Source organism: Haematobia irritans, chromosome 1, assembly GCF_050003625.1.
Source record: "Haematobia irritans isolate KBUSLIRL chromosome 1, ASM5000362v1, whole genome shotgun sequence".
NCBI classification, from domain to species: Eukaryota; Metazoa; Arthropoda; class Insecta; order Diptera; family Muscidae; genus Haematobia; species Haematobia irritans.
Genome location: NC_134397.1, coordinates 93,442,126 through 93,514,214, shown reverse-complemented (window position 1 = coordinate 93,514,214; position 72,089 = coordinate 93,442,126). Strand labels below are relative to the sequence as shown.

At 35.2% G+C, this 72,089-nt stretch overlaps 5 protein-coding genes and 2 long non-coding RNA genes across 7 annotated transcripts in view; 6 read left to right on the top strand and 1 right to left on the bottom strand.

Moving 5' to 3' along the window:
- Positions 1–30,465: 30,465 nt before the first annotated feature.
- LOC142228387 (uncharacterized) lies at positions 30,466–31,404 on the bottom strand. The gene has a single exon (XM_075298807.1). It carries the CDS (start codon positions 31,402–31,404, stop codon positions 30,466–30,468), a length of 939 nt encoding a protein of 312 aa, XP_075154922.1.
- Positions 31,405–33,070: 1,666 nt separating this feature from the next.
- Positions 33,071–33,497, top strand: LOC142240074 (uncharacterized). The gene is made up of 2 exons (XR_012723166.1): positions 33,071–33,219; positions 33,284–33,497. It is a non-coding gene; the product is annotated as an uncharacterized LOC142240074 (long non-coding RNA).
- An 8,194-nt stretch (positions 33,498–41,691) lies between these two features.
- On the top strand, positions 41,692–42,723 carry LOC142240067 (uncharacterized). The gene is made up of 3 exons (XR_012723165.1): positions 41,692–41,941; positions 42,006–42,111; positions 42,177–42,723. It is a non-coding gene; the product is annotated as an uncharacterized LOC142240067 (long non-coding RNA).
- A 518-nt stretch (positions 42,724–43,241) lies between these two features.
- On the top strand, positions 43,242–45,953 carry LOC142228371 (uncharacterized). Its single transcript, XM_075298784.1, has 4 exons — positions 43,242–43,579; positions 43,652–44,061; positions 44,457–44,902; positions 45,006–45,953. The coding sequence occupies exons 1-4, from the start codon at positions 43,242–43,244 to the stop codon at positions 45,951–45,953; spliced, it is 2,142 nt and encodes a 713-aa protein (XP_075154899.1).
- A 1,695-nt stretch (positions 45,954–47,648) lies between these two features.
- Positions 47,649–50,013, top strand: LOC142228363 (uncharacterized). The gene is made up of 2 exons (XM_075298773.1): positions 47,649–48,962; positions 49,066–50,013. The coding sequence occupies exons 1-2, from the start codon at positions 47,649–47,651 to the stop codon at positions 50,011–50,013; spliced, it is 2,262 nt and encodes a 753-aa protein (XP_075154888.1).
- Positions 50,014–62,273: 12,260 nt separating this feature from the next.
- On the top strand, positions 62,274–64,959 carry LOC142228354 (uncharacterized). The gene is made up of 3 exons (XM_075298762.1): positions 62,274–63,587; positions 63,691–64,523; positions 64,890–64,959. The coding sequence occupies exons 1-3, from the start codon at positions 62,274–62,276 to the stop codon at positions 64,957–64,959; spliced, it is 2,217 nt and encodes a 738-aa protein (XP_075154877.1).
- Positions 64,960–68,965: 4,006 nt separating this feature from the next.
- LOC142221418 (uncharacterized) overlaps positions 68,966–72,089 on the top strand; it is a 16,504-nt gene continuing 13,380 nt past the window's right edge. The window contains exons 1-2 of the mRNA XM_075291136.1: positions 68,966–69,123; positions 69,285–69,458. Of these exons, the coding sequence (XP_075147251.1) occupies positions 69,090–69,123; positions 69,285–69,458 (208 nt within the window). The 5' untranslated portion in view covers positions 68,966–69,089. The remainder of the gene's footprint in view (positions 69,124–69,284; positions 69,459–72,089) is intronic.

Genomic DNA, 72,089 nt, shown 5'->3' with positions numbered 1-72,089 from the left:
CATGACTTCAAGCCGAACTAAGCAAATATAATTAAAAGTTTAAAGGTCAACTAATTAAAAGAACAGATTTTGAAGATTTATTAAATAAATTCCAAAGACTTCAAAGTAACGATTGTTTGCAACACCAACTAGAGATTAAAATGGCACTGACTGGGGAACAGTTAAAAGCTATTATCGACGGCGCAGTAGCAAGCGCAGTAGCAAGCGCTCTTTCCACGCAAGAACAAATTTTTACGCGAAAATTCCAGGAAATTGAAGGAAAATTACAAAGTGTAAAAATAACTACCCCAGAGGTAGAATCATATAAGGATGCCGAGATAAGATTAGCTATTTCGTGCAATGAGACCTTAGACATTGTTAAATCCTTGCCGGAATTCGAAGGTAAACATGAGACTTACGTCTCAATTTCAAAGCCATAATAAATAGACTTGATTTCACGTACGCGGACAAACGTCCGGTTTATTTAATAGAGCAAGAAATGTCCACCCTCCGTCAAGGGAATATGACAATCCTACAATATTACGATGAAGTTGAAAAAAAATTGACATTGCTCATAAATAAGACAGTTATGACTTACGACAGCGATGTTGCTGCGTCACTCAATGAAAAGTATAGAGCAGACGCACTGAGAGTTTTCATTTCAGGGATCAAAAAATCTCTAAGTGACGTTCTTTTTGCCGCCAGGCCTTCTGACCTACCTTCAGCGTTAGCTTTGGCACAGGAGGTAGAGGCTAATCACGAGCGGTACACTTTTGCAAGCAACTTTGCACGAAACATCGAGCAAAGACAACAAAATATAGAACGGAGACAGCAGAGCAGGGAAGAAAACCCAATTCCGGGCAATAACTTTAAAACAGAACTAAGAAATCCTCATTTCACTAAAAGGCAAGGACAAGCTCTACATGAAGAACCTCAACCAATGGACATAGACAGGTCGTCACGTTTCAGACAACCAACGCAGAACCGACAATATGATCCCTCCGGCGTACAAACTCAAGCTAATCAGTGGCACATGCAGCAACCAAGCACTCAAGTTAAAGGTTACAACAATCAGGGTCAAATAAATAAAAGACCAAACAACAGTAGTGGAAGGTACACTGGACCAAAGCATCAAAGAATTAACCAATTGGTCGCAGATAATGCACCGCCTGATCAAGAAGATTATGAATACCAAGTAACAGAAGAAGAAGAGACAGAAAATATTGACGACGAAGTTTCAGAATTCGATGTAATTAATTTTTTAGACATAACTCTCTGCTACCGTTCATAGAAAGGGAAATCGCAGGGAGAAAAATTAAACTCTTTATAGACACAGGCGCCTCTAAAAATTATATTAAGCCATTGAAGGAATTGAAAGGTGTCATTAGCGTGAATAGACCTTTTAACGTGAAATCAATTCATGGGTTTAATAAAATTGATAAAAAGTGTTTGATTAATATTTTTAGTAGGAAAGCGATTTTCTTTTTATTGCCGAACCTGACAACCTTTGATGGGATAATTGGACTCGACCTACTAAAACAAAGTAACGGTGTACTCGACCTGAAAAATAAACAATTAATTACTGCTAGTGGATCAGAAGCTATCCAATTTTTTAAGTGTTCAAACGTAAATTTTACAAACGTCGAAGACATTACGGTGCCCCAAGTTGTCCAGGAAAAATTTAGGGGAATGTTGGAAGACCGAATGGGAGTTTTCGCGGAACCAGACGAGACTCTTCCATATAATACCAATGTCATAGCTACTATTCGTACAGAAAATGAAGAACCAATATATTCAAAATTGTATCCATACCCAATGGGGGTATCGGATTTTGTACATACGGAAACACAAGCTATGTTAAGAGCCGGTATAATTCGACCCTCTCGGGGTCGAATTATCTGCAATCCCATATGGGTTGCAGATAAAAAAGGGACCGATGAACAGGGCAATACAAAAAAAAACGATTGGTTATAGACTTTAGAAAGCTCAATCAAAAGACAATAGACGACAAATATCCCATTCCCAATGTTGTTTTCATTTTGGCAAACTTAGGAAAGGCAAAATACTTTACTACATTGGATTTAAAATCAGGTTTTCATCAAATATTGCTCTCTGAAAATGACAGGAAAAAACAGCCTTCTCAGTGGGAAATGCAAAGTATGAATTTTGTAGACTTGCCTTTGGGTTGAAGAACGCACCTAGTATTTTTCAAAGAGCAATTGACGATGTGCTCAGGGAACAAATAGGGAAATCATGTTACGTTTACGTCGATGACGTAATTATATTTTCGGAAAACATGAATGACCACATAAAACATATAGCATGGGTTCTGGATAAGTTGTATGAAGCCAATATCATATGGATAAGTTGTATGAAGCCAATATGAGGGTATCGCGGGAAAAATCAAACTTTTTCAAGGAAAGCGTTGAATATTTAGGGTTCTTAATTTCACGTGGAGGCATAAGAACATGCCCTGATAAGGTAAAAGCCATTCGTAACTATCAGTTACCTACTACGTTATTCAAAGTTTTATTAAGTGTTTAATTAAGGACTTTGCTTCTATAGCAAAGCCTATAACTGATACCCTGAAAGGCGAAAACGGCAAGGTAAGCGCTGGGTAATCAAAAAAAATACAGATCAAGTTTGACGAAAACCAGCGTCAAGCGTTCGAAAAACTTAAGGAAGTACTTTCATCTGAGAATGTGATGTTACAATACCCAGATTACAAAAAGCCATTTGACTTGACAACGGATGCTTCGTCCGCAGGTTTAGGTGCAGTCTTATCGCAAGGCGGAAAACCGATAACCATGATTTCAAGGGCTCTAAAAGATCGGGAATTAACTTTTGCAACCAACGAAAGAGAGCTATTGGCCATAGTTTGGGCCCTAAAGAATCTCAGGAATTATCTATATGGCGTAAAAAATTTGAATATTTTCACGGATCACCAGCCTCTGACATTTGCCGTCTCGGACGCTAAAATTAAACGTTGGAAGGCTTTCATAGATGAGCACAATGCAAATATGTTTTACAAACCTGGAAAAGAAAACTACGTAGCTGACGCGTTGTCCCGACAGCATATTAATGCCTTAGAAGAGGACACACAGTCAGATATTGCTACGGTGCACAGTGAATTGTCGCTCACTTACACAATTGAAAAGACAAACAAACCTGTAAATTGTTTTCGGAACCAAATAATAATAGAAAAAAGCGGAAGTGACACAGTAAGAACTATCATTATGTTCGGAAACAAAACTAGACATCTCGTGTATTTCTCAGATAGAGAGACACTTATTCAAAGAGTATCTGATGTTATCAAAATCGATGTAGTCAATGCGATTTTTTGTGATTTGTCAATACTGGCACTCATTCAACACAAATTGGTAGAAGCATTCCCGGCAACTACATTCAGTTACACCGACCGCATGGTAACTGATATTTTCGACAGAAACGAACCAAAAGAAATTACAGTCCTGGAATACAATAGGGCACATAGAGCCGCACAGGAAAATGTGAAACAAATTCTGCAAGACTGTTTTTTTCCCAAACATGACTACCATTACAAATGAGGTCGTTTCAAACTGTAAAATATGTCAAAAAGCAAAATATGATCGACACCCGCAGAAGCAAATCCTTGGTAAAACGCCCATTCCTTCATACACGGGTGAAATATTGCATATTGATATATTTTCAACTGACAAGAAATACTTTCTCACCTGTATAGATAAATTCTCAAAATTTGCTATCGTCCAAAACATCGCTTCTAGAACAATAATAGACGTGAAAGTTGCAATTTTACAACTTATGAATTTCTACTCGAGAACAAAGACAATATTTTGTGACAATGAACAATCTATTAACTCGGAAACGATCAAATCACTTTTACAAAACCAGTTCAATGTACAAATTTCTAATGCTCCACTCCTTCATAGTTGCTCAAATGGACAGGTAGAGAGATTTCATAGCACCTTGGTAGAAATCGCCCGATGTCTCAAGATCGAAAGAAACATAGAAGACACAGTGGAATTAATATTTCTTGCAGCCATAGAATATAACAGAACTATCCATTCAGTAACAGATAAATGACCCATTGATATAATTCATCCGTTAACCACTGAACTAAATACAGAAATTAAGGAAAAAATTATAAATGCGCAGAATATTCAGTTGCAAAGGCTAAACCAGGCACGACAAAATAGAATTTTCAATGTAGGTGACAAAGTCCTCGTAAGGTCAAATAAGAGATTAGGAAATAAACTTACGAGTCTGTATACAGAATAAACAGTGGAAGCAGACTTGGGGACCACAGTCTTAATAAAAGGGAGGGTGGTCCATAAAGATAATTTGAGGTAATTAACATTAAGTTTATTTTATTTTCTTTTCATTAGGATCTTGACAATGCTCTTTCTCGCCGTGTCGATATCGGCAAAAATGACAGACTACACAAACTCGAACTACATACCAATTATGGACGGATATGCCGTAATTTGGGAGGATTTCGAATACCTTAAACACTCAACAAATTTAACTATGTATTCAGAGATTATAAAAGCAACGGAAGAAATGAGAAGTCATTTTCCCAGGTCGCACATGAAGCAGCTATTAGATTCAGACGTACGACACATGTGGACCCTCAATATCCATCATAGGCATGCTAGAAGCCTAAATTTTCTGGGTAAAGCGTTAAAGGTCGTTGCCGGCACTCCAGACTTTGACGACTTTGAGAAATTAAAATTTACTCAGAAAGAGCTTATAGAATCAGAACGCAGGCAGATAACAATTAACACAAGAACACAAGGAAAAATAAACGAATTAACGGAAACAATAAAAAATTTTTTAAGAAATGAAAAAACAAACAAACGGAATATATATATGAAAACCTGCTTGCAAGAAGTAGAATCGTTATATTTGAGCTTGATAATCTAATTTTATCGGTCACTCTTTCAAAATTGGGAATTATTAATCCCGCAATTTTAGACTCCAACGATTTGGAAAACATCAATAAACGCTCTACTAATATAACTTTCACTGACCTTATGGAAGTGGCTAATATTAAAGTTTTGTTAAGTGAAAATTTTTTACATTTTATAATCAAATATCCTAAGATTACGTTAGTTTGTAAAACAATAACCCTGCACCCAGTTGAACACAACGGCACTATTCTCAACTTTGCTGAAAACAACAATATAGCTGACTGCGATGATCAAGTATTGCCAATAGTAAACTGCAGCGCTACTCTTACAACAACCTTTTGTAGAAAACTGAATAATACAACCTGCGCACAGCAATTTCATTCTGGAGGCATTGCACATTGCACCACTCGCCCAAGTCACCTCGAACCGTTAACAATTATTGACGACGGTGTCATCGTAATCAATGATGAAAGGGTTATCGTCAACGGTCAACCAGTAAATGGGACATTCCTCATAACATTCGACAATGAGGTAAAGATCAACGACTCCGTATATCGGAATTTAAGGAGCTACGTTAAAAAATCTTCTGCACCGGCGGTGTCATCGTTCCTTAACATAACGGGCCACGAAGAAATATTGAGCTGGCCGTACTTACAGAAAATTAACATGAACAACTTGCGATATATCGGCGAAATAGAAAATGAACTTTTAAAAAGGCCTATAATATCAGGATTGACAACAAAAGCCTTCTTGGTCACTTGTTACACTCTCTGTAAGTATTGGCAGAGACGCCAGAGAACCCGACGACAACATGATATTGAAATTGTTATTGAACATTTAAAGAGGTCCGGGGACATCCCCATTTAAGCGTTCATATAAGCGAGGGAGGTGTTAACACAGTCAACCAGAAATTAATACAATCAAGACCATGCTGTGTGCGAAACTGCATGGGTAACCCAATATCCCACAAAATTCACCATTGACAGCAAAGTCATCAGCACACAGCAGTCAACCGCTGACTTTGCACTTTGATAGAAATAAGAATACCATCTAAATGTATGTGCCTAAAAAGAAACGAAAGCATCTAAGTCTAGCTATAAGAAATCATGTCTTTAGCTTCAGTTCGGATTTTGTATTAATAAAGAAAAGATTAAAATTCAATGAAACCGTAACTCAAACCAAGCCGATGACGCTGGTAAAAAATTAATATATATATATATATATATATATATATATATATATATATATATATATATATATATATATATATATATATATATATATATATATATATATATATATATATATATATATATATATATATATATATATATATATATATATATATATATATATATATATATATATATATATATATATATATATATATATATATATATATATATATATATATATATATATATATAATCTAAGTAAACTACATCATATAAGAAGAAAATTTAGTACAGAATTGAAATCTAAGTTTTTTATACGTAAGCTGTTTTACATATATTGTTTAGTAGTTAGATTATAATTGAGATTATAAGGAATTTATGTTGAATATGAATCCATTCAATAAACATGTAACGGAATGAACTTAATGTTTGTTGAATGTATAATGGAGTAAACTTACCTTGAGTGATGTAGAGTGGGTCCAAGGGGGTTTGCGACTAAGCAGCCCATCGGGTGGGTAAAATGGGGGTCCAACAGGTGTCATATACAAGGGGCAACAGAAGATTGGTCCCGACCGTTACCATCAGCGACCAAACCAGATACGTCACATTTGACGTGGTCCTCGATTTAAACTAGAGGTCTGCATCGAATAACTTTTCACTACATGTGTGCAATTCGCTGTCGAATATAGTACATACACTGTCTTTCTCTCAGAGCGCAAGTAGTGAAGTGAAGAGAACACTTGCTTGTCAAATACCACCAAGTACTTATCCGAAACAATATGTGTTCCGAAAAAAAGGAACAATAAAAATGTAAGTACTTAACAAAAAGTACAACATCGATTCTCTTCACTTCACGTGGTACCACAAGTATTTCTCAGTTATGTGCGAAGTAAAACTTTCCATTATTATTAATCATAGATATGTATGTATATCACATATTTCATATATTTATGTATGTCACACACTTACCTTAACGTTTGCCGTTCTTTATAACAAACCAAAACATATATTATGGAGAGTAACTGTTTTTTTGTATTTCTGAAACTGCATATGGTACATGGAGTACTCTATGAAGTTTTGTTCTCGCAACATACTCGACGTGATCACTCTGATTACACTTCTATAAGAGAAAAAGAGGAATATGTGTTTGTTGGTAGTGAAGACATCAGAGTAGCAACAAGAAGTTACTCGTGGCTTTTGGTGTTCATCAAAATGTGTACCAATTGTTATGCGACTCTCTCAAATAGATGTACTCATGTAGCAAGTACACGTGTACTCTGCATTTACAAATGGAATTGTGCAGACCTCTAATTTAAACCACATAATACGATAACAAGACGGCGCCCAACGTATATGGCATTTTGCAGTTAATATGACTGAAAGATAAAGTTTATGGTTTTCTTTTACGCGATTAAGTGCATTTTGTCGTTGTCATTCGATGTAAGGAACGACTGGAAGAAAGTTATTTATGGCAATCTTCTATTGCGGACTTATATCCATTGTCAATATTCTCTTTCTCAGCTTGCAGCGCAACAAGTCGTACTCTTGGATATATTTAAAAGTGAACTTGCTTCGTCCGCGCTAGTTAGCCTTGATTTTCTCCCATATGTTATTGTGTCTTGAGGAGGCAGTATTATGTGCATCTCAATAGCAACAATACATATATTTTGGATCAGTTTCGCTTATTTTTAGATATTGATGTCGGTTAGATGAGATGATGTTTATATTCATGATTTATATGTGTCTCTGGTATCCCACCTCACATTACGGAAATTGATTGATTGCTTATTAAATATTTTTGGTTTTGAATTTGTGTCCAATACGAGACATCGAAGTTGTAAATGAAATTTAATTCGCGGACTTCCAATTCAGAAGGGATTCATATATGTATGGAAAACCGAAGTATTTTTCTTTATATTTTTTGTTTTCGAGTGTGACCACTAATTTTGTGATACATGTAATTGGCAATTCAAATTGACTCAACCAATAACTACAGTTATCAACATTAGATATTGATCGATGCAATTGAAAGTTCAATGATTCAATTAAGATTTTTCTTTTGATTGAACTTTGATTTGGCTGCATAGAAACGATTCTAATTGAATTCATTGACCTTCAACTTGAAACGCTTATTTAGGAAGATATCATTATCGTGTGTTTTCTTCTATGAGCGCGTCAATGAAATGTTTACCGACTAGTCTTGCTTACCTTATGAAGTTTACTGCATAGACCAAGCTAAAACTATACAAGAATATTTACGATTTTTATAATTTGTCTTATTCAAACATATGAATTGGTACGAATTTTGTGTCTTGGGTAAGGTCTTGTATATTCGATTAAGATCGATTACCGAAAGTTTTCATCACCACTATACATGGTCCTAAGTTTGGGGCACAGAAGAATATATATGACTGGATATCCTGGTTCACGGCGCTTATTGAAGTTTTAATCGTGAATGTTTACTTGTAGCGCCTAACAATTTAATTTGAATTTGTATTGGATTTTATCCAAACGACAAATTTATTCTTCTAAGTGAAATTTTCATTCAGAAACTTAATTGGTAATATATACTCACGCAACTATCGGAGGTTGATTCAATTAAGAAATTTGACTGATCAGAGTGATGTTTATGATTGGGAATTTGTTTTTAATTAAGATTTTATTCGATCAATTGGTATTTTGATTTAGCTTTTCTTTGTAATTGAAATTAACCTGAAGAGTACTGTTGAGTTTGTTCCCGGTTGTACTCCTGATATTGATACGAGGACTAGTGAGTACGACGGTTATTGACATTCATTGTGTGGGATCGGTGACATTCTCGCAAATGACTTTTACTTTACCGTAGTAGAAGCCGTGAAAGTTGCCCTCTCTAATTCATCTGCGCATACTCATAATCCCGCTGACCCTTTAAATAATATAGATTGGCCACGAGATCTCCCACCGGACAGATGTTCGTAGGATAGGAATCGTTATGGGGCAGGGGGTGCTCCGCTCGGACACTCCCAAGTATCGTTTTATCGGAAAATGGGGAATAAAGTTCGATGGGACCACAAAGACACCATCGGTGGAAGAGTTCATTTTTAGGGTCAGTAGGATGAAAGGGAGTTACAACGTCCCTGATCAGGAATTAGTTGACGGGTTTCACCATCTGCTCGAGGGCCGCCCGAACAAGTGGTATTGGGACCGAATACAGCTTTACCCAGACCTGACGCTCGGTGATTTGAAAGCCGATATTATACGCGAGTTTCAGAATCCGACAGAATCCGAAGAGGCCGTGCACCCAGAACGAACAGATGAAATGTTGGAACTGCGGACTCACTGGCCACACATTCCGAAAATGTGATGCTGAGCAACGATCGCTATTTTGTTTCCGATGTGGAGCCGCTGGCGTCACTGCCCCTCAGTGTGACAAATGCCAGCGGGGAAACGGAAGGACGAACGTGACCAGTGGGCAGTCACGTTTAAACCACACAACCAATTAGACACGGCGAGTAAAAACTCCCAAAAGTGGGCCGAAGGCTCACCAACTCAGATATGCCCACTCGACCCCACAATATCACCAGACAAGACTCCGGCCATGGCCAGACCATTTCACGAACGCTTGGAAAATTACACGAAATTATGGAACGCATATTTGGCGCATATATTGAAAACAAAATACGGAATAAGTACAAACAAATCACGCCTTATCGTAGTGGGAAACATCTACCGATACACATTTTTAGAGAACTTGGTGGAAACAATAAAATTTCTCGAGGCGTGTAAACAGTGTTCCTCTTTACCAAATTATAAAAAAAGGAATTCTTATGACTACTTTTGGCAAATATTTGAATTATATTAACATATTACCGATAATTATCTCTCTAACAAGTTATGACGTAATTTTATCGTTACAATTTGAAATTTAAATTAACGGAAACTAATTTAAATAAACTTAAATCTAGAAATATCAAATTCGTAACACTGCCTCCCGCTTAAGGCTGTTTGTCCCGAATAGGCACAGAAACCGTTCCGTAAGGAGCCAAACGTTCCAGGTGAACAACTTTCATGTTTGACCTTGGGCTGTCGTCCTTTTGAATGCGGTATACAACATCATTGATCTTCTTGATGACTTTATATGGGCCTTCCCACTGCGTTTGTAGTTTAGGACATAATCCTTTCTTTCGTTGCGGGTTGAATAGCAGAACCAGTTGTCCTTCTTTAAAGCCCTCAGTGTTCGTTGCACGATCATATCTCGCCTTCATCCTGTTGCTGACCATTTTTATTTTGTTTCGCACTAATTCGTGAACTTTACCAAATATGTTTGGTATGTCGTTACTGGTTTCTTCCATGGCGAGCTCATTGGGTGTAGCGCCGAATATCAAATCTCCGGGCAACTTCAATTCCGTTCCGAATAGGACCTTGGCCGGTGTTCGTGACGTAGAATCATGTATGGCTGATCTATACGACAGAAAAAACTTTGGTATATGATCGTCCCAGTCTCCTTGGCCGTTATCTACCACCTTTCGAAGATGTTCTTCCAGGGTGCGATTAAACCTTTCTACCATGCCATCAGACTGTGGATGCAATGGCGTAGTCCTTGTTTTCTTGATACCAAGGGAGTCACACATCTCTTTGAATATGGCCGATTCAAAATTTCTTCCTTGGTCTGAGTGTATCTCGGTCGGCACACCGTAGCGACATATCCAGTTCTTGTCGACTACATCTACAATCGTCTTCGCCTCTTGGTTAGGAATGGCATAAACTTCTGGCCACTTGCTGAAGCAGTCCATGACTACAAGGACATATCGATTTCCAGAATCACTTACTGGGAAAGGCCCTGCAACGTCCATTGCTATTCTTTCAAAAGGCGCTCCTGGCCTATACTCTTGCATAAGACCTCTACTTTTTCGTCTTGGCCCTTTCGCCTTTATGCACTTCTCACAATTTGCCACCCATTCAGCAATTGATTTCTGGCATCCAACCCAGTAGAATCGTTGCTTCACTTTCTCGGCTGTTTTGGTTATTCCTAAGTGACCTCCACTAGGTCCATTGTGGAATTCCTTCAAAACATCCTTTACCTTGGAATCTGGCACGATTATCAAGTTGCGGCTATTCTTGCCATCTTCACTTTCCCACTTACGTTGTAGGGTTCCGTTGACCAGACATAGACTGTCCCATTGAGCCCAGTATGATTTCATATGTGGGCTTTCGGCTGCGATGTCTTTCTTACTGGGTTTCTTATCTTCTTCCTTCGCCGAAATAATTTTGCTCAAAATGAGATCTTTACGCTGTTCTGCTGGCCAGTCCACTCCAGATTCGACGTGCAACAGCCTGATATCCACGATTTCTTCCTTATGTTCAGCTTTCGAGCAGTGTTTGCACTCGACATTACAAGGTCGACGTGACAAGGCGTCCGCGTTGCCGTGTTTGCCACCTTTTCTATGCTCGATACTGAAATCATAGCTTTGGAGTCTTTCTATCCAACGTGCCAGCTGAGCTTCCGGATTCTTGAATTGAAGCAACCATCGTAGAGCTGAATGGTCAGTTCTTAGCAAGAAATTCTGTCCATACAAGTATTTGTGGTAATGCTTTACGCTTTCTATGACAGCAAGCAGCTCTCTTCTTGTTACGCAATGGTTCTTCTCGGGCTTGGATAACGTTCGGCTAAAATATCCGATGACCTTTTCTTTACCGTCAATCTGTTGAGATAGTACACCACCAATTCCGTACGCACTAGCATCTGTATCCAAAACAAATTTTTCGCCAGGAATTGGATACGCCAGAACAGGAGTTGAACATAAAAGTTCTTTTAGATGATGAAATGACTGTTCCTGTTCTTCACTCCACTGGAACTTCGAACCTTTTTACGTTAATTTATGGAGGCTTGCGGCGATGCTGGCGAAGTTTGGTACGAAACGCCTGTAGTATGTGAATAAACCAAGGAAGCTGCGCAACTCGTGGAGATTCCGTGGACGTAGCCAATCTTTTACTGCTTGAATTTTGTCTTCATCGGTGAATATGCCCTCTGCTGTAACATGATGACCCAGGTACTTAACTTCTAGCTGGAAAAGCGAGCACTTCTTAACCTTAAGTCGTAGACCAGCGGTTGACAGTCGCTGGATAACATCCTTCAAGTTCTTAAGGTGCTCGTCAAATATCTTGCCCATAACTATGATATCGTCTAGGTATATCAAGCAGGACTTCCAATGCAACCCCTTTAGTACCCGCTCCATCAATCGCTCGAACGTAGCCGGAGCATTGCAGAGCCCGAATGGCATTACATTGAACTGCCAAAGACCGCCATTAACGCCAAAAGCTGTCTTTTCTTTGTCTTTCTCGGCGATCTCTACTTGCCAGTATCCACTCTGTAAATCAAGCGTGGAAAACCATGTTGTTCCGGCAAGTGTGTCCAACGTGTCATCAATGCGCGGAAGTGGATAACTGTCTTTCTTGGTGACATCATTTTGTCTTTCTTTTTGACTAGTACAACTGGTGAGCACCAAGGACTTGATGATGGCTCGATCACACCACTTTCCGCTATTTCCTTAACGAGCTTATGTACCTCATCTCGTTTTGCCAGATGAACACTTCGTGGGGCCTGTTTTATTGGTCTTTGCTCTGTAGTATTTATTTCATGCTTCACAACAGATGTTCTCCCATGATTTCTCTTCTCAAAAGCAAAGGCAGAGGCGTTTTTCGATAACAATTGCTTGGCCTTATTTTTCTCGGTCGGTGATAGATGACGTGTCCAAGCTTCGACATATCCTTCAAGATGTTTCTTCGCTGTGCCATGTGCCTTCGATGAGTTGCTTTCCAAATTGACTATTGCCTCGGCTGGTGTACATTTGCCAATGTCCGAAAATTTTACAATATGCTCTTGATTGTAGGACAAGTTCAAAACACGAACTGGTATTAGTCTCTCTTTATTCGCTGTTACCGGGGCATTTGCTATCAAGATGTTGTTTTTGTTTCCTGCTGGTTCAACAATCCATTCATAGAAACCCATATAATTGCTTCGGCATTCGGTGGTATAGATTCTGACTGGCTCGTTGTCAAACGTCTGACAGGTGTATTCTCGTCGTATCCCACGTTTACCGTTATTTCGGCATCTCACCATGTCATTCCACGACGCTTCATATCCAGATTGAGACCAAAAGCAATCATGAAATCCGCTCCAATTATAACTTCGTCTACTATATCGGCCACAATGAAATCATAAGTAACGGATTTGTTTGCAATAGTTAATTTTACGGCGACCTTTCCATATACGGTTGCAGGTTCCCTTGTAGCCGTGCGTAGCTTGACTCCAATCAGTGGTGTAACTTTTCCTTTTACTAAATCGGATCTAATGAAAGACTTTGATGCACCAGTATCCAACGTCAAAGTACGCTTGTCGCCATTAATAACACCCGCAATAGTTAAATTGTTATTTTTCTGTTGAACTATTGCTATGGAGATGGTGGGCCATCGTCTGTGGGAGCCAGCTCTTGCCCCGCTGAACTAGCTCGATTTAGTTTAAAGGTGACTCACTTGACTGTGGGGTCACCTTCTTATGGCTATTGTTTAATGGAGATGGTGATGTGGATCTTGACCGTTTGCGTCGTGCTTTGCATTCTCGAGCTAGATGTCCCGGCTTATCACAGTTATAGCATTTGATCCGGGATTTATTTGTCTATTGCTTCATTTCTTGCATTGCCTGCTTCATGGCCTCTTTCATCGACTCAATAACGGACTTTGATTCGTCACACTCTGTCTCTACTTTACGTACCTTGTGAATTTGAGGCCGCGCTAGCAATCTCGCAGTGTCCTGTGCAAGTGCGAATGTTACTGTTTCAGCGAATGTAGCCTTTTGTGACGCATATGTTGCACATTTTATATCTGGGTCTCGAATTCCATTGACGAAGGTTTCAATCTTGATGCGGTCCACAAGAGGATGACTCTCACCTGGGTATGTCAAAAGCACTAGCCGCTCAACTTCTGTTGCGAAATCTTGTAGGGTTTCATTCGATTTCTGGATTCTTCCTCTCAATTCCATTCTGAAGATGTCCTGCTTGTACTCTCCACCATACTTGCGTTGAAGTGCCGCTATTACTTCATTATAGTTATTTCTAGAAGTAGTGGGAATGCTTTGTATCACATCAGCAGCATTGCCCTTTAATGCCAATAGAAGTTCAATTGCTTTATCATCGTCATTCCACAAATTTCTACAAGCAACCATTTCGAATTGGAATTTGAAGACATCAAATGACGTTGAGCCATCGAAAACAGGAGTTTTGATTTTTGAGCCCTCGATGACGCGCACTGGACCACCTTTAATTTCCAGCTCTGACATTTTTTCTCGATGTGCAGAAACTTCTCATCATGAACCATTTTCTCATCCACGGAAAGAACTTTCTTATCCAATTCCACAATTTGATTTTCTATATGGTCCACACGTTTATCCATGCCTTCAGAAATTTGTTGTAGTTTTTCGTTGAGAATTCTAGAATTTTCGTCGAATTTTTCTTCCAATTTTCTAGAACTTGCTTTCATTTTTCATTTTCCATTTGTAGGGCATTTTCTTTCAGCGATTTTCTAGAATTTGCTTCCATTTTTCTAGAATTTTCTTCCATTTTTCTAGAATTCTCATCCATGATTTTTCTAGAGTTTTCTTCCATCATTTTGCTCAAAACATTGAGCATTGATGTGTAATCTACAACACTCGAAGCCACAGACGGAGTTTCTACACTGCTGGTATTGACGAGTATTGATTCATCAAACTCTTCCTTATAATCAAACTCATGCGTCGCAATGTCCATATTAAGCCGTTCAAACTCTTCCAGTAGACGCTTTTGAAGCTGGACCTTATTGCCTGTTGTCGGCAGCTCCAGTTTGTTCAATTCCTTTTTTAAGTCTTCCACACGAAGCTCATTAAACTTCATTGTAGATTTTTTTCGTTATTTCACTTCCGACACCAATTGTTACGTTTTTATACTGAGTCGTATTTAATTACACGATAATTAAAACACAGTTCTTTTCAAATAACGACAATCTACAATTTATTTGTTTAACTGATTGGTTTCACTTATTTGCTCTACGATGTGTACTGTATAAACTTTAGCTTACGACTGACTTGACTGCTCTCTCCGCTAGGGGTTTATATACCGAGATATTACGATTTCGAATGTTCTCGCTAATTGGCCTACAACCTTCGAGATTAAGCTACTACCTTGTAGATGTCGCGCTGGCGATATTGCACATCTTTATCGACTTATGTTCATTGTCTCGGCTATCTAGAACTTTCTATGGGGCGTTATTGTACAGGTGATATGGCACACATACTTTTAGGATTATTCTTATCTTGGCTAGTGCATTCTACCATCTGTGGAGGCATAAGGGATTATGGTCATATTACCGATAATTATAACAGTAAAACAAAAGGCGTTACTTTTACAATGAACGATTGGAAAACTAAGAACACAAAAGATGTTTAGGAAAGTACTAGAAACTAAAGAAATGACTCTAACAAGTTATGACGTAATTTTATCGTTACAATTTGAAATTTAAATTAACGGAAACTAATTTAAATAAACTTAAATCTAGAAATATCAAATTCGTAACAATATATTCTATGCAGAATAAATACACCTTTAGGTTTCTGTTCTTTTTTTTGTTATAAAAAAAAAACATAAATGAAAAAAATTTAAAAAATTAATTCTATTGTTATTTATATTTTTATTTAAATTCATTATATAGAATTCTGTATGTTCGATTAGTTAGTATTATTATATTTAAGATTACACTATTTTAAATCAATTTTCTATTCATTTAAAAAAACTAATAAAATTTAAAAAAAATATGTAAAAATTGAAATTTGAAATTTAAAACAATAATGTTTTGATTCCGTCAAAGAGGTTGAGTAAGTAGATGTAGAAGAAAGGGAGAATTGTTTATAATTCGGGAGATGCCTACAAAAACAATAGCAGGGCATTAGGCAACTCATAAGGATGACCATTTTGGATCATATTGTGAGTGGGCTGCCCAGGAGTCATCATCGACTGACTCTCAACTCGTTGCCAAATCTCTGCAACAAAATTTTGAATGACTTGGTTGCTTAGCTCATTGGAGGAATGTCCGTCCGTTTTACTTTACTTCTATGTGAACATTCAAATTCCAAATGTAACCGTCAACTGTGTTATCGACACCTTGGCACATAGTTATTATTTGTAAGTGAATATGAGCGGAAACGAATCCGGCGAGTTCAATCCGCAGCAAAATGCAAAGTTGCCACAGCTCTATTAACAAACCTTGTCCCTTCCAATAAGAGCCCCTTCAAACTGTCAGAAAATTGCATTTTAAGGTAGTTAAAAAGAATCATTGTGGTCAAGTAAAACACGATTGCGTAGATATTTGTTAATTTGATTAATCATTCATAAATTCTTATAAATATAACATTTTTCCATTTATCTCATCACATTTGACATAACTTTTTTTACATTAATAAAAGAATGATGTCGATTTACATGTAGCAAGTTGCAGCGTCTATTAGCCATTTGTTAATTCTCGATGGAGGCAGCATGTCTGGAAAAATATATGAAAAAACAATCACTTTATTCCATTTGGAAAGTCGAAAATTGTTCACCATTCACCTTTCACAATTTTAAGCGTAATAACTATATGTTTTCAGCAGTTTACTTTCGTTTTTATTTAAATAAATTATGATAAGCTAGTTGAGCTTTACGTTTCAAGGTGAGTACTAAGTTCGTTTTTCAAGTTGAAAATCAATTTATTTTCGCGATTACTTTTCCTGAAATAATCAAAATTATAAATGAAAACAAACATTCCCATATTGTCTTGCCGAAATTTAGAGGAACAAGAAACTGCCCATTAATATAGTTAATTTTTCTACTTTATATTGAACTATTTTAATAAAGTAACCCCGAAAATTTCAACTTGAAAAGCGAACATAGTACTTACCTTCACAAAATATAAAATGGCTCTTCTAACAGTAGTGATGGCAAAATTTTTTCATGTACATTTTGTACTTTTTGATATGCTTCCCCCATCACAGTTGGCGATTGTTGTAGTGACATTTACGAGTCTGTGGTAGCAATGAGGATGAAATGGAACTTTGAAATTCTGGCATTGATAGTACCGGCCTTTAAATTAAGCCTTTTTAATAAAGTAAGGTGAGTATTAAGTTCGAGTTTAGTCGCTAAAATCGCTAAAGGTGGGTATTAAGTTCGAGTTTAAGGTGAGTATTAAGTTCGAGTTTAGCCGCTAATCAGTAAAAAAAATGCATAAAATTATACACATTTGTTTCAGATTTCATAATAAATTGATGGGGAATACCCCAAAGCAAATTTTCACTAAGCGGTACTATTATTTATACCATAAAGGTATTGATGTATAAACAGTGCGGTATTACCAAATAATACCTAAATGGTATTGGTTTAATAATATTTAGTTTAATAAAACACACGTAAAATGTCTTTGTTACGTACTTCATTTAACATATAGCATACATACAAGAGCCTAATCATTTCTCCATGCAAAGTTTTTCTCCCAATTCAACTCCATGTTGCAATTCAGCCACTGCATCCCTCAAGTCATTTCCCCATGAAAAGTTTTTCTCCCAATTGAGCTCCATGTCGCAGTTCAGGCACTGCATCCCTCAAGTCGTCTGTAGTTGTATTTGGAAGGTTTTTGTATGTCAGTTGCACATCTAACTAAAGAATGATCGAATTAGAAAACATAAATAATGCTAAAAAATATTATACTTACCTATACGCTATATTCACAGAATTCATTTTTTCGTTATCTTATCCCAAACTGTTGTTACTTAGGTTAGGTTAGGTTAGGTGGCAACCCGATGTATCAGGCTCACTACCACTGAGAGCTGCCATGTTAAGCTCAATGACAAGGGACCTACTTTTTATAGCCGAACGGCGTTCCACATTGTAGTGAAACCACTTAGAGAAGCTTTGAAACACTCAGAAATGTCGCCAGCATTACTGAGGTGGGATAATCCACCGCTGAAAAACTTTTTGGTGTTAGGTCGAAGCAAGAATCGAACCCATGACCTTTGTATGCAAGGCGGGCATGCTAACCATTGCACCACGGTGGCTCCCCTGTTGTTACTTATAAGCCGTAGTCTTGTGTCGTTCCGGAACGAATTAGTTACAATGAACGGTTCACTAAAAGGAACGACTGTCACTAGTTCCATCTCTTTCGTTCTCATCGCTCTTTTTGTCATTTAGTTTCATTTTCAATTTACGCTCCATCGTTCCACGGATCGCAGTTTTTTTTTTACATCTGTTTGAGCTATTTACCAATTCATTCATTTTGGCGCGTATGTATTCAAATCATTGATTGATATGCTGCTATTTAACAGTATCATTAATTCCATCTCAGGCTCTTCACAAAAAGACCGGTACTCTGTTCGGTTTTCGCGTTGAAACTTCATACAAAACCAAAACATGCGAAATTTTTTTCTATTTGTGGTACTTTGTTTTTTTTTTCGATTTGAAAAACTGACGTAACTCGCGTAGTCGGCATTTTCATAACATGGCGCCAATTGCAATGTGAATTAAGGAATAATTTATTTATTAAACTGATTGTCAACACTACCCTGCCAGCATTTCAAAGTTCCATTTCATCTTCATCGCTACCACAGACTCGTAAATGTCACTACAACCATCCTACTGTGATGGGGGGCAGCGTATCATAAAGTACAAAATGTACTTCATACATGTATTTTGCCATCACTACTTTTACAAAAGCCATTTTATTTTTTGTGAAACGCCAAGCGCAACCAGCTTGTTATATTTTATTTAAATAAAAACGAAAATAATGTTCTGAAAACAGATTTTACGCTTAAAATTGTGAAAGGTGTGGTGAACAATTTTCGATTTTCCAAATGGAATAAAGTGATTGTTTTTCAAATATTTTACAGACACGCTGCCTCCATCAGAAAAAAAACACTGGCTGATAGACGCTGCAACATGTAACTCGCTACTTGTAACTCTACATCATCATTAATGCAAAAAATTATGTTAAATGTGATGTGATAGTGGTATAAATGTTATATTTTTAAGAATTTGTAAATGATTAATCAAATTAATAAATATCTAAACAAACGTGTTTTACTCGACCACAATGATTCTTTTACCACTATCTTAAAATGTGCTTTTTCTGATTGTTTGGAGGGTCTCTTATTGGCGTCGTTCTAAATTGATCTATAAAGGCACCTAATAATTGCACTCATGCGAAACCTTTTTGTAGTAACTTGGCGTGGTACAACTTCTCAATAGTGACGGCGCTTTTCCGACGAGTTTTTGATATCGTATATGATTGTTTTCGACGTACTGGGGATTCTCAGAAGCGCCCCCAAATTCAAAAAATGTTGGCAGGGTATCATTTTTCAACGCGCAACAATGATTTACGGGAACCAACAAACAGAGTACCGGCCTTTAGGTCGAAAAAAGTTCCACTCAATCATTGTTTCGCGTTGAAAAATGATAGTGTTGACAATATATTTTGACGGGAAAAAACAGCCATTTTGGGACTTTTTTGCGTTTATTTCGTCGAAAATTGACAACATCGCAGACTGTCACGAAATGATTACATATACATACGCAACTAGTGGCTCGATTTACACACACACGCATACAAAATAAATAATTTGAAAAATAAGAAGCAGGCGAAGTTATTTTACAAATATCTTTGGAATTAAACAACTAATTTTACAGTGCGGCATTTTATTTTTTGGAACATAGCAATTAATTCTTGTGATTCCATTCATTGCTACCTCGGTACTATACATGTTGGTTGAAGTGCTAATGCTTGTTTTGGAACATCAATTGCTGTGCCTCCTTTTGTTTAAATTATGTTTTGTGTTTATTATCCCGATGCCCAGTACAAATGAAACGATTGTAAAATATAATTCACCAAATAAAGCTTTTATTTTGTTAACATTTGTGTTTAAATTTCATGTTATATATGTACATTATTTATATTCTACCATATAGTAGGGAGCGGCTAGATATTGTTGCTAGTTTATTATGGAAATACAACTCCATGTTATACTTTGTTTTATCAATCATCAGATTACATTTTTAAATAATAATCAGATCCACTTTTGTGTTATAAATTCACAAAAATCAGTTTAATAAATAAATTATTTCTTAATTCACATTGCAAATGGCGCCATGTTATGAAAATACTGACTACGCGAGTTACGTCAGTTTTTCAACTCGAAAAAAAAAACAAAGTACCACAAATGGAAAAAATTTCGCTAGTTTTTCGCATGTTTTGGTTTTGTATGGAGTTTCAACGCGAAAACCGAACAGTGTACCGGCCTTAAAGACAAAAAAATCTTAATTTCTTGCAATGAATAATTTTGCACAGAGTATAGTATAATTAAATCCAAAAATCCATCCAAATAGTTTGGCCTCCTGGGTTTAGTTACTTCCTTAAATTTTCCATTCCTTTCATTATTTTTTCTTACTATATTACTATAAACTATTTGAAGTAATTTTGTATCTTTCAATTGACCACGAACTTCGTTACACAAAGTAAACAAGCAATGTCAAGTCTGTCTTTAGTAGATGACAGTGATGATAAATATAAAAATCCCGAACGAAAAAGGAACAATGGAACGATTTGAAGGAACTAGTTCCTTTGTACAAAAGGAACGATGGTCCGAATCACTACGGTGAACGATTTAGCCCAAGACTAACAAGCCGCATGAAAAAACTAAACTACCAAGGCGAACTATTACATACATAGTCGCAACGTCTACATATCATGTGTTACGGCGGTGTGATAGTTAATACCATAATAATACCGGATGGAAATGATTTGATACAAAGTGGTATCAAAATTAAAAGGTAAAGGTGTGTACTATGTTCTGTTTTCGAGTTGAAAACCACTTTATTTTCGCGATTACTTTTCCTTAAATAATCAAAATTGTAAATGATAACAAACATATTCCCATAATATCTTGCCGAAATTTAGAGGAACAAAAAACTGTGCATCAATTGAATTAATTTATCTGCTTTATATTGAACTGTATTAATAAAGTAACCGCAAAAATTTCAACTCGAAAAGCGAACATAGTACTTACCTTAACGCGAAAAAATTTATTAATACCAAACGGTAATGGCCACATGCCACCTTTTTCTACCAGTGTAGTGAAAAAATGACGATTTTAAGGTGAGTATTAAGTTCGAGTTTAATGTATTAAGTTCGAGTTTAGCCGCTAAAATCGTCATTTTTCACGATTACTTTTGTTTAATAAGGAATACATTTTAAGGAATACAAACATTGTGAAAATTTGCTTTGGGTTATTCCGCATCAAGTTGTAAAAAGGTTTGCAACAAATATGTATAATATTATGTCTTTTTTAACTGATTTAGTTTTCACTTTAGCGGCTAAACTCGAGTTTATCATGTGGCGAAACTCCAGTAAAATTGTATTTGGGACGTGACATTCGAATCAAACTAGTTGATATACGCCCAATGAAGTATCAAGCTAATGACCAACATTTCAAACCTGTTATTTGTCAAATTAGCGTGGGAGAAAGAGTACAGGTGAGATGGTACGCCCAGAATAAAGAAATTTGGAAATTTGGTGAGGTGCAGAAAAAATTTGGTAAATGCCACTATCAAGTAAAGTTAGACAACGGTTTAGTTATTAAACGCCACATCAATCAACTATATAAAACTTCAGAGCAACATTCTTTTGAAAATAATTCTAACACACACAGCTCACAACATAAGCAACCTCAACTAGAACAGATAATAATACAACGACGTACTGGTCCAACTCAAAACAACCATCAAGGTCGAGAACAGCAGCAAACAATTCCAACAACACTTAGAAGATCAGCCCGCATCAGGAGATCGCTTCCACAACTAAAGCTGAGTACTATGTTCAGTTTTCAAGCTGAAAACCAGCTTGTTTTCACGGTTACTTTTTTTAATTAACTAATTTAGGGCCAGTTTCTCAATGTCTTGTTATTATTTATCGTGTCGATAAAACAGCTGATCCCATGCAAAAATTTTACTAACCGGAGGTCTATCCACCGGTTAAAATTAATCGGGGGATGAGAAACTGGCCATTAGAATATAAACTCGAACTTAATACTCACCTTTAATTAAAAAAAGTAACCGTGAAAATAAGCTGGTTTTCAGCTTGAAAACTGAACATAGTACTCAGCTTAAGAGGATGCCCCCCTTTATTAGCGTGGGAGACTGTAGTGTCTGTCACATCTGCATTTGAAACCCTATTTGTTATACAGGTTTCAATCTGTCATCACTTCAGCCTTTTTTACATAATTTTATCCATTTTAAGTACTAAACTTCGCGTTAAGGTTCGGTTTTCGAGTTGAAAATCACTTTATTTTCGTTAAATTTAAAATAAAAATAAACTAAAGTTAAATAAAGTTGCGAAAAAAATTTGAAATAACAGCACTTGGAGAAGTCAATTTTTATCTGGGAATAAAAATTGAGAAGGGGGAAGATGGTTTTTACACTCTATAGGTAAGTACTATGTTCGCTTTTCGAGTTGTAATTTTCGCGGTTACTTTATTAAAACAGTTCAATATAAAGCAGATAAATTAATTCAATTGATGCACAGTTTCTTGTTCCTCTAAATTTCGGCAAGATATTATGGGAATATGTTTGTTATCATTTACATCATTTTGATTATTTAAGGAAAAGTAATAGCGAAAATAAAGTGGTTTTCAACTCGAAAACAGAACATAGTACACACCTTTAAGTCGAAAAACAAGTAACCCCACATACCGAGATTGGAATGAATTAAAAAGATTAATAGCTTATCTTAATGGTTCGAAATCCCTTCGACTTAATTTAAAATGTGAAGATTCGAAAGCATTATATGGATTTGCTGATGCCGATTGGGCTCAAAATAAAGACGACAGAAAATCAAATAGCGGTTTTATTTTTAAGTTCAATGGAGCTCCCATTTCATGGTGTTGTCGTAAACAAGATTGTGTATCATTGTCATCAACAGAAGCTGAATATATATCGCTTTGTGAAGCAGTTCATGAATCGATTTGGTTGAGAATGCTGTTAAATGATTTTGAAATAAAAACCGAAGCCACAATAATATACGAAGATAACCAAAGTTTTTTGAAATTGGTTCAATCTGAGAAGTTTAGTCGGCGAAGCAAACATATCTCTACAAAATACTATTTTATAAAAGATTTAAAGGAAAAGAAAGAAATACAATTGGAATATTGTCCTACTGAGATAATGGAAGCTGACATATTCACCAAACCTCTTCAAGCAAATAAGATTCAAAAGTTTCAGAAGATGCTTTCCTTGCTATGAAGTCAAATTGAGAAGGGGTGTTGAATGCAATTTAACTTGTTTTAGAAACACATGTTTTGTATTTCTATATTTTAAATCAAAGTAGCTTTGTAAAATAATTAATTAGTTATAGCAATATTTTTGCTTATTTGATTTGCACTTATATATATACTACACTTTTTTAAAAATGCAGTCATATTGTTCTTTAATTAAATAGTAAATTTATTTTAGATTTTATATAATTAATTAGTTATAGAGGCAATGCGCTATTATTGGCATTTCTGGCTTATTGTCGTAAATAAATAAATAAAAAAATCATGTTTTATAAAACAATTTGTTTTTTTTTTCAAATTTTCATTTATTCTTCTTTGTAAACTGCCTTTAAATAAATATACAATACATTTTTGTAGTTCGGTGCCTTTTATTAAACTCTGCCAATAGGTTATGGGCCCAGGCGAAATAGCTCAAGATTTTAAGACTACATTTGAGAAATTGAATCGAAATAATTATCCGAAATGGAAGAAAAATGCTGAATGTGTTTTGATACGTGATGATACCTGGTCAGTTATTAGAGAAGATGTTCCTGCTCAAAAGGATGACAAATGGAAAAGAAAGGACGAAAGCGCATTGGCCTCAATATATTTTATGATCGAAGATGATTTGTATCAAATAATAGAGGAGTCTAAATCTGCAAAAGAAGCCTGGGTATTGCTTAAAGACCATTTTGAACGCCGTTATTTCAGTGAATGTGTTTTTATAATGAAAAAAATTTGCCAAATGCAGCTTGAAGAAGATGGTGATATGGAAGACCATATAAGAAAAATGCAGCAAGAAATAAAGAAGCTATCATGTATGGGTGAGAAGCTAAGTGAAAGTTGGGAAGTTGCAATGATTCTTCGTAGTTTGCCAGTGTCTTATGATGCGTTAGTAACAACTCTGGAAGCTAGAAGTGATAATGCACCTTCTCTAAATGTAGTAAAATCCAAACTTTTTGAAGAATCTAGGAAAAGATTGCAGAAACAGAATTTACCTAGCAATTTATCTATGATGAACGTAAAAGGTCTACAAAATAAAAAGGGGAGGCATCTATCAAACGTAGTGTATTTCCATTGTGGCAAAACGGGCCATTTTCGTAGAGATTGTATTAAGCTAAAAGAGAATCCCAAAAGAAATACGTCAAATCTTATAATAGATGATCATGAGTCTGATGGCAATTTATGTTTCTGCTTGGGAGCTAGTTATAACAATACAGATTGGTATATTGATTCTGGGGCTACAAGCCATATATGCAACAGGAAAGAATTTTTTGATCGTTTTTTTTTTTTTTATTATTTTCATCTATGGATTAAACCCTTACAGACTAACAGTAATATATTACATTATATACATATTGTTTGTTAATATATCAAGTATTTAATAATAATGTTATCTTTTTCTTTACATTGTATTTCTCTTCTGACAAATCAAGATAATAATAAAATTTATTGAATTCTTTACAAAGACGGCGAAGTGGATCGTTGTTTTCAAAGTTCGTTCGAAAGTATTCAATGTGGAGCAGTTCAAAGTTGCGGGTAGGTCTAAAGGGAACATTGAATGATATGCTGTTAATAAGGAAGTCAGATTTAAATCTTCCGTTAATTAAATCAACCATAAAACAGATATTCAGCATGGTACGTTTCTTTTCAGTGTAGGTAATTTGATGAGCGATAGTCTTTCTTTGTAAGACGGCAAGGTTTGAGGTGTCCAGTTATTCCGACGTAAACAAAACAGTAAAAATTGTTTCTGAACAGATTCAATACGATTGCAATGAATTTGGTACTGTGGGTCCCAAATTACAGATCCATATTCCAGGATAGGACGCACAAGTGAAGTATATAAATTTCTTGTAACAAATGGGTCAGAAAATTCCTTACTCCAGCGCTTGACAAATCCAAATGATCCATAGGCCTTATTTACAGTCATAGAAATGTGAGATCTAAAATTTAGCATGCGATCCAAAAGTATTCCAAGATCTTTAAAGGATTCAACAGTTTCAAGCGTTGTGCCATTCAAGTTATAATTCGTGTCGATATAATTTAATCTATAAAAAGAGATATGCTTGCATTTCCTTATGTTCAGTTCCATCATATTCGATGAGCACCATCTGTACATGCTATTCAGATCAGATTGGAGTAAGGATTGGTCATCACTATTCCGAATAACCTTTATAATTTTAACTTCGTCAGCATACATGAGAGTGTAACCATATTTAATGGCTGATGGAAGGTCATTTATAAATAAGCAGAACAATAGAAGGCCAAGATGACTGCCTTGTGGAACACCAGAAGGCACATGTATTGATTTTGAAATAATGTTATCAAATACTACAAATTATGTACGATTCTTTAGATAACTTTCAAACCAGGATACCATTAATTCACTGAAGCCCATGCGATGCAGTTTGTACAGTAAAAGTGAATGGTTTACTTTGTCAAACGCCTTACTAAAATCAGTATAAATGACATCAGTCTGTAAACGATCTCTAAAGCCTTCAATAACCATTGTAGTCAATTCCAAGATATTTGTTATGGTCGAACAAGATTTACGGAATCCGTGTTGTTTAGGCGATAGAAGAGAGGAGACTTGATGATTCAAACTATCAGAAATAATTTTCTCCAACAGTTTTGGAATAGCACTTAATTTAGCAATGCCTCTATAATTCGTAATATCTGACTTGCTTCCATTTTTAAATAGCGGAATGATAAATGAATTCTTCCACAATGTAGGAAAGTGACCTGTGCGCAAAGATTCATTAAACAGAAATGAAAGAGCAGTCGAAAGAGAATGAGCACAATATTTGAGGATGTTACTGGGAATCCCATCAGGGCCCGGGCGATATGAACATTTTATCTTTTCCATATAACTCATCACAATATCAAGAGAAATAAATGGAGTAGTGAATGTCGAATATTCCTGTATCTTATATGGGTACGCATCAGATTGCTTGAAATCCTTATGGCAGTAAGTTGTTGCAAAGAACTTTGAAAACAAATTACATATAGATTCATTATCATCCCCAGCACCATAGTGAAGGGTTCTTGGATACACATTTGATTGACGTTTAGAATTAACAAATCTGTAAAATGACTTTGGATTAAGCTTCAGTTCATTTTTAATTTTCGATAAATAATTGTTATAGGATTGTTTATTCCACAGGTTGTATTCTGAACGAGCAATTGAGTAGTTTGCATAGTCAGTCACAGATCCAGATTTTTTATACTTTTTATAAAGTTTATTCTTTCTATTCTTCAAGTTACGTAATTTACTGTCATTCCAAGGTGGACCAGTGTGAGAAGTTATTCGAATTAATGGAACAGATTGGGCTATGAATGAATTCAAAGTTTCATAAAATGTACACAGAAAAAAAAGTGTCTCGTAAATTTAAGAAGATTTTTACAATAATTTATTACAAGAATTTTCCAGAATTTTAGTTCATTTTTCGTATCTTCAACGAAAATTAACTACTGGAAAGGAAATTTTACAAATTCTAAGTAGCAATCGCTTAGTTCATGGCCTACAAAATACGATGGAAATTTCCTTAAAAAATTTCTTAACTGGTAGTTAAAAATTCGTTTGTCATGCTATAAAACTACTTGTGAAATGTAAAGTACTTTCTAAATAATAAGTGCAATTTACTATAAAATTTTTTTGTATGAGAAAATATTTTTTTACGAAAAATGAACTTGAAAGTGGATAGCAATTTCTTACTGACAATTCCTATAGTTAATAATTGTTGGTAAAAAATTACCCAATGAAATATTTTTAGTTCACATGTAATTAAATTTATAGACATTTTCGTCAAAAATGGTAGATAACATTTCATGAAAATTTTGCAAATTTTAAGTTAAACGTTTCATCGTTCATAAACTGGTGTGCCTTTACGAATATTATTCTTAGAGTAAATTGTCAGCAGATGCGATGAACTAATGCACAGTACAGAGATCTTTATCGGAATAGTGAAATGTGATTAATGTAAAGATGATGTAACTTGAGTTTTGTTGTGTATACATGAGCGTGGGGTTGTTTTTATTTTTGTTCATTTAGTGGTTTGTGTGTGCGTGTGTTTGTTATTCGTTGATGGTTTTTGGCTGGATGAGGTGTTGTTTTCAATAAAGGCACATGTGTTTTTGTTGTTGTAGGAATGTTTTGGCTTTGCTTGGTTTTGTTTGGCATGCTTCAGTTGTATAGTTGGCGTTGGCGTGGGCTGTTGCATCTTTTGAGTAGGTATGCAACAAGGGAATATAAAGGCATGGAATATTTTGGATTTTTGAGACATATATTGGTGTTTGTTTATTAAACCTTTTAAATGAAAGTTATTAATATTTGATCGGTAGTTTAGAAAAAAGTTATTAAGAATATTTAGTAAAATATGTTGAAATTGAAGGTGTATTGAAATTTTCATTATTCAATGAAAAAAATAATATTCAATTCCAGATGAATTTGGAAAATTTTTGTTATATCTCAGCGTACAGTTTTGTCATAAATTGGTAAGTGTTTTTTAATATGGCTTTCTTTTAAAAAGAATATTTTTTATGTATATTATTATATGTTAATTAATTTTTTTGGAAACCAGTTTAATGTTTTTCTTTGTTGTAAAAGCAATATTTAATTTCAGAGCTCCAGATGGATTCGAACAAATTTAAAAAATAGAGAATTGGTAAGTTTTCTTTTACAAATTGGCTTTCTTTCAACTAGAATATTTACATTTTTATCGTCAAAATTACAGGTTTTTAATACCTTATTTTAGTATTTCTTTAAACAATTTTTTTTAAAACCAATGTAATATTTTTAATGTAAAAAACAAATATTTAATTTCAGAATAACCCCATAAAAATTTGGACAAATTTTTAGTACTCCTTTGCTTGTAATTTAATAGTGAATTGGTAAGGATTCTTTGACTTTCTTTTAACCCTGTACAGTCATCCTTATTTTTTGTACATTAACGTCATCCTTCGTCATTTTGACTACGGCTGATTTCAAGACGCTATAATTTTCATCGTGAGCGAAAAAGTGAACCAAACTTGAATTTATTTTCTTATTCAATTTGGTTTTAATTAGTACAAAACAAAAATTCATAAAACAGTCTAATTAGTATAACTTAAATTTACCATTTCCCAATAGACTAAAATGCATTTTAAATCGATAATGAAATTGCTTGTCGTTATTTTGACGAATAATGACTGTCTAGGGTTATCAAGAATATTTGGTTTTTTATGCATATTATTATTTTTTTCATTAGATTTTTTGAAAACCTATTTAATAATTTTATTTAATGTAAAAAATAAATATTTAATTTCAGAGTAACCCAAATTTTTATATTTCCCCTCAGCGTACAATTTAATAGAGAATTGGTAAGTTTTATATTAAAACTTTGGCTTTCTTTCAACAAGAATATTTGTTTTATTATATCCTTCACATCGATAGCAACACAGTTTTATGAGTTTATTTAGAATACTTCATTATTTCTCTAATTGTTTCAGGTACAAATTTTATGAGATACGTTTTCCAAAGAAAAGTTGAATTTCTTCCACCATTTGATAAAATGCCCCCAAATATGGTAAGTTACAAGCTAAAATGAAGAATTAAAATTATATTTCATTACACGATGTTCATTTTTAACAATTTTCATTATTGTTTCCATTTTTTTCCAGCAAGATGTGAAAAAATTACCTACGATGAATAAAAAAAGGATAAGTCAAAATGTCCAAACAGCGAGTTCAAATGAACTACTCTCTGTTCCACGAGGTCATCATTTTTATTCACAAAAAACATTGTATTAAGAACTTTCATCATAAGTTTTTATAATAAAGTACTTTTGCTTAAAGAAAGTTTAATTTTAATTAAAACGGTTTATTGTTCCTTTAATTATTTAATTTCTCTGTACTGCGGAATGACTGATTTAAAAATAGTTTAGTCGTCGACATTTTAAAGAGACTCTTAACCAATTTTTATTATCGGGTTTCCCAAAAAATAAGCAAGAAACCAAAATAATACAGACTTTTTAACTTGGTAGGGGTATATAAATCTTATGGCGTTGTAAAAATGAACTAAAATACAATGTTATAGATGAACTAAAATTTAAGAGAATTATAAACTAGACAAGTTGAAAAAAATCTTAAGGGCTAAATCATGGTCAATATTACTACAGTTTAGTTCATTTTGCAATGGAATAGGGTTCACTGTTTTTTCAGTGTATTTATTGATTCATCAAGATTTCTCGCTGGTAATATTTTATTCCAATCCACATTTAATAGTAATGAGTTCAGTTTTTCATAATCAGTTCTATTAAAAGAGAATATTTTATCAGTTTTCAATACGAGTTTATTTCGCATAGATCTCGAAAAAGACATATTTATATCCATACAGACAGTGGGATGATGAACATCTTCAGGATTTACAACGGCATTGACGCGTGATAAAAACACATCTTTTAGTTCATTTGTAAAAAATAAAGTAATTTATTATTCGAATTTTGTATGTTGCTAATTTGAAAAAGACCATCTTTTAACAAGTTTTCAACAAATTCAGATTGATATCCATTTCTTAGCATTGGTACGGAGTAATTCATTTCCTCACAATATTTCCATGTAATAGATGGAATGTTAAAATCACCAGACAAAACAATCAAATCAGAGGATCTCGCAGTAGATAGGACCGATTGGATAGCAGTCAAATGAGCATTATAAACATCGTTACAAGAACCAGGAGGAATATAGAAGCAAGTCACAAACAATGAATTATGGCCGCACCTTATTTTCACTCCTATATATTCAATTTGAAGTTCATTTGGAATATCAATTTTTGATGAAGCAAATTTCGAAGAAACAGCAATTAGGACGCCGCCACCAGATTTCTTCAAACCAGTTGTACGGTCACATCTATAAATCTGGTACTTGTCGCATAAGATTTCAGTATTTAAGATATTACTTTGAAGCCAGGTTTCAGTAAATATAATCAAATCATAATCAAAGCCAAAGCTATCCGTATATAGGTTGCATAATTTTGTGTTAAGTCCCCTGACATTCTGATAAACTAAAGTAAAATTCGTATCAGACAGGGTTTTATTCAGTTTTTTGATTGCTCAACGGGACGTGCAGGTAAGCGGGCAACTCTATCTCTAAAAACAAATTCATGCACCACAGCTCTGTAAGACCAAAATTCCGGATTGACCACTGTGTCAAAAATGTCCTCAGGTACGAAAATTTTGAATGACGACTTGTTCCTCCTCTCTACAAATTGCAGTTTAGATACCTTAATGTCTACATTTGCATTCAGTTTTGATTTTATGTAGTAATGAATATCATCCTCAGTTGTTTCTGGAGCAAAACGGGCAGCAAAAATGGTTTTCATTGGGGGTAAGACCCTTAAAGGTTTTGGAGCTGAACCAGCAGGCGATTGATTTGTAGGTGTATTAAAAGGAGAAAAGAATGCATTAGTATTAGTTAACACAGTAGCTGGTGCCACTACTGTTCCAGTGTTCAGTGAATTCGAATGCGACGGGGTAATAATAATAGGTGGAATAGGTAAAGGTGCAGTTTCAGCGTTGTTAGTAGGAATGACAACAGTCTCTGAATCCTGAATATTATTATTGGTGTTAACTAGTGTCGGAGAAATTGTTTCAATCTCATTATTAGATGAATTCTTGTTAGATTTAGATTTCTTCCTTTTTCTGGAATTTTCAGTTGGTGATTGTAACACTATGTCCAAGTTTGAAGAATTATCAAGAATATTCTTATATTTTTTAAAGCGATCTGAGATCAAATCAAAATCCCTCGAAATATCATCGAGTCTGGCTCTACAGTTTTTAAAAAAGGTAAAAAACTCGCCATCAATATGTTTGCACTTTTCACAGCACCACCGCAGACCCTTATCTTCACGTAAGTTGTCAATTGTGCGTGCTGCTAATTGCGCACATTTTGAATGGTAACTTGTTGAACAAATCCAGCACGAAATCATTTGTTCATCCAATTTAGTGATACGACACGATGGTATAGGGCAAGCCATTTTTTCAATTTTTCTTAATATGTGAAAGACAAGAATGTGGATACAAATATATTTCCAACAATTTCGCAATGAATATATATATGATTCAGACTTGAAATCAAAAGTGAAATTTAATACGTAAAATCCAAAGTATACTTCTAGGCATATACAAAATCAGAGTTGAGTTTAGGTTAGCAAATTCAGTACTTAGCTATTTCAACAACCAGTGATTAGTACTTAGCCTGATCAACAACCACAGAAAAACTTTTGAAGTGAGCTTTTATCAATCAAAACAGAAGGAGAACAGTGGCCAACACTATTGAGTGAGGAGTAAGCTGACGTTTCTAATTTGTGTACTCACATGTCAAAGCGCCTTTTCTCTTTGTTTACAGAAACCACGAAACAACAACAAAAACTGAAATATTTGTATTGCTTTCGATGTTTTGCAGTTTTATAAAACTTTATAAAAATACAGCTTTCAACACAAAACAGCTCAAACGAAATATGTCGAACAGAATGCAAAAGCTTTAGATCACGTTAAGCACCGGTTTTAGCACAAGTTAAGCGAGATATTCACAATGAAATTTTAATTTTAATTGGAGCAACTTGAAAACACGTCCAACAATGTAACAATGTTGACAACAACTGTTTGGATAACAATTGTATGAATACTATAACTGTCGCAAATGGATATAAACTAAAATCTTCCGGAAAAGGTAATGGATACTTGGATATTTTAGATGGCAAGGGAAATGAAAAGAAAGTGCAGATTAAGGATGTTTTATATGTTCCAAACATTGAAAGCAATTTGTTATCAGTCAAAAAATTGGCCGAAAGAGGATTTAAAATAATTTTCAATGGAAACGAATGTGAGATATATTTCAAAGATAAAATTTGTACGATTGCTACAATTCATAATGGTCTATATAAACTGAGGACTTCAAATTCAAATCAAAAGGTTTTGACGGTAAGTCATTTAAAGTTAATCCACGAATGGCATAGATCCTTTGGTCATCGTGATATCGAATGCGTAAAAAGAATGTTGAGAGAATTTTATGGAGATTATACAAAAACATGTAATTATGAAGATAAATGTCAGGTGTGCTTAAAAGGAAAGTTATCGAAAAGTACTTTTCCCAAAATGTCGGAACATAATAGCGATGAGGTATTGGATCTTGTTCATAGCGATGTGTGTGGACCAATGGAAAAGGTTACTCCCGGGGGTAAGCGTTATTTTGTCATTGACGATTTTAGTAGATATATGGTAATATATTTACTGGGCCGAAAGTCGCAAGTCTCCACAAAACTAAAAGAATTCTGTAATATGGTAAAGACTAAATTTGGGAGATATCCAAAAGTCATAAGGTCGGACAATGGAGGAGAATACACTAGCAATGATGTTAGTAATTTCTTAAAGCAATGTGGAATCCGATGCATGCTGATTGATGCAGATATGCCAAAATAATATTGGGGAGAAGCTGCGGTAACAGCTACCTACCCAATAAACACAGGATGAGCGTTTTTCAAATGCAACAACTTTTCAGTTTGAGGGTAAATATAATTTTCAACATAAATTCAACTTGACTTGAAATAACTCATCTTCAATACATCTTCAAATTGTTTGCGAATTACTTCCAATTTGCCAAAATGTTGACGAAATTTTTGAAAAGGTGTTGAAGACAATATGAGAAAACTTTGACAAAACACTACCCTAAAATGCAACGAAAAAACCATGTGGTTTTCAATACTTATTTGTGCAACGAAGTTCGTGGTCAATTGCAAGAAATAAAAAAATGGAAAATTTTAGACAAATAACCAAATAGTTTATAAAAATAGGTAAGTGAAAAGAAAAAATGAAATAAAACTTTAAGGAAGTCACTAAATGTATATCTCTTTGCAGAAAACTAAAATTATGGATTCTACGTTCTTGAAAACATTAAAAAGCTGACCGATGAAAAATGGTGGACAATTAACTGGAACTGCTTCAAATAGTTTATAATAATTGGTACGTCAATATGAAAAATTAAATCAACACTTTAGAGAAGTCACTAAATTTAAATCTCTTTGCAGAAAACTAAAATCTTTGGATGCTACATTCTTGCAAACATTAAGAAGCTGACCAATGAAAATGAGTGGCTTATCGACAAGAAAAAGTTTCCAGGAACATTACAAGTGCAACCAATTAAAATAGTTAAAAACAACAAATTGTTGAAATCAACAACTTCTGGATGAAAATGTGCATCACATCGTCAGTTTAATTCATATGCTATTATCAGTTTAAAATGGATATTTTGTGAATTCCTTCTGCTGGAAGTCGGTGAAGCAAACATATCTCTACAAAATACTATTTTATAAATGATGATGCTATGAAGTCAAATTGAGAAGGGGTGTTGAATGCAAATTAACTTGTTTTAGAAACACATGTTTTGTATTTCTTTATTTTTAATCAAAGTAGCTTTGTAAAATCATGTTTTATAAAACAAATTGTTTTTTCAAATTTTTATTTATTCTTCTTTGTAAACTGCCTTTAAATAAATATAGAATGAATTTTTGTAGTTCGGTGCCTTTTGTTAAACTCTGCCAATAACAACAATCGCAACGCCAAAAAAAAATTTGGATTATTTAATAATAATTTTATATGTTCTTGCATTAAGCGAACACAATTCGAGTGGAATACCCGACCGCAAATAGCATCACATCTGAAGAATTAGAAACTTCCGCCTTACACTCGCCACAAACTTTCACCATATATATCAACGAAAAAATAAAACGTCCCTTGTTGTTGAGAATGAAATGACAATCTTTAAGGTGGGTATTAAGTTCTAGTTTAGCCGATAAAAACGTCATTTTTTCACGTATAATTTCATGCCTTTTTCTTACTGATTTAGTTTTCACTTTAGCGATTTTAGCGGCTAAACTCGAACTTAATACTCACCTTTAGTTTTCACTTTAAAGCTGAGTACTATGTTCAGTTTTCAAGCTGAAAACCAACTTGTTTTCACGGTTACTTTTTTTAATTAACTAATTTAGAAATATAAAATAATTTGCAATCAATTCCTTGGATCTTTTCCATCCATTATTTGGCAAGACTCGATCAAAATATAATCGTCTTCATAAATATATTTGTACTTTTAATTTGGTGTTTTGGTGAAAAAACCGAACATAGTACTCACCTTAAAGGTAAGTACTATGTTCGCTTTTCGAGTTGAAATTTTCGCGGTTACTTTATTAAAACAGTTCAAGATGAAGCAGATAAATTAATTCAATTGATGCGCAGTTTCTTGTTCCCCTAGATTTCGGCAAGACTTTACAGGAATATTTTGGTTTTAATTTATAATTTTGATTATTTCAGGAAAAGTAATCGCGAAAATAAAGTGATTTTCAACTCGAAAACCGAACATAGTACCCACCTTAAGATGAGTATTAAGTTCGAGTTTAAGGTTAGTATTAAGTTCGAGTTTAAGGTGAGTATTAAGTTCGAGTTTAGCCGCTAAAATCGCTAAAGTGAAAACTAAATCAGTAAGAAAAATGCATGAAATTATACATATTTGTTGCAAATTTTATTATAAAAGCCCAAAGCAATTTTTCACAAAGTTTGTATTCCTTAAAATGGATTATTAAAGAAAAGTAATCGTGAAAAAATGACGTTTTTAGCGGCTAAACTCAAACTTAATACCCACCTTTAGGGTAGGTACTATGTTCGATTTTCGAGTTGAAAACCACTTTATTTTCGCGATTACTTTTTCTTAAATAACCAAAATTATAAGTAAAAACAAACTTATTCCTGTAAAGTCTTGCCGAAATCTAGAGGAACAACAAACTGCGTATCAATTGAGTTAATTTGTCTGCTTTATATTGAACTGTTTTGATAAAGTAACCACGAAAATTTCAACGCGAAAAGCGAACATAGTACTTACCTTTAGCCGCTAAAATCGCTAAAGTGAAAACTAAATCAGTAAGAAAAATGCATGATATTATACGTATTTGTTGCAAATTTTGTTATAACTTGATGGGGAAAAGACCAAAGCAAATTTTCACAAAGTTTGTATTCCTTAAAATGGGTTATTAAAGAAAAGTAATCGTGAAAAAATGAAGTTTTTAGCGGCTAAACTCGAACTTAATACCCACCTTTAGCCGCTAAAATCGCTAAAGTGAAAATGAAATCAGTAAGCAAAAGGCATAAAATTATTCATATTTGTTGCAAATTTTATTATAACTTGATGGAGAAAAGCCCAAGGCAAATTTTCACAAAGTATGTATTCCCTAAAGAGGATTATAAAAGAAAAGTAATCGTAAAAAAATGACGATTTTAGCGGCTAAACTCGAACTTAATACAAACCTTTAAGGTGAGTATTAAGTTCGAGTTTAAGCTGTGTACTATGTTCAGTATTCAAGCTGAAAACCGGCTTGTTTTCACGGTTAATTTTTAAATTAATTAAACAATAAATATAAAATGGTTCACAATCAATTCCTTAGATCTTTTCCATTCATTATTTCACAAGGCTTTATAAAAATATAATCGTCTTCATATAGATTTTTGTACTTTTAATTTAGTGTTTTGGTGAAAAATACGAACATAGAACTCACCTTTAGCCGCTAATGTTCACTAAAGGTGGGTATTAAGTTCGAGTTTAGCCGCTAAAACCGTCATTTTTTCACGATTACTTTTCTTTAATAATCCATTTTAAGGAATACAAACTTTGTGAAAATTTGCATTGGGCTTTTCCCCATCCAGTTATAATGAAATTTGCAACAAATATGTATAATTTCATGCATTTTTCTTACTGATTTAGTTTTCACTTTAGCTATTTTAGCGGCTAAACTCGAACTTAATACTCACCTTAAATTGAAAACTAAATGAGTATAAAATGTCATAAATTATACATATTCGTCGCAGATTTCATTATAACTTGATGGGGAATATCCCAAAGCAAATTTTCACAAAGTTTGTATTCCTTAAAATGGATTATTAAAGAAAAGTAATCGTGAAAAAATTACGATTTTAGCGGCTAAACTCCAACTTAATACCCACCATAAGCTGTGTACTATGTTCAGTATTCAATCTGAAAATCGGCTTGTTTTCACCGTTACTTTTTTAAATTAATTAAATTATAAATATAAAATGGTTCCCAATCAATTCCTTAGATCTTTTCCATTCATTATTTCACAAGGCTTTATAAAAATATAATCGTCTTCATATAGATTTTTGTACTTTTAATTTCGTGGTTTTGTAAAAAATATGAACATAGTACTCACCTTTAAGGTTGGTATTAAGTTCGAGTTTAAGGTAGGTACTATGTTCTGTTTTCGCGGTTACTAAAACAGTTCAATATGAATCAGAAAAATTAACTCGCTTGACGCGCAGTTTCTTTTTCCTAAAGATTTCGGCGAGACTTTACAGGAATATGTTTATTTTCATTTATAATTTTGATTATATAAGGAAAAGTAATCGCAAATTTCCACTAAAATGAAAACTAAATGAGTAAAAAGTGTCATAAAATCATACATATTTGTTGCATATTTCATTAGAACTTGATGGGGAATAGCCCAAAGCAAATTTGCACACAGTTTGCTTTCCTTAAAATGGATTATTAAAGAAAAGTAATCGTGAAAAAATACGATTTTAGCGGCTAAACTCGAACTTAATACCCACTTTAAGGTGGGTATTAAGTTCGAGTTTAGGTTAAGGTGGGTATTAAGTTCGAGTGAAAATTTGCTTTGGGCTATTCCCCATCAAGTTATACTGAAATATGCAACAAATATGTATGATATTATGACATTTTTTACTCATTTTTTACCCAATTTTACTTTGTGAAAATTTACTTTGGGCTATTCCCTTTGTTTACTGCTTTAAGATGAGTATTAAGTTGCATATTTGTTGCATATTTCATTATAACTTGATGGGGAATAGCCCAAAGCAAATTTGCACACAGTTTGCATTCCTTAAAATGGATTATTAAAGAACAGTAACGTAAGCTATGCGAACGAACGAAAGGAAGTTAGAGAAACCCAAATCTAGACGAAAGTGAGTGACTGCCGTTCGTTCACAATTGCTTTCGTTCGGATATCAGAAATAAGCTGTTAATACCCACCTTAATACCAACCGCGAAAAGATAACATATTTCCGGTCTAAAGGCCGGTACTCTGTTCGGTTTTCGCGTTGAAACTCCATACAAAACCAAAAAATGCGAAAAATTTGCGAAATTTTTTCCATTTGTGATACTTTGTTTTTTCGTGTTGAAAAACTGACGTTTATAGCACGGCGCCATTTGCAATGTGAATTAAGAAATAATTTATTTATTAAAAACTATTTGTGCGGGTTTATAAATCAAACACGGACCATATTTTTGTTCCCAAACTATACAAAGGATCAAAGGAATAGCAGATCAATTTTTACGTATACATACGCAGCAGCTGATTGTTTACATACACGCATTCATAATAATTTTTTTGAAGTGTTTTTCTACCAGTTTTTGAATTGTTTTGAACCAAATCTCACAAAGCACTGGACAATAATAATCCAAATGGATTCCGTCAATTTGTTATGCAAACTTTTACATCTGAAGCAATTGACAATCCGTTCAGCAACAAACTTAATTCAGCAACAAAACAATTGGTGAAAAACGCTACTCGTTCATTGGAATATGCCGAAAAGAAGACACATAAGGAACAAAATCATCATTGTTTGAATAAAGTCGAATATCTTAAAATCGTCGTTATCACACCACCATGGAAAGACAAAAGCGTGTGAGAATTTTCAAGCAAAATTTAAAAATCATACAGGATTTGAATGCAAATGAGCGTGGTAGTGCCAAATATGGTATCACTGAATTTGCTGATTTGACCAGTACCGAATATAAACAACGTACCGGCATATGGCAACGAGATGAGGGTAATGCTGCTTTAACCCCTTAAACTGAAATTCCAGACATTGAATTGCCCAAAGAATTCGATTGGAGAGAAAAGGTCAATGTGGCTCTTGCTGGGCTTTTAGTGTTACCGGCAATGTCGAAGATTTGCATGATGTCAGGACTGATAAACTGGAACAATATTCCGAGCAGGAATTATTAGATTGTGATACAACAGATTCAGCTTGTAATGGTGGTTTGCCCGATAATGCTTATGATGCCATTGAGAAAATTGGAGGTTTAGGACTTGAACTTGAACTATCATGCACGCAAAGAACAATGCCGCTTCAATACATCGAAAATCCATGTTAAAGTAAAAGGTCATGTTGATTTACCCAAAAACTCATACATGTGGTGGCTGTCTGTACAACTCTTTGAAAGGTTTTTGTGCAGCCATCATGGAAATACAACCATACCATTTCTCCTACTTAATACCACCACTCCATACCCAATAAATTTTCATCTAGTTTTTTTTCTCACATATATATTTTTTTCTTCGTCTTACGATATTGTTACTTCCTTATTATTTTTTGTCAAACGAAAGTATAGTGTATAATGTAAAGTTCATATTCAAATTCAATAAACTTAAGCCCATAACTCACTGTTACCGCCGCCACTGTTTATTTACATTTTTCTCATTATTTAAATATTTGAAATTTTTCCATTTACGTATTCTTATTGATCTCTTAATTACTCTCTTTCGTAGCCCTTTTACATATATGTACATATATGTATGTAGCCCTTTCATTTGTTTACGGCAATATCCAGTTTTACATATTTATACATAGCATACAAAGGGCCACGAAGGAAAAGAAAATCAGTTCAAGTTTTCAACTGGAGCGATCAAATTGTTTTTAAAGTTTTTTACGCGTCTGTACCGAATAAACGGAATTAATGAATAAACACTTTTATAAATTTCTTAAGTAAAAGACTAGTGTTTCATTTGTTAATAAATTACGGACCACTAAAAAAGTTTGTATGTCTCCGTGAACTCAACATTCTTTAAAAACAATTTATTTGTAAAGTTTATTAAAAATAATTTTTATTTGCACGAGTGAGCGAATAATACGAATAAAATACATACAAAATAAAAGCTTTCGCGGCGTGTAAAAATATATTTTGACTTTAACAAAAGTTTATAGTAGTTCAAATTGAAGAGTTTCAAAAGTGAAAGAATAAATTGAATAGTGGTGGTTCAAAATTCAAATTTTTGTTGTTGTTTGAACAAATATACAAGCCGCAAGAAAGTTATACAATTTCATCGGATACAAAGTTAAAGACAAAATAATGTCGGAAACCGATTTTAATTGCAATAAGTGTGATCTAAAAGACACCGATCGTATGGTGCAGTGCTATTCGTGTGATAAGTGGTTCCATTTTGAATGTGTAAAAGTGGACAGCAACATAGCGAATGTAAGCTGGAGTTGCTCATGTTGTGTGGAACAACCGGTGGACTCTGGCGATAAATCTAATGCAACACAACAGTTGCCGCCCGTTGATGACACCACTGACTTCACCACAGGTACTCGAGCTGCATCATCACCAGCTACTGGAAATGGCACAACAGCGCAGCAAAACGCAGTACATGAACCATTTACCCAAATTGGACTACCGTCGGCACAAGTAAGTACCAGCCAAAGGGGTGCATATGCAAATGCACATAAACTAAATTTGGAGAATCAAGGCTCGAGTACATTGTTGCCCAATGCCACAATGCCCAAGCAAATCTCAAGTATGGCGCCTACAAATACAACAATGACGCTACCGGCACATAAGGAGCAGTATATACAACGCCATTTTAATAATTCTAACGGCTCGAACGTGTCCCCATGCAACTCGTCGTCTCAAACACAGTTGCAGCTACAAATGTTGGAAGAAGAAAAATAACTGCAAAGGCAATATTTGGAGAAAAAATATCATATTTTATCCCAAGGCAATTTAAGCCAGCCGTCGAGTTCCTTCGCCAACAATACCACATCGTTTCATCCCACACCAACACAAATTGCAGCAAGGCAAGTAATACCAAAAGAATTGCCGAATTTTGATGGTAATCCAGAAGACTGGCCCTTATTCATCAGTAACTATCGCAACAGCACCGAGATAGCCGGCTACAGTGACGGCGAAAATTTAATGCGTCTGCAGTCGTGTCTCCGCGGTCGTGCTAAAGAGTTAGTGAAAAGTAAATTACTGATCCCGTCGATGGTGAATGAAATTATTCAAACTTTGGAAATGTGTTTCGGTCGTCCAGAGCATATATTGGACAGTATGATTGAGAAAGCAACCAAAATACCTCCTTTAAAAGATCGATTGGACAGTTTAATTGAATATGCTTTAACAGTGCGTAATATTTGTTCGACAATGGAAGCCTGCCATTTAGTGGCCCATTTGAATAATCCGATGCTCGTGAAGACATTGGTCGAAAAATTGCCAAACAATCAAAAGCTGAACTGGGCAATGCATATTAGAAATGAAAAAGTGCCGATTGTGAAAGAGTTTAGTGATTGGATATATGCAATAGCAGCTGCTGCGAGCCAAGTCGTGTCTCCTGCAACAAGTAAAAAGGGAGCATCAGTGAACACTCATCAACAGAATAATACAAGCAAACCAATTTGTTTTTCGTGTAAAAGTGAAGCTCATAAAATTCAGAACTGTGGAGAGTTTCAATCTTTTAATTTAGACGCCAAATGGAATGTGGTAAAAGAAAACAAATTATGTAGACAGTGCTTGAATTTACATCGCAGAAAGTGTTTTTCTAATAGGCAGTGTGGAATTAGTGGTTGTGCAGCAAAACATCATCCATTGTTACATAAATATACGACGGTAGAACCAAGTGCAAGCAATATAACACTACCGCAGCAAAGTGGAAACGTAAATACGCACAACAACAGTGATAACCAAAACCCGTATTTTCGAATTTTGCCCATAAAAATTTATTTCAATGGTGGCTCTGTGAATACGTTCGCTTTTCTGGATGAAGGTTCTTCGGCGACCCTTATGGAACATGAATTTTACAACCAGTTGGGACTGAAAGGTGAAAGTGACCGATCTGAAGACGATTCTGTGAGATTGAATGTGGAAGTGTCTGGAGTAAATGGTTCGACATACGTTATTTACAACGTGCACACTGTGCAAAATCTTGGCCTACCAACACAAAGCTTGGATTTCGAATCCATTGTAAAAGATAACCCGTATTTCAAAGGTTTGCCTATACAGTCATACGAAAATGTCAAGCCGACAATACTAATTGGTGTAAACAATTGGAGAGTGGCTGTGCCATTGAAAGTCCGTGAAGGTGGAAGAAATCTGCTTATACCCAATAAACACAGGATGAGCGTTTTTCAAATGCAACAACTTTTCAGTTTGAGGGTAAATATAATTTTCAACATAAATTTAACTTGACTTGAAATAGCTCATCTTCAATACATCTTCAAATTGTTTGCGAATTACTTCCAATTTGCCAAAATGTTGACGAAATCTTTGAAAAGGTGATGAAGATAATATGAGAAAACTTTGACAAAACACTACCCTAAAATGCAACGAAAAAACCATGTGGTTTTCAATACTTATTTGTGCAACGAAGTTCGTGGTCAATTGCAAGAAATAAAAAAAGGAAAATTTTAGACAAATAACCAAATAGTTTATAAAAATAGGTAAGTGAAAATAAAAAATGAAATAAAACTTTAAGGAAGTCACTAAATGTATATCTCTTTGCAGAAAACTAAAATTATGGATTCTACGTTCTTGAAAACATTAAAAAGCTGAGCGATGAAAAAATGGTGAACAATTAACTGGAACTGCTTCAAATAGTTTACAATAATTGGTACGTCAATATGAAAAATTAAATCAAAACTTTAGAGAATTCACTAAATTTAAATCTCTTTGCAGAAAACCAAAATCTTTGGATGCTATATTCTTGCAAACATTAAGAAGATGACCAATGAAAAATGAGTGGCTTATCGACAAGAACAAGTTTCCAGAAACTTTACAAGTGCAACCAATTAAAATTGTTAAAAACAACAAATTGTTGAAATCAACAACTTCTGGATGAAAATGGGCATCACATCGTCAGTTTAATTCACATACTATTATCAGTTTAAAATGGATATTTTGTGAATTCCTTCTGCTGAAAATCAATTCTAACACGCGGTCCAGTACGTTCCTAATTTCAAATTGCCCGCATGTTAATAAATTTTAATGCTGTCTTATGACACCAAAAGGAAGGAAAACGAATTATCAATGCAAAAGTGTTTACTAATAATGTTAAAGATATTTAAAGTTTTGTTGTTTGTTTTTTTTTTTTTGTTTCTTATTTGTTGATATGTTTAATAAGATTATTATTTATCAATTGGTATTGTAGTGTATTATGTAGTGTAGTGTATTATTATATATTTTATTTTGATGAAAATGAATAAATTATACAAAATTCATAGAATTTTGTCTTTGACTTTCAATTTGAAGTGGGGATATCATTCATACAAATTTAGGTTGAAAAGTATTTGCAACGATGTTAATTTTGAATTTGACTCGCATCGAAAATTGTTTGACAAATTATTGAGTAGCGATGCATTTCAATTTGAGGATAGCACTTGAGATATTATTGCTAATGTGTTGAATTTCACTGTTGAGGGTAATGTCTGTTTTTTGTTGAGAACGCGATTTTCTCAACAATTTCTCAACTTGAATATTACCCTAATCCTTTGAAAAAATGTTTGAAAAATTGTTGAAATTTAGCATTTTTCAAACGTTTGTGTTTATTGGGTAGCAACAAAAACTCGTCTTGGTTGGACACTGCAAGGTTGTGGCTCCGGTGTAAGGAAATCTTTTTCTCTAAATATTCACACATGTGCATGTGAGGATCGATACAAGAATTTACACGATGAAGTAAAAGAGCATTTCGCACTGGAGGTGGCCCAGGAGAAAACATTGTTGTCATTCGAGGACCAGAAAGCTATGCAGATTTTGGAAAATAATGTAATTAGAAAAGGCCAACAATTTGAAGTAAGTTTACTTTGGAAAGATGAAAATCCAGTTTTACCAGAAAGTTATGAAGTTGCCTGCCATCGACTTAAGTGTCTCCAAAAGAAGTTCAAGAAGGATCCACAACTACAACAAACTATGCAGGTGGAAATCGACAAACTTCTCAACAAAGGATATGCCAGAAAGGTAACAAATTCTGAATTTAATTCTTATAGTAGAACCTGGTACCTTCCAATTTTTGTTGCTCTAAACCCAAATAAAACTGGCAAAGTCCGACTAGTGTGGGATGCTGCAGCAAAATCGAATAATAAGTAACTCAATGATTTCTTGATGAGTGGCCCCGATTTACTGACATCGCTTATAAATGTTTTACTCGAGTTTAGAGTTGGTCAAATTGCTATCTGTGGCGACATCGCTGAGATGTTTCATCGTATCAATGTAAATGATGTGCATATGCACGCCCAACGTTTCCTGTGGCTCAAAGATGGTGAAGTAATCGCATATGTAATGAAAGCCTTAACGTTTGGAACTAGCAAGAACGCCGAAGATTTTCGCGACTTATACCCTCGTGCAGTCAAAGCAATAAATTTCTACCACTACATGGATGATTTCATCGACAGTGTTCAAACCGAGGAAGAGGCCATAAAGTTAGCGAATCAAGTCAAAACGATTCATGCTAAAGGTGGGTTTCACATGCGTAACTGGGCTTCAAATTCAAATATAGTGCGACAAAAATTAGCAGAAGGTGGCGCAGCAACTGAAAACTCCTTTGGAGCTGTCGAGAAAATTCTTGGTATGTATTGGGAATCAAATAATGATGATTTTCAATACAATTGTCGATTTTCGAGGCTCAAAAGAAACGTGTTTCAAAGGCATACGGTTCCCACCAAAAAAGTCCTTCAAGTTTTGATGTCAATATTTGACCCCCTCGGCTTCGTGTCTCATTATACCATAAGTCTTAAAATTTTGCTGCAGGATATATGGCGATCCGCCATTAAATGGGACGACGAACTAAATGAGGACTTGCATATAAAGTGGTGTTCCTGGCTTTCAAATCTGGAGAAAATTTCAACTGTCTCTATTCCGAGAGATTGTTGAAATCGACGTTTAATGTGCAGTTACATACTTTTGTCGACGCTGGGGAAAACGCATACGCTGCTGTTTGTTATTTTCGTATTCAATACCAAGGTGAAGTCGACGTGCGCATAGTGGCAGCCAAGGGTAAAGTTAGCCCACTGAAATCAGTTTCCATTCCTAGACTGGAACTTCAAGCTGCACTAATTGGAGCGCGTCTATCAAGAAAAATTATAAAAACTACACGGCTTAATTGTACTGAGTGCTTCTACTGGTCCGACTCTAAAACGGTTTTGAAGTGGTTGTCCATGGACCCCAAGAATTTCAAAGCTTTTGTAATGTATAGAGTTGGAGAAATATTGGAATTAACAAATTTACCACAATGGAATTGGGTTCCATCTAAATTAAACCCTGCTGATTTCGCAACAAAGGTCTGCTCAGCCGAGGAAGACATGTGGTTCCAAGGTCCTGAGTTTCTAAAAGACAATGAGGATGTCTGGCCAAAGTGTTCCGATTTAGGAAGAATCAGCTATGAAGAAGTACGTAATCATCTTTTACATGTGAGTAAATCGCACAAATTTTTTATGAACATTGAATATTTTTCGTGCTGGCGACGGTTGTACCGAGAATGTAGAAAACGATACATTTTTCGAATGTATCCAGAAATCGAAATATATTTTATATAAATATGCCCAAATGAGCGAATTTTCCGAAGAAATTTGGCATTTGAAAAACAAAAAGCCAATCGAAAAAGATAGTATTCTGAAGCAATTGAATATTTGTCTCGATGAGAATTATGTAATTCGTGCTTACGGAAGAGCAGAAATGTTAAACTGCAACAATGCCATAATTTTGCCCACAAATCACTATATTACATTTCTTGTGGTGAAGTACTACCATGAGAATTATAACCACTGTCTACACGAAGCCACTATATCCAGAATTAAGTCGAATTTTTATATCCCAAAATTGAGAGTTGTATACAAAAAAGTACGAAGCAGCTGTCAACACTGTAAAAATTTATACGCAGTTCCACGGCCACCGCAAATGGCAACTCTACCATCAGCTAGACTCTCGAGTTTTGAACGTCCATTTACTTATGTGGGAATCGACTTTTTTGGCCCTTTGCTCGTCACTGTTGGAAGACACCGAGAAAAAAGATGGAGAGTTCTTTTCACATGTCTAACTGTTCGTGCAATTCATATTGAAGTGGCTCACAGTCTTGATACTAGCTCGTGCATCCTGTGTATACAAAACTTCATCAGCCGACGTGGCTCTCCGAAAGAAATATACACGGACAATGGGACAAATTTCAAAGCTGTAGAAAAAATTCTGCGTGAAGAAAAACAACATATCGACTTACACCAAGTTTTCTCTAAATACGATGACATCAAGTGGCGATTTAATCCACCAGCAGCTCCGCATATGGGCGGTGCATGGGAACGTCTAATAAGAACCAAAGGAATAGTGACAGAATTGTATACCGCCAAAGATGGGCAAGTCAGAAGCGTTAAAGTGAAGACGACTAGCAGCACCTATGAGAGGCCCGTGACCAAGATTGCTATACTAGACGTCGGTAAAAGATCAGAGAGCAAGCTCCTGGGACCCTAGTTCGCTTGCGAAGGGGGGAATGTTACCGCCGCCACTGTTTATTTACATTTTTCTCATTATTTAAATATTTGAAATTTTTCCATTTACGTATTCTTATTGATCTCTTAATTACTCTCTTTCGTAGCCCTTTTGGTTATTGTCAATTTGATCATTCTATGCACATACATATATGTACATATATGTATGTAGCCCTTTCATTTGTTTACATTGCGGAATAACGGCAATATCCAGTTTTACATATTTATACATAGCATACAAAGGGCCACGAAGGAAAAGAAAATCAGTTCAAGTTTTCAACTGGAGCGATCAAATTGTTTTTAAAGTTTTTTACGCGTCTGTACCGAATAAACGGAATTAATGAATAAACACTTTTATAAATTTCTTAAGTAAAAGACTAGTGTTTCATTTGTTAATAAATTACGGACCACTAAAAAAGTTTGTATGTCTCCGTGAACTCAACACTCACGTTCAAGGGTAGTTCCTAAGCCAAAGTCACTGTTCCCGACTTATAAATTGTCACAAAGGGATGTTAGAGTTCTATACCAGAGAATATCTCAGTCACGTAATACAATTAAATTGATAAAATGCAAGATATATGGACAATGAATGTCGCTGAGCGAAATTTAAAAGCAACAATTAAATTAAATCGATTCATTCCAGCCTATCGCACTGATCAACATCAGTCCAAAATGATTGCAAGCATGAGTGCAATACATGAAAATTATTTTGGTATTTAAATAAAAACAAGTTAGAAAAGTCTAAAGTCGAGCGGGCCGACTATATATGCACCACTTTGTGATCTACATTTTCGATACCATCTGAAATCCTCCAAATTTATTGGGTGATATATATAAAGGTTTATGTTCCCATATACATACTTTTAAATCTGAACCAACAATATATTTAAGACTTCTTAGACATTTTTTGACTTAAAATTTAAGTCGGTTAAATCGGTTAACGCCCCATGGCGATAGATATTTATTAGAAATAAAGTTCAATTCGAGTAATTTTTACAAGTTTTCGACTAACGGTGACAATTTTACAATGTATTTTGATCATTTTTCTCGAAATCAGAAAAAATATATATGGGAGCTATATCTAAATCTGAACCGATTTCAACCAAATTTGGCACGCATAGCAACAAAGCTAATTCTACTCCCTGTACAAAATTTCAACAAAATTCTAGTAAAAACTTGGCCTCTTTGGTCATATGAGTCTAAATCGGGTGAAAGATATATATGGGAGCTATATCTAAATCTGAACTAATTGTTTTCCTAGTGCAAAATTTTAAGCAAATTGCGCTAAAACTATGGCTTCTGTGATCATATAGGTCCAAATCGGGACTTAAATCTGAATCGATTTCAATAAAATTTAGCACACTTGACTTTACTGCTAATTGTAATCCTAGTGCAAAATTTCAACCAAATCAGGGTAAATCTCAGGCGTCTGGGCCCATATAAGTGCATATCGGAAGAATGATATATATGGGAGCTATATCCAAATCTGAACCGATTTCAATAAAATTTGGCACATTAGACTATACTACTAATTGTTCTCCTAGTGCAAAATTTCAACCAAATTGTACCTTGGTACCTTCCAATTTTTGTTGCTCTAAACCCAAATAAAACTGGCAAAGTCCGACTAGTGTGGGATGCTGCAGCAAAATCGAATAATAAGTCACTCAATGATTTCTTGATGAGTGGCCCCGATTTACTGACATCGCTTATAAATGTTTTACTCGAGTTTAGAGTTGGTCAAATTGCTATCTGTGGCGACATCGCTGAGATGTTTCATCGTATCAATGTAAATGATGTGCATATGCACGCCCAACGTTTCCTGTGGCTCAAAGATGGTGAAGTAATCGCATATGTAATGAAAGCCTTAACGTTTGGAACTAGCAAGAACGCCGAAGATTTTCGCGACTTATACCCTCGTGCAGTCAAAGCAATAAATTTCTACCACTACATGGATGATTTCATCGACAGTGTTCAAACCGAGGAAGAGGCCATAAAGTTAGCGAATCAAGTCAAAACGATTCATGCTAAAGGTGGGTTTCACATGCGTAACTGGGCTTCAAATTCAAATATAGTGCGACAAAAATTAGCAGAAGGTGGCGCAGCAACTGAAAACTCCTTTGGAGCTGTCGAGAAAATTCTTGGTATGTATTGGGAATCAAATAATGATGATTTTCAATACAATTGTCGATTTTCGAGGCTCAAAAGAAACGTGTTTCAAAGGCATACGGTTCCCACCAAAAAAGTCCTTCAAGTTTTGATGTCAATATTTGACCCCCTCGGCTTCGTGTCTCATTATACCATAAGTCTTAAAATTTTGCTGCAGGATATATGGCGATCCGCCATTAAATGGGACGACGAACTAAATGAGGACTTGCATATAAAGTGGTGTTCCTGGCTTTCAAATCTGGAGAAAATTTCAACTGTCTCTATTCCGAGATGTTACTCGAGATTGTTGAAATCGACGTTTAATGTGCAGTTACATACTTTTGTCGTCGCTGGGGAAAACGCATACGCTGCTGTTTGTTATTTTCGTATTCAATACCAAGGTGAAGTCGACGTGCGCATAGTGACAGCCAAGGGTAAAGTTAGCCCACTGAAATCAGTTTCCATTCCTAGACTGGAACTTCAAGCTGCACTAATTGGAGCGCGTCTATCAAGAAAAATTATAAAAACTACACGGCTTAATTGTACTGAGTGCTTCTACTGGTCCAACTCTAAAACGGTTTTGAAGTGGTTGTCCATGGACCCCAAGAATTTCAAAGCTTTTGTAATGTATAGAGTTGGAGAAATATTGGAATTAACAAATTTACCACAATGGAATTGGGTTCCATCTAAATTAAACCCTGCTGATTTCGCAACAAAGGTCTGCTCAGCCGAGGACGACATGTGGTTCCAAGGTCCTGAGTTTCTAAAAGACAATGAGGATGTCTGGCCAAAGTGTTCCGATTTAGGAAGAATCAGCTATGAAGAAGTACGTAATCATCTTTTACATGTGAGTAAATCGCACAAATTTTTTATGAACATTGAATATTTTTCGTGCTGGCGACGGTTGTACCGAGAATGTAGAAAACGGTACATTTTTCGAATGTATCCAGAAATCGAAATATATTTTATATAAATATGCCCAAAAGAGCGAATTTTCCGAAGAAATTTGGCATTTGAAAAACAAAAAGCCAATCGAAAAAGATAGTATTCTGAAGCAATTGAATATTTGTCTCGATGAGAATTATGTAATTCGTGCTTACGGAAGAGCAGAAATGTTAAACTGCAACAATGCCATAATTTTGCCCACAAATCACTATATTACATTTCTTGTGGTGAAGTACTACCATGAGAATTATAACCACTGTCTACACGAAGCCACTATATCCAGAATTAAGTCGAATTTTTATATCCCAAAATTGAGAGTTGTATACAAAAAAGTACGAAGCAGCTGTCAACACTGTAAAAATTTATACGCAGTTCCACGGCCACCGCAAATGGCAACTCTACCATCAGCTAGACTCTCGAGTTTTGAACGTCCATTTACTTATGTGGGAATCGACTTTTTTGGCCCTTTGCTCGTCACTGTTGGAAGACACCGAGAAAAAAGATGGAGAGTTCTTTTCACATGTCTAACTGTTCGTGCAATTCATATTGAAGTGGCTCACAGTCTTGATACTAGCTCGTGCATCCTGTGTATACAAAACTTCATCAGCCGACGTGGCTCTCCGAAAGAAATATACACGGACAATGGGACAAATTTCAAAGCTGTAGAAAAAATTCTGCGTGAAGAAAAACAACATATCGACTTACACCAAGTTTTCTCTAAATACGATGACATCAAGTGGCGATTTAATCCACCAGCAGCTCCGCATATGGGCGGTGCATGGGAACGTCTAATAAGAACCAAAGGAATAGTGACAGAATTGTATACCGCCAAAGATGGGCAAGTCAGAAGCGTTAAAGTGAAGACGACTAGCAGCACCTATGAGAGGCCCGTGACCAAGATTGCTATACTAGACGTCGGTAAAAGATCAGAGAGCAAGCTCCTGGGACCCTAGTTCGCTTGCGAAGGGGGGAATGTTACCGCCGCCACTGTTTATTTACATTTTTCTCATTATTTAAATATTTGAAATTTTTCCATTTACGTATTCTTATTGATCTCTTAATTACTCTCTTTCGTAGCCCTTTTGGTTATTGTCAATTTGATCATTCTATGCACATACATATATGTACATATATGTATGTAGCCCTTTCAAAGGGTGTGAAGTTAAAGTTGTTTTCTAAAGTTGTTTTAGCGAAGACACAAACCACTTTAATTTTTTTATAATTTTCTTTTTTGTTGCGAATTTAAGACTTTTTTGCAACAAATTAAATATATTTTGCTTCATGACACATTTTCTGAACGAAAACGCGTGTATACTTAACACAATTTTGAGCAAAAAGTTATTTAGAGTAATATAAATGCAATTCAAAAAAATATGGAAAGATGTATTTTACATTCATTGGACTTTTTCGGGCATTTCTAGGAAGAGTTAAAAAGCAAAAGTGGGTATAGGGCATTAGCTCGGAGATAGGAGAATCCTCTCCCCCAAACGCCAGAGGCGTAGGTCATCTAGTTAACGAGATAAAAGGGGGGACATTAATGTATTTTCTAAGAGCTAAAAACATTGATGGGTCGCAGTTTTTAAAAAAAATTCAATTGAATCTATTAGCTTTAAGGGCGTAGAAGACTATTCTGGAGATTCCATGAGCGTAGCTGGGCTTTAAGTCTGAGCGGGGTCAATTATATTTAGGCCAATTTTGTGGGTCGATTTTCGGGCATTTCTAGGAAGAGTTAAAAGGCAAAAGTGGGTATAGCATATTAGCCCCGAGCTAGGAGAATCCTCTCCCCCAAACGCCAGAGGCGTAGGTCATCTAGTTAACGAGATAAAAGGGGGGACATTAATGTAATTTCTAAGAGCTAAAAATATTGATGGGTCGCAGTTTTTAAAAAAAAATTCAATTGAATCTATTAGCTTTAAGGGCGTAGAAGACTATTCTGGAGATTCCATGAGCGTAGCTGGGCTTTAAGTCTGATGGGGGGTCAATTATATTTAGGCCAATTTTCTGGGTCGATTTTCGGGCATTTCTAGGAAGAGTTAAAAGGCAAAAGTGGGTATAGGGCATTTGCTCGGAGATAGGAGAATCCTCTCCCCCAAACGCCAGAGGCGTAGGTCATCTAGTTAACGAGATAAAAGGGGGGACATTAATGTATTTTCTAAGAGCTAAAAACATTGATGGGTCGCAGTTTTTAAAAAAAATTCAATTGAATCTATTAGCTTTAAGGGCGTAGAAGACTATTCTGGAGATTCCATGAGCGTAGCTGGGCTTTAAGTCTGAGGGGGGTCAATTATATTTAGGCCAATTTTGTGGGTCGATTTTCGGGCATTTCTAGGAAGAGTTAAAAGGCAAAAGTGGGTATAGCATATTAGCCCCGAGCTAGGAGAATCCTCTCCCCCAAACGCCAGAGGCGTAGGTCATCTAGTTAACGAGATAAAAGGGGGGACATTAATGTAATTTCTAAGAGCTAAAAATATTGATGGGTCGCAGTTTTTAAAAAAAAATTCAATTGAATCTATTAGCTTTAAGGGCGTAGAAGACTATTCTGGAGATTCCATGAGCGTAGCTGGGCTTTAAGTCTGATGGGGGGTCAATTATATTTAGGCTAATTTTCTGGGTCGATTTTCGGGCATTTCTAGGAAGAGTTAAAAGGCAAAAGTGGGTATAGGGCATTAGCTCGGAGATAGGAGAATCCTCTCCCCCAAACGCCAGAGGCGTAGGTCATCTAGTTAACGAGATAAAAGGGGGGACATTAATGTATTTTCTAAGAGCTAAAAACATTGATGGGTCACAGTTTTTAAAAAAAATTCAATTGAATCTATTAGCTTTAAGGGCGTGGAAGACTATTCTGGAGATTCCATGAGCGTAGCTGGGCTTTAAGTCTGATGGGGGGTCAATTATATTTAGGCCAATTTTCTGGGTCGATTTTCGGGCATTTCTAGGAAGAGTTAAAAGGCAAAAGTTGGTATAGGGCATTAGCTCGGAGATAGGAGAATCCTCTCCCCCAAACGCCAGAGGCGTAGGTCATCTAGTTAACGAGATAAAAGGGGGGACATTAATGTATTTTCTAAGAGCTAAAAACATTGATGGGTCGCAGTTTTTAAAAAAAATTCAATTGAATCTATTAGCTTTAAGGGCGTAGAAGACTATTCTGGAGATTCCATGAGCGTAGCTGGGCTTTAAGTCTGAGGGGGGTCAATTATATTTAGGCCAATTTTGTGGGTCGATTTTCGGGCATTTCTAGGAAGAGTTAAAAGGCAAAAGTGGGTATAGGGCATTAGCTCGGAGATAGGAGAATCCTCTCCCCCAAACGCCAGAGGCGTAGGTCATCTAGTTAACGAGATAAAAGGGGGGACATTAATGTATTTTCTAAGAGCTAAAAACATTGATGGGTCACAGTTTTTAAAAAAAATTCAATTGAATCTATTAGCTTTAAGGGCGTAGAAGACTATTCTGGAGATTCCATGAGCGTAGCTGGGCTTTAAGTCTGATGGGGGGTCAATTATATTTAGGCCAATTTTCTGGGTCGATTTTCGGGCATTTCTAGGAAGAGTTAAAAGGCAAAAGTTGGTATAGGGCATTAGCTCGGAGATAGGAGAATACTCTCCCCCAAACGCCAGAGGCGTAGGTCATCTAGTTAACGAGATAAAAGGGGGGACATTAATGTATTTTCTAAGAGCTAAAAACATTGATGGGTCGCAGTTTTTAAAAAAAATTCAATTGAATCTATTAGCTTTAAGGGCGTAGAAGACTATTCTGGAGATTCCATGAGCGTAGCTGGGCTTTAAGTCTGAGGGGGGTCAATTATATTTAGGCCAATTTTGTGGGTCGATTTTCGGGCATTTCTAGGAAGAGTTAAAAGGCAAAAGTGGGTATAGGGCATTAGCTCGGAGATAGGAGAATCCTCTCCCCCAAACGCCAGAGGCGTAGGTCATCTAGTTAACGAGATAAAAGGGGGGACATTAATGTATTTTCTAAGAGCTAAAAATATTGATGGGTCGCAGTTTAAAAAAAAAATTAATTGAATCTATTAGCTTTAAGGGCGTAGAAGACTATTCTGGAGATTCCATGAGCGTAGCTGGGCTTTAAGTCTGAGGGGGGTCAATTATATTTAGGCCAATTTTGTGGGTCGATTTTCGGGCATTTCTAGGAAGAGTTAAAAGGCAAAAGTGGGTATAGCATATTAGCCCCAAGCTAGGAGAAACCTCTCCCCCAAACGCCAGAGGCGTAGGTCATCTAGTTAACGAGATAAAGGGGGGCAATTATATTTAGACCAATTATTACGGATACTTCTCTTCCAAATTTGAATAAAGCACACTTTGATATAGAATTCTACGCCTGTGCAAATTTCGTTTGGAAAGCAACATTTGAGTTGCTTATGTATAGTTTACAGGATAAAAATTTAACCAAATTATTATGATATCTCACGAAATGTTCGCTAACATAGGGTGCCAAACGTATGTCTGTTCAAATTCTCCCGTTTCTGTAAAATCATTCATAAATGTATGCTACAGATATTCTGCCATTAAGATACGTCAAAATTCACATTTATTTTTGTTTTTTACAAATAAGTTTTTTAATGAATATTACTTGAAAAAGTAGCGAACAGACCTACATTCATTAAATTGTTGTGCTATTAAACCCGTTTACATTTTGTTTACTGTGGAGGGAAAATATGCGAGAAAAAGACAATATGGTATGTGTGTCGTCTATTGTAAGTAACATTAAGAGAACAAGACAAGGACACCTGTATTCATTTCAAACATTCATGATTTCAATGGATTCAGCCGAGAGTTGCCATGTGTTCTTTTATAAAATCCCCAAAAATGTGTAGTAAGCGTAATGCGCCTGTCGTGCTATACCTTTATTTATTCAATAATGTTTATTGCAATGATATTTTTAACAAAATTGAATTTCATAACATTCTTTATTTTCTTACAATATGTGATTTTATTATTTTTCCCCTTCTTGAAAAAGGATTTTTTGAAATTTCGTAGGGAACTTTCAAAAATCCCTTTGGCATCACTGTTGGAATAATAAAGTTCATTCGCTGTGTGCACTAATGGCGCTCTTTTTTTTTCGCCGAAATCAAGCTGAACACAATTTATCAAATTTGGCCGACTTTTGATAAACTAATTGTTGCTCAAGACTATAAAAATGCGCGTCGATCTGTGTCAACGGCGTTTACAATCAGAAAATACTTGGGAACCAGAGGAAAACCTCGAATGTCAAGATTTAACTCAATCTTTCGAGCAACAAAGAGCAAAAGATGAGGCTGGCGCTGGCGCAACAACAAGCTCAAAGCTACTGAAAAATCATCAGGCTGTGATCGATCAAATTCTATTGGCAATAAACGCAAAAATCATCAGGCAATAAAAAGAAGCTCACATATGTCGGATAATGAATCTGTATTCGATATTTCAACTAGACATTCAGAGTTGTTTGGTTTCGATGAGCTTGTACAAGCTGAAAACACTCCAATGGTGGTTCATAATTCCGTATTCAATTCAAAGGAGTCGTTCAGGCTGAATTGGTGGCCAGGTCAGGCTGTCCAAAGTCATAATTTTTATAGTGAAAAACACGTCGAACCTTAATATGAGTACTAAGTACGAGTTTAGCTGATAAAATCAGAAACAAATTTGCAAAAACGGAATTAAATTATACTTCGTTAATGCAAATTTTAATATAACTTGATGGGGATAGCCCAAAGCAACTATTCATAAAGTTAATATTCATTGAAATGGATTATTAAATAAGAGTAATCGTGAAAAATGACGATTTTAACGGCTAAATTCGAACTTAATAACCACATTTATCATTAAACCCCTTAAAGTCAAACATTTAAAAAGTATTTTTTAGTATATTTTGCAATTTTTTGGGTACAAGATAATCTACAATGAACTTGAAAAACAGTAAATTATAATTTGAATAAAATTATCTTTAAATAAAATCTGTGGACACATTGAAAGAAGTGTTTTTGTTTTCTGAAGAACGAGATTTTAGACAGTTTTTCTTTTGAAGCTAAAAGCAAATAAAATTCATTCTGAATTTCGTTTGTCTAAAATTTCGTTCCGGAGGAATGTATTTTCCTTGGAAGCCTAAGATATTTATCAATAAATCGTCATATAAATCATCGATCCCATATCTTTTGGCTCATTATTTGATTTCAAATGTTAGGCAAGGATACGAATGTCGTCGCTACGATAGAGCTAGTATCAATCCAGTCAGAATGCAATTCTTACTCCTTTGAACGGGTAACCGGAGCTACATTGATAGCTTCCACTGGAAAACAGATGTTTTCCAATCATTGTGAGGAATCTTCTTGGATTTGGTGACATTCATTGCTACTTTGATTGTACGCAGGAAATAGAGACATAATTGGTAACCATATGCAGCGGTCGTATGTTGAAGCTGCAGAAACAAAACACAAAAACTGAGCATATCTAGGACAAAAATAAATACTGCGCGTACAAATGCATCAATTTACACTCGCAACTCAAAACAGCGATTATTAGGAATATTATTATATAAACAAACAATTCAACCAAATCCATTATCCATATTTAACATTGCGGCGCATTTGTGGCGAAAAAGTATTGCCAGTACGCTTTGAATAAAAATTAATGAACTCATTACACACAGCAATCCTAGGTGGCATCACAAAGAAATATTTGAGCCAGAGAGAATAAAAATACAAGAGGACGAAACTGTGAAGCGAAACTGCATCAGTAGGTGGCAGTCATGAGGAAAATTTCTCTAATATCATGCAGTTTTTGTCGGCGCTTCTTTCAAATATCATACAGTTTGCGTCGGTGTCACCCAGTTCAGTTCTCTGCCGACTTTACGAAACGTAAAGAAAATAGCATTTAAAACCTACTTTGTAGTAACAAATGTTTTTTTATAAATGTTTTCATTCCATTAAATTTTTTGGCAGACAATTTGAAATTATAACTGCCGATGCCTTTATAAACAATTTATCAAAACAGCGCTTCGGCCGCAACGTCGGTAATACCAAAGCTGCAGATATTGTGCGACATCTATACGGTTGACATTTGTTGTTTTTGTAGAAGAGAAATTTTCATCCTCTGGTGTTAACATTCTCTCTGATTTTAGTTCAAGCCATTTACTGCAAATACACAAAGATTTGCCTTGCTTTCGTTACTTTCTTAAGCCTAGTAGTAAGATCACGTTTTCGAAAACGAAAAGCTGTTATACTTATGCGCCTTGCAGACTATAAGTTTATCCGGACGCAGAGAATGAAGCCGACCCATTTTTGTCGGCGGCGGCTGACATTTTTTTTGCCTCCAGCGGCGGCGGCTTGACGGCTAAGCCGATATAAATTTGTCTATTCGGCGGCGGACAATTATCCCTTATGAAATCAATTTGTAGTTATCCGAATGGTAATGAGATTAGTTGTACAACCAATCCTACAACCAAATTTACATTTTATTCAAATTTTCTGAGCGAAAGTTTTGCAAAATTATTACAGCAACTTTATACTGATTGATTTTGGGTGGAAAGTTAAATATTTTGGCAAAAAATACAACAATTATTAATACATTTTTTGATTTAAATCAATATTTTTGATTAATTGGCGGCTAATTTTGAGTCGTGATGAGTCGACATATTTGGCGGCGGCTTCGACTGGCAAAAACTGGTCGGCGACGGCTAAAATCGGCGGCGCGACTCGGCGGCTTCATTCTCTGTCCGGACGACATTGGTCGTGTCGAAACATATCCCATATATTGGCCCCATTATAAGTTAAGTCCGAAGGCATAATCGATACTGCTGCATGTTTATAGGATCGATAACACATTTACCGATTATTTAATCATCAACGAATTGTCGCATCGATTGGCCACACTGTAAGATTCCTTACAAACTCAAGGAGAGTATTATGCGTCGTCCAAAAATATAAGTTTTTCCGGACGGAATGTCTGTATTTGCAAAGAATCTTACAGTGTGGCCAATCGATACGAATTGTCGGCGATGACTAAATAATCGGTAAATGTGTTATCGATCCCATAAACATGCAGCATTATCGATTATGCCTTCGGACTTAACTTATAGTGTGGCCAATATCTGGGATATGTTCGACACGAGCACTGTAGTCCGGATACACTTATAGTCTGGTTCGGTTTTCGAACGGATTTTACTTTCGCCATTACTTTTTCTAAAACAATCAAAATTATAAATGGAAATAAATATATTCCTGTTAAATCTTATTCAAATCTATATGAAAAAGACAATGCGTATCAATTGAGTTAATTTATCTGATTTTAATTGCACTATGTGACGGCCACCATATGACATATAGAATACATTTCGATCTGTTTACATCGTACGTATGAATTATCGTACAACTTGTTGAAGTATAGGCGATTATGATTTCTGTACAGAGAATGAAGCCGCCGAGTCGCGCCGCAGATTTTAGCCGCCGCCGAGTCGCGCCGCAGATTTTAGCCGCCGCCGACCAGTTTTTGCCAGTCGACGCCGCCGCCGAATATATCGACTCATCTCGACTCAAATTTAGCCGCCAAGTAATCAAATATATTGATTTAAATCAGAAAAATGTATTAGTAATTGTTGTAGTTTTTGCCAAAATATTGAACCTTCCACTTACAATCAATCAGTATCAAGTAGCTATAGTAATTTTGCAGAAATTTTGTTCAGAAAATTTGAATCAAATGTAAATTTGATTGTAAGATTTGTTGTACAACTTATCTCATTGCCATTCGGATAACTTCAAATTGATTTTATAATGGATAATTGTCCGCCGCCGAATAGACAAATTTATATCGGCTTAGCCATCAAGCCGCCGCCGCCGCCGGAATCAAAAATGTAGTGTCAGCCGCCGCCGACAAAAATGGGTCGGCTTCATTCTCTGTTTCTGTATTTTTTATTTTCTGTAGAGATATGGATATATACTATTGGAAGGGAAAAGTTGTACAATGGTGGTAGTATGTTTTTGTTACACCATTACAGTTATCTAATGTCTCCACAGACAATATTTTATCGTTTCTTTATATTTCATAATATGGACAACCTTTAGATATTTGGGGAATTTCATTTCTTGCTAGGGAATTTCCGGCATGCCTCATATTAGGCGACATTCTTTTGCGCAAGACGCGTATATTAGGGCAGATTCGCCATTTACCTTTATTAACTGTTGCCATCATTATGCTTTAATCTCAAGGATGATCTATATAAGGGTCATGTTATCTCGTTAACTAGATGACCTACGCCTCTGGCGTTTGGGGGAGAGGATTCTCCTATCTCCGAGCAAATGCCCTATACCCACTTTTGCCTTTTAACTCTTCCTAGAAATGCCCGAAAATCGACCCAGAAAATTGGCCTAAATATAATTGACCCCCCATCAGACTTAAAGCCCAGCTACGCTCATGGAATCTCCAGAATAGTCTTCTACGCCCTTAAAGCTAATAGATTCAATTGAATTTTTTTTTAAAAACTGCGACCCATCAATATTTTTAGCTCTTAGAAATTACATTAATGTCCCCCCTTTTATCTCGTTAACTAGATGACCTACGCCTCTGGCGTTTGGGGGAGAGGATTCTCCTAGCTCGGGGCTAATATGCTATACCCACTTTTGCCTTTTAACTCTTCCTAGAAATGCCCGAAAATCGACCCAGAAAATTGGCCTAAATATAATTGACCCCCCATCAGACTTAAAGCCCAGCTACGCTCATGGAATCTCCAGAATAGTCTTCTACGCCCTTAAAGCTAATAGATTCAATTGAATTTTTTTTAAAAACTGCGACCCATCAATGTTTTTAGCTCTTAGAAAATACATTAATGTCCCCCCTTTTATCTCGTTAACTAGATGACCTACGCCTCTGGCGTTTGGGGGAGAGTATTCTCCTATCTCCGAGCTAATGCCCTATACCAACTTTTGCCTTTTAACTCTTCCTAGAAATGCCCGAAAATCGACCCAGAAAATTGGCCTAAATATAATTGACCCCCCATCAGACTTAAAGCCCAGCTACGCTCATGGAATCTCCAGAATAGTCTTCTACGCCCTTAAAGCTAATAGATTCAATTGAATTTTTTTTAAAAACTGTGACCCATCAATGTTTTTAGCTCTTAGAAAATACATTAATGTCCCCCCTTTTATCTCGTTAACTAGATGACCTACGCCTCTGGCGTTTGGGGGAGAGGATTCTCCTATCTCCGAGCTAATGCCCTATACCCACTTTTGCCTTTTAACTCTTCCTAGAAATGCCCGAAAATCGACCCAGAAAATTGGCCTAAATATAATTGACCCCCCATCAGACTTAAAGCCCAGCTACGCTCATGGAATCTCCAGAATAGTCTTCTACGCCCTTAAAGCTAATAGATTCAATTGAATTTTTTTTTAAAAACTGCGACCCATCAATATTTTTAGCTCTTAGAAATTACATTAATGTCCCCCCTTTTATCTCGTTAACTAGATGACCTACGCCTCTGGCGTTTGGGGGAGAGGATTCTCCTAGCTCGGGGCTAATATGCTATACCCACTTTTGCCTTTTAACTCTTCCTAGAAATGCCCGAAAATCGACCCACAAAATTGGCCTAAATATAATTGACCCCCCTCAGACTTAAAGCCCAGCTACGCTCATGGAATCTCCAGAATAGTCTTCTACGCCCTTAAAGCTAATAGATTCAATTGAATTTTTTTTAAAAACTGCGACCCATCAATGTTTTTAGCTCTTAGAAAATACATTAATGTCCCCCCTTTTATCTCGTTAACTAGATGACCTACGCCTCTGGCGTTTGGGGGAGAGGATTCTCCTATCTCCGAGCAAATGCCCTATACCCACTTTTGCCTTTTAACTCTTCCTAGAAATGCCCGAAAATCGACCCAGAAAATTGGCCTAAATATAATTGACCCCCCATCAGACTTAAAGCCCAGCTACGCTCATGGAATCTCCAGAATAGTCTTCTACGCCCTTAAAGCTAATAGATTCAATTGAATTTTTTTTTAAAAACTGCGACCCATCAATATTTTTAGCTCTTAGAAATTACATTAATGTCCCCCCTTTTATCTCGTTAACTAGATGACCTACGCCTCTGGCGTTTGGGGGAGAGGATTCTCCTAGCTCGGGGCTAATATGCTATACCCACTTTTGCCTTTTAACTCTTCCTAGAAATGCCCGAAAATCGACCCACAAAATTGGCCTAAATATAATTGACCCCCCTCAGACTTAAAGCCCAGCTACGCTCATGGAATCTCCAGAATAGTCTTCTACGCCCTTAAAGCTAATAGATTCAATTGAATTTTTTTTAAAAACTGCGACCCATCAATGTGTTTAGCTCTTAGAAAATACATTAATGTCCCCCCTTTTATCTCGTTAACTAGATGACCTACGCCTCTGGCGTTTGGGGGAGAGGATTCTCCTATCTCCGAGCTAATGCCCTATACCCACTTTTGCTTTTTAACTCTTCCTAGAAATGCCCGAAAAAGTCCAATGAATGTAAAATACATCTTTCCATATTTTTTTGAATTGCATTTATATTACTCTAAATAACTTTTTGCTCAAAATTGTGTTAAGTATACACGCGTTTTCGTTCAGAAAATGTGTCATGAAGCAAAATATATTTAATTTGTTTCAAAAAAGTCTTAAATTCGCAACAAAAAAGAAAATTATAAAAAAATTAAAGTGGTTTGTGTCTTCGCTAAAACAACTTTAGAAAACAACTTTAACTTCACACCCTTGCCCTTTCATTTGTTTACAATGCGGAATAACGGCAATATCCAGTTTTACATATTTATACATAGCATACAAAGGGCCACGAAGGAAAAGAAAATCAGTTCAAGTTTTCAACTGGAGCGATCAAATTGTTTTTAAAGTTTTTTACGCGTCTGTACCGAATAAACGGAATTAATGAATAAACACTTTTATAAATTTCTTAAGTAAAAGACTAGTGTTTCATTTGTTAATAAATTACGGACCACTAAAAAAGTTTGTATGTCTCCGTGAACTCAACACTCACGTTCAAGGGTAGTTCCTAAGCCAAAGTCACTGTTCCCGACTTATAAATCGTCACAAAGGGATGTTAGAGTTCTTACCAGAGAATAACTCAGTCACGTAATACAATTAAATTGATAAAATGCAAGATATATGGACAATGAATGTCGCTGAGTGAAATTTAAAAGCAACAATTAAATTAAATCGATTCATTCCAGCCTATCGCACTGATCAACATCAGTCCAAAATGATTGCAAGCATGAGTGCAATACATGAAAATTATTTTGCTATTTAAATAAAAACAAGTTAGAAAAGTCTAAAGTCGGGCGGGCCGACTATATATGCACCACTTTGTGATCTACATTTTCGATACCATCTGAAATCCTCCAAATTTATTGGGTGATATATATAAAGGTTTATGTTCCCATATACATACTTTTAAATCTGAACCAACAATATATTTAAGACTTCTTAGACATTTTTTGACTTAAAATTTAAGTCGGTTAAATCGGTTAACGCCCCATGGCGATAGATATTTATTAGAAATAAAGTTCAATTCGAGTCATTTTTACAAGTTTTCGACTAACGGTGACGATTTTACAATGTATTTTGATCATTTTTCTCGAAATCAGAAAAAATATATATGGGAGCTATATCTAAATCTGAACCGATTTCAACCAAATTTGGCACGCATAGCAACAAAGCTAATTCTACTCCCTGTACAAAATTTCAACAAAATTCTAGTAAAAACTTGGCCTCTTTGGTCATATGAGTCTAAATCGGGCGAAAGATATATATGGGAGCTATATCTAAATCTGAACTAATTGTTTTCCTAGTGCAAAATTTTAAGCAAATTGCGCTAAAACTATGGCTTCTGTGATCATATAGGTCCAAATCGGGACTTAAATCTGAATCGATTTCAATAAAATTTAGCACACTTGACTTTACTGCTAATTGTAATCCTAGTGCAAAATTTCAACCAAATCAGGGTAAATCTCAGGCGTCTGGGCCCATATAAGTGCATATCGGAAGAATGATATATATGGGAGCTATATCCAAATCTGAACCGATTTCAATAAAATTTGGCACATTAGACTATACTACTAATTGTTCTCCTAGTGCAAAATTTCAACCAAATTGTACCTTGGTACCTTCCAATTTTTGTTGCTCTAAACCCAAATAAAACTGGCAAAGTCCGACTAGTGTGGGATGCTGCAGCAAAATCGAATAATAAGTAACTCAATGATTTCTTGATGAGTGGCCCCGATTTACTGACATCGCTTATAAATGTTTTACTCGAGTTTAGAGTTGGTCAAATTGCTATCTGTGGCGACATCGCTGAGATGTTTCATCGTATCAATGTAAATGATGTGCATATGCACGCCCAACGTTTCCTGTGGCTCAAAGATGGTGAAGTAATCGCATATGTAATGAAAGCCTTAACGTTTGGAACTAGCAAGAACGCCGAAGATTTTCGCGACTTATACCCTCGTGCAGTCAAAGCAATAAATTTCTACCACTACATGGATGATTTCATCGACAGTGTTCAAACCGAGGAAGAGGCCATAAAGTTAGCGAATCAAGTCAAAACGATTCATGCTAAAGGTGGGTTTCACATGCGTAACTGGGCTTCAAATTCAAATATAGTGCGACAAAAATTAGCAGAAGGTGGCGCAGCAACTGAAAACTCCTTTGGAGCTGTCGAGAAAATTCTTGGTATGTATTGGGAATCAAATAATGATGATTTTCAATACAATTGTCGATTTTCGAGGCTCAAAAGAAACGTGTTTCAAAGGCATACGGTTCCCACCAAAAAAGTCCTTCAAGTTTTGATGTCAATATTTGACCCCCTCGGCTTCGTGTCTCATTATACCATAAGTCTTAAAATTTTGTTGCAGGATATATGGCGATCCGCCATTAAATGGGACGACGAACTAAATGAGGACTTGCATATAAAGTGGTGTTCCTGGCTTTCAAATCTGGAGAAAATTTCAACTGTCTCTATTCCGAGATGTTACTCGAGATTGTTGAAATCGACGTTTAATGTGCAGTTACATACTTTTGTCGTCGCTGGGGAAAACGCATACGCTGCTGTTTGTTATTTTCGTATTCAATACCAAGGTGAAGTCGACGTGCGCATAGTGACAGCCAAGGGTAAAGTTAGCCCACTGAAATCAGTTTCCATTCCTAGACTGGAACTTCAAGCTGCACTAATTGGAGCGCGTCTATCAAGAAAAATTATAAAAACTACACGGCTTAATTGTACTGAGTGCTTCTACTGGTCCGACTCTAAAACGGTTTTGAAGTGGTTGTCCATGGACCCCAAGAATTTCAAAGCTTTTGTAATGTATAGAGTTGGAGAAATATTGGAATTAACAAATTTACCACAATGGAATTGGGTTCCATCTAAATTAAACCCTGCTGATTTCGCAACAAAGGTCTGCTCAGCCGAGGACGACATGTGGTTCCAAGGTCCTGAGTTTCTAAAAGACAATGAGGATGTCTGGCCAAAGTGTTCCGATTTAGAAAGAATCAGCTATGAAGAAGTACGTAATCATCTTTTACATGTGAGTAAATCGCACAAATTTTTTATGAACATTGAATATTTTTCGTGCTGGCGACGGTTGTACTGAGAATGTAGAAAACGATACATTTTTCGAATGTATCCAGAAATCGAAATATATTTTATATAAATATGCCCAAAAGAGCGAATTTTCCGAAGAAATTTGGCATTTGAAAAACAAAAAGCCAATCGAAAAAGATAGTATTCTGAAGCAATTGAATATTTGTCTCGATGAGAATTATGTAATTCGTGCTTACGGAAGAGCAGAAATGTTAAACTGCAACAATGCCATAATTTTGCCCACAAATCACTATATTACATTTCTTGTGGTGAAGTACTATCATGAGAATTATAACCACTGTCTACACGAAGCCACTATATCCAGAATTAAGTCGAATTTTTATATCCCAAAATTGAGAGTTGTATACAAAAAAGTACGAAGCAGCTGTCAACACTGTAAAAATTTATACGCAGTTCCACGGCCACCGCAAATGGCAACTCTACCATCAGCTAGACTCTCGAGTTTTGAACGTCCATTTACTTATGTGGGAATCGACTTTTTTGGCCCTTTGCTCGTCACTGTTGGAAGACACCGAGAAAAAAGATGGAGAGTTCTTTTCACATGTCTAACTGTTTGTGCAATTCATATTGAAGTGGCTCACAGTCTTGATACTAGCTCGTGCATCCTGTGTATACAAAACTTCATCAGCCGACGTGGCTCTCCGAAAGAAATATACACGGACAATGGGACAAATTTCAAAGCTGTAGAAAAAATTCTGCGTGAAGAAAAACAACATATCGACTTACACCAAGTTTTCTCTAAATACAATGACATCAAGTGGCGATTTAATCCACCAGCAGCTCCGCATATGGGCGGTGCATGGGAACGTCTAATAAGAACCAAAGGAATAGTGACAGAATTGTATACCGCCAAAGATGGGTAAGTCAGAAGCGTTAAAGTGAAGACGACTAGCAGCACCTATGAGAGGCCCGTGACCAAGATTGCTATACTAGACGTCGGTAAAAGATCAGAGAGCAAGCTCCTGGGACCCTAGTTCGCTTGCGAAGGGGGGAATGTTACCGCCGCCACTGTTTATTTACATTTTTCTCATTATTTAAATATTTGAAATTTTTCCATTTACGTATTCTTATTGATCTCTTAATTACTCTCTTTCGTAGCCCTTTTGGTTATTGTCAATTTGATTATTCTATGCACATACATATATGTACATATATGTATGTAGCCCTTTCATTTGTTTACATTGCGGAATAACGGCAATATCCAGTTTTACATATTTATACATAGCATACAAAGGGCCACGAAGGAAAAGAAAATCAGTTCAAGTTTTCAACTGGAGCGATCAAATTGTTTTTAAAGTTTTTTACGCGTCTGTACCGAATAAACGGAATTAATGAATAAACACTTTTATAAATTTCTTAAGTAAAAGACTAGTGTTTCATTTGTTAATAAATTACGGACCACTAAAAAAGTTTGTATGTCTCCGTGAACTCAACACTCACGTTCAAGGGTAGTTCCTAAGCCAAAGTCACTGTTCCCGACTTATAAATCGTCACAAAGGGATGTTAGAGTTCTATACCAGAGAATATCTCAGTCACGTAATACAATTAAATTGATAAAATGCAAGATATATGGACAATGAATGTCGCTGAGTGAAATTTAAAAGCAACAATTAAATTAAATCGATTCATTCCAGCCTATCGCACTGATCAACATCAGTCCAAAATGATTGCAAGCATGAGTGCAATACATGAAAATTATTTTGCTATTTAAATAAAAACAAGTTAGAAAAGTCTAAAGTCGGGCGGGCCGACTATATATGCACCACTTTGTGATCTACATTTTCGATACCATCTGAAATCCTCCAAATTTATTGGGTGATATATATAAAGGTTTATGTTCCCATATACATACTTTTAAATCTGAACCAACAATATATTTAAGACTTCTTAGACATTTTTTGACTTAAAATTTAAGTCGGTTAAATCGGTTAACGCCCCATGGCGATAGATATTTATTAGAAATAAAGTTCAATTCGAGTCATTTTTACAAGTTTTCGACTAAAGGTGTGTACTATGTTCCTTTTTCGAGTTGAAAACCACTTTATTTTCGCGATTACTTTTCCTTAAATAATCAAAATTATAAATGAAAACAAACTTATTCCTGTAAAGTCTTGCCGAAATCTAGGGGAACAAGAAACTGTGCATAAATTGAGTTAATTTATCTGATTTATATTGAACTGTTTTAATAAAGTAACCGCGAAAATTTCAACGCGAAAAGCGAACATAGTACTTACCTTAACGGTGACGATTTTACAATGTATTTTGATCATTTTTCTCGAAATCAGAAAAAATATATATGGGAGCTATATCTAAATCTGAACCGATTTCAACCAAATTTGGCACGCATAGCAACAAAGCTAATTCTACTCCCTGTACAAAATTTCAACAAAATTCTAGTAAAAACTTGGCCTCTTTGGTCATATGAGTCTAAATCGGGCGAAAGATATATATGGGAGCTATATCTAAATCTGAACTAATTGTTTTCCTAGTGCAAAATTTTAAGCAAATTGCGCTAAAACTATGGCTTCTGTGATCATATAGGTCCAAATCGGGACTTAAATCTGAATCGATTTCAATAAAATTTAGCACACTTGACTTTACTGCTAATTGTAATCCTAGTGCAAAATTTCAACCAAATCAGGGTAAATCTCAGGCGTCTGGGCCCATATAAGTGCATATCGGAAGAATGATATATATGGGAGCTATATCCAAATCTGAACCGATTTCAATAAAATTTGGCACATTAGACTATACTACTAATTGTTCTCCTAGTGCAAAATTTCAACCAAATTGTAGTAAAACTTTGGCTTCTGGCCCCATATAAGTACATATCGGGCGAACGATATATATGGGAGCTATATCTAACTCTGAACCGATTTCTTCCAAAATCAATAGGGTTCTATTCTGATCCAAAACACATAATTGTGTCAAATTTGAAGTCGATTGGGCTTAAATTGCGACCTAGGCATTGATTACAAAAATGTGTTCACAGACAGACGGACATGGCTATATCGACTCAGGAACCCACCCTGAGCATTTTTGCCAAAGACACCATGTGTCTATCTCGTCTCCTTCTGGGTATTGCAAACATATGCACTAAATTATAAAACCCTGTATAGGGTATAACTTTTTATTTATGTGGCATAAACATTTACCATTTATTTTTCGTATAACTTTGTTCAGAACAACTAATTTTATTTTTGGAACATAGCAAATTATGCTTGTGATTCCATTCGTCGCAACCATAGTACTGCATCATCAATAGCACTGCCTCCTTTATATTTACCATGAAATGACAGCATAAATTGTGTTTATTATCCCGATGCCCAGTAAAAAGAAACGATTGTAAAATGAACTTCGCTAAATAGAGCTTTATTTGTTAACATTTTTCTATAAATTTCGTGTTATATACATTATTTCTATTCAATCATGTAGTAGGGGGTGGCTAGATGGTGGTTGCTAGTTTATTACGAAAATACCACTCCATGTTATATTTATTTCGTCAATCGATCGTATAACAATTTTAAATAACAACGCGAACCACTTTTGCATTATAATTTAACGCAAATCATTTGAATAAATAAATTATTTCTTAATTCGCATTACAAATGGCGCCATGTTTTCAAACTAACTAATCTCAACATATGGAAGGATTTAACACGACCTAAGTAGGGACTATGCGCTTTATGTCACTTTTTCAACTCGAAAAAAAACAAAGTATCACAAACGAAAAAATATTTCGGTAGTTTTTCGCATTTTTGGTTTTGTATGGGATTTCGCTGCGGAAACCGAACATAGCCCAATAAACACAGGATAAGCGTTTTTCAAATGCAACAACTTTTCAGTTTGAGGGTAAATATAATTTTCAACATAAATTTAACTTGACTTGAAATAGCTCATCTTCAATACATCTTCAAATTGTTTGCGAATTACTTCCAATTTGCAAAAATGTTGACGAAATCTTTGAAAAGGTGTTGAAGATAATATGAGAAAACTTTGACAAAACACTACCGTAAAATGCAACGAAAAAACCATGTGGTTTTCAATACTTATTTGTGAAACGAAGTTCGTGGTCAATTGCAAGAAATAAAAAAAATGGAAAATTTTAGACAAATACCAAATAGTTTATTAAAATAGGTAAGTGAAAATAAAAAATGAAATAAAACTTTAAGGAAGTCACTAAATGTATATATCTTTGCAGAAAATTAAAATTATGGATTCTACGTTCTTGAAAACATTAAAAAGCTGACCGATGAAAAAATGGTGGACAATTAACTGGAACTGCTTCAAATAGTTTATAATAATTGGTACGTCAATATGCAAAATTAAATCAACACTTTAGAGAAGTCACTAAATTTAAATATCTTTGCAGAAAACTAAAATCTTTGGATGCTACATTCTTGCAAACATTAAGAAGCTGACCAATGAAAAATGAGTGGCTTATCGGCAAGAAAAAGTTTCCAGAAACATTACAAGTGCAACCAATTAAAATTGTTAAAAACAACAAATTGTTGAAATCAATAACTTCTGGATGAAAATGTGCATCACATCGTCAGTTTAATTCATATGCTATTTTCAGTTTAAAATGGATATTTTGTGAATTCCTTCTGCTGGGAATCAATTCTAACACCCGGTCCAGTACGTTCCTAATTTCAAATTGCCCGCATGTTAATAAATTTTAATGCTGTTTTATGACACCAAAAGGAAGGAAATCGAATTATCAATGCAAAAGTGTTTACTAATAATGTTTAAGATATTTAAAGTTTTGTTGTTTGTTTATTTTTTTTTTTTTCTTTGTTCTTATTTGTTGATGTGTTTAATAAGATTATTATTTATCAATTGGTATTGTAGTGTATTATGTAGTGTAGTGTATTATTATATATTTTATTTTGATGAAAATGAATAAATTATACAAAATTCATAGAATTTTGGCTTTGACTTTCAATTTGAAGTGGGGATATCATTCACACAAATTTAGGTTGAAAAGTATTTGCAAAGATGTTAATTTTGAATTTGACTCGCATCGAAAATTGTTTGACAAATTATTGAGTAGCGATGCATTTCAATTTGAGGATAATACTTGAGATATTATTGCTAATGTGTTGAATTTCACTGTTGAGGGTAATGTCTGTTTATTGTTGAGAACGCGATTTTCTCAACAATTTCTCAACTTGAATATTACCCTAATCCTTTGAAAAAATGTTTGAAAAATTGTTGAAATTTAGCATTTTTCAAACGTTTGTGTTTATTGGGTAGTACCTACCTTAAAGTCGGAGCATGGCAACACTGTTTTGATGACATGAAACCTAAATTAATTTTGGTAATCAGTACTAATACAGTGTCACTATCTTCTGACTGTCATTAATTCAGAAGCAACAACATCTTTGTGATTCGCGTCGTACTGAAACAACATTAATTGAGTAGGATGCCTGACAAACCAACTGTTCTCATATTGGGAGGTAAATATGTTATTGTTATTTTCAAATTGCACATAGTTTGGTAAATAGTGTAACTGAACTTGGTAAAAGTGTAATTAAAATGACGTAAATGCTGCCATCTATCGAAATTGAACTCGGAGTATATGACTATATGAAATATATTAATCATCACTTTTTTTCAGGCTGTGGTTTTATCGGTCGTAATTTACTTACTTACTTGATTAACAATGAGTTGTCGCAGGAAATACGCGTGGTTGATAAAACGCCTCCGCAAATGGCATGGTTGAACGCCAAACAGTCCAAGGCTTTCGATGACGAAAAAGTTGAGTTTCGTAGCGCCAACTTGATAAATCCAAGTAAGTTATTTTATTGTGTGATTCCTAGAGTGAACACCACAGATACAGTGGTGGTCATACAATTAGAAACGCTATTTAAAAATTTATCTTTTTTATCACCTTAGCTATTTAGACCAAAATTTAAGTTAATATGCAATACATATTATAGATACTACTTTATCTTATATATACCAGCCATTCTATGTTTTGTCTTATTTCCGAAGATGGCTTATTACAGTTGCTTCTTAAATCCAAAATTGTAGTGGTCATATAATTAGAAACGAAAACAAACATTCAATTTTATTCCCAATTTTCTGCAAAATATAATACATTTAAATTAATATAACTAGAAACAATAATACATTTAGTATTTCGTTGGGTAACCCTTATTTTTAATAACTTCGGTCAATCTTCGTGGTAAACTCTCTGCCAAAGTCCGGTATCGTGAAGCTATCGAATTCCAAACTTCCCTTATATTTCAAAAGTGATCATCATTATTTTTAGAAGTCTTTGTTTTCACCATTCGTTCCACATCCTGACATAGATTTTCTATGGGATTTAAATCCGTACTTTGAGGTGGCCAGGACAAAACCGTGGTTTTTTATCCGTAAACCATTGTTTTACTACACGCGAGGTGTGCTTCGCGATCGTTATCCTTTTGAAAAAATTTCGTTACCGGGATATTTGTGAATGAGGATGGATCCATTATATTTTCCAATATATTTTTATATTGATGTTAATCCATGCGTCCATCTATGCGATGTATGGGGCCAATACTATACCAACTGAATGCTCCCCATACCATCACATTTCCGCCTCCTTTTTTAATTGGCTTGATGGTGTATCTAGGATCCAATGATTTGTTCAAAGACCTTCTAACGTAGCATTTTCCATCTGATCCGAACGAATTAAACATTGATTCGTCACTCCATAGAATTTTTTCCAGAAACTTAGAGGCTTCTTCAAGTGCTCCTTTGACAATTGTAACCGTTTTTTAATATTTTTGCTAGTAACCAGCGGCTTTTTTCATGCAATGCAGCCATAAAGCACAGCTTCATTAAGTCTGCGTCTGACAGTTTTGGATGAAGTAGTCTGTGAAATTTGTGGGATTCTAATATCATTTATTTCAACCGAAGTCAAAAATGGATTGTTTTTGCACGTTCTAGAAATTACTCTATCGTCCTGTTCAATTGTTTTTCTAGGTTTTGGAGCTCGTTTGGGGTTCCCGAAGCTTCTCGCATCTCGATAAGTTTGTATCGCACCAGAACCCATTTTCTTAGAACAACAAAATCGTTTTGCTTTGGCGGATTAGACTGTTTTTCCTTGTAATAGCAGCGTACAATCAACTTGCGAGGTTCTGGGGTACATGACTTATTCTTCCCCATATTTAATCAGAATTATTTTATATTTATTCGGATGTTAATTCAAAAACCAAAAAAACCTCGACTTACCTTAAGGCATACAAATTTTCACCAATTATATCGGCGTTTCTAATTATATGACCACACTCAAGAACACGTGTAAGACAAATTCGCTCAATTATTCGAAAATGGTACAAGTGTTTATTTCAATATATATACAAATACAGGAACATCTTGATCTGTAGTGAGAACATAACGGGTATTTCGGAAGAGAGGACTCACTTTGGGAAAGTTGTGAACTCAAATGTAAATGAAAACTCATCGTTTCTAATTCTATGGCCACCACTGTATAAGTACAATATCTATTTTAGAACAGTTTGGAAATTGAAGCTTTCTTCTACAATTTGACTTAATTTCAATGAATAAAATTTGGTAGATAAGGTGGATACTCCTCGAACCGCTTTATATACTGGAATGATGTGTGTGAAGATAAATTCTAAAATTTAAATTTAAAATTTATGTTAACGGTTAACAGAGCTCTTTTATGTAAAAAAATTGCACATTTGAATTTAATTTTAGATTAAAACTTAAAAAATGGCGTTGTATGAGAATTACAATTTTAAAAACAAATCATTAATAATAGAAAACACAATGAGTAATAACTAACTTAAAGGAATATTAGGAATATATATCTCAGAACAGTTAAAGAATGACTGTTTGCAAAAATAAGTGGTAATAAATTAATTTGTTTAAAGTATGAAATTGGAGATAGATAGGTGAATAAAACTGGTAACACATTTAGCTCTCGTCGAGTGCTATCAGAAAGTACAAGAGTTATATTCCAAATTCATTTTAGATGCGAGAAATTTTGATTCAAAAGTTAAATTTTAGAAATCTGAAATGGCCCACTGTGCTGGAATGGAAAAAGATAGGTTAATGAAACTGGTACCACATATAGCTCTCGTCGAGAGCTATCGGAATATATACGCGTTGTATTCCGAATCAATTTCAGATTCAAGCAATTTTGAATGTAAAGCTAAATGATAAAAATCTAAAGTGGCCCACTGTGCTGGACTACAAATAGATAGGTAACTGAAACAGATACCACTTATAGGTCTTGTTAGGCGCTATTAGAATGTACAATAGTTATATTCTGTATCCATTTCAGATTCGAGATATTTTGACTCTAAAATTAAATTTTAAAAATCTGAAATGGCCCACTGTGCTGGAATGGGAAAATATATGTCAATGAAACTGGTACCACATATAGCCTTCGTCGAGAGCTATCAGA

Bases quoted from the DNA above. Each gene is read 5' to 3' on its own strand.
- LOC142228371 (XM_075298784.1), top strand. From the start codon at position 43,242: ATGCAGATTTTGGAAAATAATGTAATTAGAAAAGGCCAACAATTTGAA. The intron at 43,580-43,651 runs GTAACTCAATGA...ACTCGAGTTTAG, and splicing joins GCAGCAAAATCGAATAATAA to AGTTGGTCAAATTGCTATCT. The intron at 44,903-45,005 runs GTGAGTAAATCG...GAATGTATCCAG, and splicing joins TACGTAATCATCTTTTACAT to AAATCGAAATATATTTTATA.
- LOC142228354 (XM_075298762.1), top strand. From the start codon at position 62,274: ATGAGTGGCCCCGATTTACTGACATCGCTTATAAATGTTTTACTCGAG. The intron at 63,588-63,690 runs GTGAGTAAATCG...GAATGTATCCAG, and splicing joins TACGTAATCATCTTTTACAT to AAATCGAAATATATTTTATA. The intron at 64,524-64,889 runs GTAAGTCAGAAG...ATTTATACATAG, and splicing joins TTGTATACCGCCAAAGATGG to CATACAAAGGGCCACGAAGG.
- LOC142228387 (XM_075298807.1), bottom strand. From the start codon at position 31,404: ATGGCTTGCCCTATACCATCGTGTCGTATCACTAAATTGGATGAACAA.
- LOC142228363 (XM_075298773.1), top strand. From the start codon at position 47,649: ATGAGTGGCCCCGATTTACTGACATCGCTTATAAATGTTTTACTCGAG. The intron at 48,963-49,065 runs GTGAGTAAATCG...GAATGTATCCAG, and splicing joins TACGTAATCATCTTTTACAT to AAATCGAAATATATTTTATA.